At 39.6% G+C, this 72,089-nt stretch overlaps 3 protein-coding genes across 6 annotated transcripts in view; 1 reads left to right on the top strand and 2 right to left on the bottom strand.

Moving 5' to 3' along the window:
* The window catches only part of LOC121873334 (cofilin/actin-depolymerizing factor homolog), a 14,355-nt gene extending 1,692 nt beyond the window's left edge, over nucleotides 1–12,663 (top strand). The window contains exons 2-5 of the mRNA XM_042376857.1: nucleotides 9,399–9,518; nucleotides 10,031–10,153; nucleotides 10,838–10,966; nucleotides 11,678–12,663. Of these exons, the coding sequence (XP_042232791.1) occupies nucleotides 9,399–9,518; nucleotides 10,031–10,153; nucleotides 10,838–10,966; nucleotides 11,678–11,746 (441 nt within the window). The 3' untranslated portion in view covers nucleotides 11,747–12,663. The remainder of the gene's footprint in view (nucleotides 1–9,398; nucleotides 9,519–10,030; nucleotides 10,154–10,837; nucleotides 10,967–11,677) is intronic.
* A 9,800-nt stretch (nucleotides 12,664–22,463) lies between these two features.
* LOC121873333 lies at nucleotides 22,464–38,863 on the bottom strand. Of its 2 annotated transcripts, none has more exons than XM_042376856.1 (7): nucleotides 38,720–38,857; nucleotides 33,929–34,079; nucleotides 33,537–33,691; nucleotides 33,149–33,205; nucleotides 32,619–32,790; nucleotides 30,634–30,762; nucleotides 22,464–24,318 (listed from the first exon to the last, which is right to left on the bottom strand). In XM_042376856.1, exons 2-7 carry the CDS (start codon nucleotides 34,044–34,046, stop codon nucleotides 24,221–24,223), a joined length of 729 nt encoding a protein of 242 aa, XP_042232790.1. In that variant the 5' UTR covers nucleotides 34,047–34,079; nucleotides 38,720–38,857; the 3' UTR covers nucleotides 22,464–24,220. The 2 variants fall into 2 exon arrangements, with proteins under 2 accessions (XP_042232790.1, XP_042232789.1); XM_042376855.1 differs by lacking the exon at nucleotides 22,464–24,318 and adding an exon at nucleotides 26,546–27,413 and having other exon boundaries at nucleotides 38,720–38,863.
* Nucleotides 38,864–42,409: 3,546 nt separating this feature from the next.
* Nucleotides 42,410–66,854, bottom strand: LOC121873332 (AT-rich interactive domain-containing protein 2-like; the record flags this gene model as incomplete). Of its 3 annotated transcripts, none has more annotated exon segments than XM_042376852.1 (15): nucleotides 42,410–44,854; nucleotides 45,630–45,718; nucleotides 46,001–46,165; nucleotides 51,832–53,625; nucleotides 54,841–54,957; nucleotides 55,648–56,064; nucleotides 56,175–56,535; nucleotides 57,123–57,292; nucleotides 57,440–57,721; nucleotides 57,928–58,131; nucleotides 58,240–58,495; nucleotides 58,800–58,987; nucleotides 63,027–63,517; nucleotides 64,639–64,857; nucleotides 66,688–66,854. In XM_042376852.1, coding segments are annotated over 15 exon segments (5,038 nt in total), but the record flags the coding sequence as incomplete, so codon positions are not given.
* Nucleotides 66,855–72,089: the final 5,235 nt, after the last annotated feature.

Genomic DNA, 72,089 nt, shown 5'->3' with positions numbered 1-72,089 from the left:
GGTTAGGTACATGCACTCGATCTATTAACTCAGATTAAATGAAGTGTACCAATTTTTTGACTTGGCGACACCAAATACCAGTCGAGAAATGATTGGCATTCCGATTTATTCTTGTAGGACCATCATTTGACTTCATTGCGGCTACATTTGGGTAATTAGTCGGACCCCCTGGAGTTGCTTGTAGTTTATGGCTCTGGTGTTGGAACTGTGAAATAACCGTTTGTGTAGGTAATACATAACCCCAGGAGCAACACTGAACTACCCTTATGGGGATCTCTAGAGCTATAGGATAATCTTATTTAATGAGATGTTATTTTGGGTAATTTTTTAACGAATATTCTTGGACCTTGGCGACGAATTACATTTTTTACCAGAAACTGGCAGCATAGCTGCTACTTAATTTCTTTATTATAAATTAAACTAAACTAACGTACCTAACCCAACCTAAAATGTTGTCCAAAAAATATTTTGGCAACCCTATCCTCAGGAACTTTCATCCACGTGAATATATTGTATACCCTATAAACGCTGTACAAAGTTACTCTTCATTGTACTTCAAGTAAGCAGATCTGATGAAAGCACTCACAATTATTTAAAGTAAAAAAAAAAAAACGATGCATGAGCTTAGTCTCTTCAATACCAGTACACGTGGACATGTGTGGGCAAGAAACAACAGGTTACTATCTAACAATAGGTAAAATTACTGGGATATGAAAAGCTATCTAAATTCATAATGTAATACTAAGTGGTTCTGCACCAAAACCAGTAAATGACCATTTCTACATGGAAGATGCTTTCTTACCTTGAGAGAGGGGCAAAACTTGGACAAGGGAAATGCTTCTCATAATATAATATGGGATCACCTGTACTCCACCCCAGCTTATTTTGACAAAAGATTAACCAACCTAACCTCATTCTCCCATATAGCAATAGGGTGGTTAATCTTAGGTTAAATAAGGTGGGGTAGTGATTCTTCAGGTGACAAATTTTGAATTTTCCCATGATCACACCTCTATGGCTGACCTCTTGGAATGATTAGAACCTTTGTTTGAAGGTTTCTTTCACGGACACCATTTTTTTTATTTAGGAGAAAACAAAAGTTGGATTTTATTTACTTTATGGTCAATGTTTCTGGAACTTGGTTAACATTTCCACTAGTTGGCCTACTCTGGTACTGTAACTTCTTATCTATAACCACCACCCTAAATCCACAAAACCTAACCTAAAATATGTAAAAGAAAACTGTACAAAAGGGTATGAAACCTCATAAGTGTTTACTCTGGAGTAAAGTCTTCAAATTGCTGGTTCATGTGCACAACTGTTTTAAAAGTACTTTAACATTCTTAAAACTAAGTGCATAATTTATCAATTGCTTATTTCACTGAAAAATAATCCACCATTTGCAGGTGGTGAAAGATACTGTTATAAAAGTTAAAAAAAAAATTCATTAAGTACTTTGAATGTATACAAGTGCATTAGGTCATGGCCTTATTGCCTTTGTTTGTTTGGTAATTTGGTAAAGACCCTAAACCAATTTGCTGATTTTGCTAGGAAAGGAGTGCTAACTACTGTACTTGTAAACTTAAATTACCAGTTTTTCTTAGCCCTTGATTTCAGAAGGGTTCAAAAGTTTTAGTTTGTCCTGTATACAGTACATCTGGTATAGCAGTTGACACCATAATCACTTAATAAGGGCTCCTTTTATTGGAAATATCAAATTATTGATAAAATACTGTATACTATATACAGTACTGGCAACTATTGTTAAAAGATAAAATTACCTTGTATTGTCTGAAGGAGGAACTTGGAAATCTCATCCTCTGCTCCAAGGATAGGCCATCCTCTCCTTGATTCCTGGAGCATTGCTAGAATTGTACAGTAAGGGTTTAACTAATAAAGTACTTCAGAATAACAAGGCCAAAATCGCACCTTGGAAACCCATACAGGGTAGTTGGCGAGCAATTAAAATATTTCAAATATCATAAAGTCCACTAATTACCCAGCAAACAAATCGTGGATCATAGATTTGGAATCGGCATGTTCAGGAGTACCTATATGTACGGAGATATTAAACAAAATATAATTTAGTACAGTATATCCCTCTTAATGTCCCCAAGACTAAGTCCACCAGCAAGTGTTTCATAGTCGCAGGGAACTAGGATATATAAAGGTTAAGACGAGCATTAAAGTGTAAGAATAGGGAAGTCAAACAGCCTGTAAGAAAGCATAACACTGGAAAGGTGCCAGGAATAGAAGCAAATGTGTGCTGTACTACAACAGGTCATGTATGGCTGTCAATATTGGGAGAAACTAACAAATGGAATGCATTATGGGAAGAGCAGTGTTGTCTCAATGATCCTGTAGACAGACTAATTGCTTGCATTAAGGACCAAATTTGAAAAGTTTTGGAGAAGGGTAGGAGCTTGTGGCATTTATGAATCTGAAAACGGCTTTGATAAACATTTGACAGGAATATGAAGTGAGGTAATGACATTTGCCCCTTGTCATTGCCTCCATGCTTATGGCAACTTATTAAAAATGCTGAACTGTCTGATTTTTAGCAGAATCAAACTAACAAACATTAGGCATAGATCTGCAGCTTATTTGCTAGAGTATCTAAGATGCATAGGAAATAGTACAAGAGGGAGGGGAGCATAGTGCAGATAAGAAATCCAGAAATGCTGTACACTTGTAACACAATTATATAGAACAGAGGGTGGCCATTATTTCTTGAAAAATTTTCAAGTCCTGAAAAGAAATATTATTCTTTAAGTTTGTAGTGTCCTGCTCATTTTTCTTGTAGATGTACTGTACTATACACAATATTGCTTCAGCGTTTTGTTGCCTGTCATAGGTGGTCGGGGCATCATCATTGCCATTTTTTCTTTGATTCTTCGGTTTTTGTAAGCATATCCTTCTGATCTCATACTTTCATAATTCCTGAAGCCGGTGTGACATGCGAGAGATAGGAAACATAGGACTATGGTGTGTTTTCCTGGGGCTGGGATATGGCATGTAGCTGAGAGGTTAGACAGGGTTTTGTCAGGGGAGGGTACCAATCCAGTAGTGTCTTAGTGTGGGAGGAAACGACATAGGAAAGGTTAGGAGTGAGGAGCTTTTCAAGAGGTATAGGGAGGCGCTGGGGAAGATCAGAGATAGGGGAGGGATCCCGATAGTATGTGGTGTCTTGCCTAGAAGAGGGGTTGGTCGTGGTTGGCTGTCCAGGGCAATTGCTATAAATTGCCGACTGGAAAAACATTGTGCAAACAATGGTTGGGCATTCATTGATAGCTGGCAATGACTACCTGTACAGTGGTGACGGAGTACACTTGTCCCGTGAGGGTGTAAAGACGTTGTCTGCATCCCTGGAGCGTGAAATTGTCACTCCAAAGGGGGTTTTCGCCAGTAGAGAGAAGTCGGGGGAAAGTGGGAGTCCAAAAACAAGCAGATCCTGGGAAGTAAAATTAGTTACTCAGGACAAGGGGTAAAACAGGACCAGGGAAGGGTAGGTTTAAATGTATACTATACAAACTGTAGGAGCGTTAGAAATAAAATAGACTTGCAGAGAGCGGTTGTATGTACCGAGAATGTAGACGTCATAGCAATCACAGAAACTTGGATGAATCTGGCGAGCAAAATTTTTTTATCAAGAGTACCACATAGAAGGGTACAACCTTTTTCACAAGGACAGGGAAGGTAGGAAGGGGGGAGGGGTCGCACTCTTCGTCAAGGATACTTTAAAATGTTGTATTAATAATTCAATAAAGGGTGAAATAGGAACCGAGTCTGTGTGGGTAGAAATCACGGAAGGAAGAGAAAAACTAATTATGGGAGTGATTTACAGGCCCCCCCAAGTCTTGGCAAAGCAGCAGCTCAGCCCATATGGCAGGAAATGAGTAGGGCAGCAAAATATAACAACCTATGCATTATGGGGGATTTCAACTTCAGAAATATTGACTTCGGGACAACATTGTAGGCGACTATGAATCTGAAGACTTCCTAGACGCAGTACAGGACAATTTTTTGAAACAACTAATTACAGAACCTACTAGAGGTGACAATATATTAGACCTAGTATTAACAAATAAAATATTATCAGATATCATAGTAGGGGAAGAACTAGGTAACAGCGATCAGAGAAATCAGGTTCACCCTAAATTGGGAAACGAAAAACAATGACAATATGGTCAGAGTCCCAAACTTTCCGTTGGCGGATTATCGGGTTAAGAAGGTACCTAGGTGAGGTCACCTGGGAACAGTCATGTCAGTTCCCAGTAGGAAGGGGTGAGGTCATAGATGACAACAATTGATCATGACTAATATATTCACTAGTATACTACATAAAGCACAAGAACAAAATATACCATACAGAAAAATAAGGTCAAATAAGAATGAGCCAAGGTGGATGACCAGAAAACTTAAACATGACATAGGAATAAAGAAAGGAATATATAAGGAATTAAAGGGAGGGGAGGAGCAGCTCAGAAATAGGTATAATGAACTATCTAGGAATGTTAAGAAAAATGTAAGGAAAGCAAAGAGACTGAAATCAGAATAGCAAGAGAATCCAAGGCGAATCCCAAGGGATTTTTCCAGGTATATAGGACAAAGGTCAAGGACAAAGTTGGGCCTTTAAAGTCAGGGAGAAGTGATAAATGGCAGTGAAGAAATAGCAAAGCATTGAACAGCTACTTCTTATCAGTTTTCACAGAAGAAATTTGCGATGGAATTCCAGAGGTGGAACCGATATTTAAGGGAAAGGAAGAAGAGAAATTAAAGAATATCAAATCAGAAAAGAGGATGTTCTTAAGATAAATAAACTAAAGAAAACAAAATCCCCAGATTAGCAGACCCCTCGTAAACTTGTTTACAAAATCATTAAGACACCAGAGTTGTGCCAGACTTGTGGAACAGGCAAATGTAGTACCCATATTCAAAAAGGGAGACAGAGCATCAGCGTCAAATTACTGGCTGATCAGTTTGACGTCAGTAGTGGGGAAATTTCTTGAATCAATTATAGCAGATAGCTTCCAATCAAAAGCAAATTAATCTACGACTCAACATGGGTTTGCAAAGGGAAAATCTTGTCTAACAAATCTGCTGACGTTTTTTAGGAAAGTCTTCGAGGTAGTAGATAATGACTAAAATTACGATGTTATTTACTTAGACTTTAGCAAAGCATTTGACAGAGTACCGCATCAGAGGCTTCTGAGAAAAATTAAGGCTCATGGTATCGAGGGGAAAGTTTTAAATTGGATAAAATCATGGCTCACCGATAGAACGCAGAGGGTCAGCGTAGATGGTGTTAAATCTGAGCGGGGCAGTGTAACCAGTGGGGTTCCCCAGGGGTCAGTACTGGGCCCACTCTTGTTCATAATCTACATAAACAATCTAGATACTGGGATCAGCAGTGACATAAGCAAGTTTGCGGATGACACCAAAATAGGGCGGCAGATTAATTCAGGGCAGGATGCAAATGCATTACAGGAGGATTTAAATAAACTGCAGGGGTGGTCTGAAAAATGGCAAATGAAATTCAACACCAGCAAGTGCAGCGTACTTAATATTGGAAGAACAAATACTGATATTGTATACAGCCTTAACAACATCAACCTAGAGAAGTCAACTTGTAAAGAGACCTAGGGGTACTTGTAAGCCCGGACCTACGGCCTAGAAAACAGTGTGTTAATGTTCGAAATAAGGCAAACAGAGTATTGGGTTTTATATCTAGAAGTGTAAGTAACAAGAGTGCAGAGGTCTTATTGCAACTATATCTTGCGCTAGTCAGGCCGCACCTCGATTATGCGGTTCAGTTCTGGTGCCCCTATTATAGAATGGATATAAATTCACTAGTCGGTGCAGCGAAGAATGACAAAAATGATTCCGGGACTTAGAAACCTTCCATATCAGGATAGGTTAAAGAAACTTAACTTGCATTCCCTAGAAAGACGAAGAGTGCGGGGAGATATGATAGAAGTATTTAAGTGGGTGAAAGGAATCAATAAAGGGGACATAAAGTTCTTATAATATCCGAGCAGGATAGGACTCGGAGCAACGGATTCAAGTTGGATAAGTTTAGGTTTAGGAGGGAGATAGGAAGAAACTGGTTCACAAATAGGGTGGTGGACTAGTTGAACAAGCTTAGCAACTTTGTAGTAAGTGCGGGAACTCTGGGAAGTTTCAAAAGGAGGCTAGATAGATTCATGGATGATAGAGAGTGGTAGTAACTCTCGACAGGAGCTGCCATACACAGGCCAACCGCCCTATTGCAGACACCTTATGTTCTTAATACTGCTACCCTCTTGCCTTCCTATTCACTTGTTCCCTTACACTACTGCAGTTCAAGGACAGCACTAGTAAAGAGCTCCCACTTGCACATGATCATACTCCAATCTCAATTAATGTCCAAGGATTCTTATCAGATACAAGTATTTGTTTTAATGCTGTGAATTCATATCCAGTAAGGGGGCAAGGAAAGGGTGAATTTGAAAATCACTGAAGTAGACCACTAGAGCTCACAAGTCATTAGGGTAAGGTTTTGTGGTATGGATAGACATGCATCATCTATAGTGGACCTCAAAATAAAGATCATGATTATAGTATGATTTCTCCCCCAAAATATCGATCACTTTACATAAGGTAAGGTAAACACTAGCTAATTGGGAGTAGCACCACGTATTCAATCCTAAATACATTGCAGTATCAAATGTTTTGACAATTAGGAGAACGGATAACCAAGTTTACGACTGTTGCTTGTTTCCAGTAATTGTATTGAATTAATACAGTACAGATAACGCTTCTAAACCCGAAATGCTTGGGATCAGCGCCATTTTGGATAACTGAAATTTTTGGTAAACTGAAGTTCATTATAAGAAACCCTAATATTTCATTGAATACTTTATCTTGGGTACTTAACGAGTGGTACCTGCAGTTTCCTTCCTGATTAAAGTGTGCTCCAGTACTTGAAGACTTACAGTAGTTGGGCTTTAGTGAAGTCAAAGTACATGCTCAGTGAACTTAGCTGTTTGCTTACATCTGCAGTCAGCTGTGTTACAATGCTATGCTCGGCGAACTAGTGTTAAGTGCTGTAAATTTAAGTTAGAAGTGTTTTTTGTTTATTTTTTTACAATATACAGTATTATCTTTGAAGTTTTTGGATAACTGGTGTTCATATTTTTTTAATACAACCTGTACTATGCAGGATCTCTTAGTAGGTGATTAGTCACATATTTCACAGTGCAGGTGGGCAGTGGCGGTACCAAAAAAGAAGTTGAGATGCAATGAAAATCTACTTGTCTGGTAAAGTTATAGATAGTAGTAACAAAGAAGATAAGCTTGGTAAATTTAAAGTTTTTGAATAGATACAGTTCAGTATGTATAACCTTTACCAACATTCATTAGCGCAAATACCATCCACTTCCACCTCAGTTGCCCAGGAGTCTACCACTTTTAGTGCTTTTTTTTGCTCGGTGAAGTACTGTACCTGACTGATCGCTTCTTATTACGCTTGAGATAACCATGCAAAAGTTCTTTTTGCTTATGGTAGCATTTATTGCTCAACTGTGATCTGCCTTGTAATTAATCTTTGTTTACTGTGAATTGGTCAGAGTTGCACATACAGTCAGATCTCAGAGTATAGAATATATAAACTGAAAATGTAAAGAATGGTGTGTAAAAGTCTTGCATTTATATTTGTTGCTGTCTCTTATGCAAAAAAAAATCCTATTGTAATTTTATCTTGTCACTAGAAGAGACATTACCTGTATTAAATTAAGGTTTAATGATACTCCTGTTGTCACACAGTAAAAAGTCTTGCCTCTAATGTGCTTAAATTGCCAAGTCCCCAGTATCTCCAGTAGACCTTCAAGTCTGTTAATGAGTTGGGTAATGGCAGAGGCTTGTTCTTTACCTCGGTTTGTGACGGTTCCTCAGAAGTTAGCTACCTGGTGATATAATTTTAAATAGTTATTTACACTACTTTGTGGTATTTTATGGTGAAATTTAGATATAATCTCTAGTTTGTTAGATGAGGGTTTCATATCTAGTCACTTGTAGATCAAGGAAGGGCATGTGACTTGTTTAGATGTAGTGACGGACAGTTTTCAGACTGTCTGTCACTTATAGATGTAACCTCTCCAAATAGAGGAGCAAAATCGACTACAGTAAATGGTGGTTTGGTCCTCGGTAGGTCAAGTGTCACTAATGATGTACTGTATATGTAGTTGATACCCTGATCACTTTTGACTGCATCAATGATTCCTGTTCATAAATTAATCAAATTTTGGTCGTTTACTACAACATGTAAATTTTATGCTCACAAAGTGCAAAGTTGTGATAATTGTGTAGGTGAATTACTTAACATTTGCCAGAGAGAATTTGGATTAAAGTTCTAGTACAGATTAAAGCATTCTGTGAGACTTAACAGGTACAGCAACTGAGCTGTTTGTAGTGCACGAGACCTACTCAGGTTATTTTAAGGTGTTTCAGAACATGGGTAGAGGGTGGGGATGGGGGTGGGGTACATGTGACAAGACCTTGAGTTTGTGGTGTGGGTATTAACCTTGGCACCCCTCTCTTGCACTGTTGCTTTTTGAACTTTGAGCTATGTAGTAAGGTATAGGTTGGGGGTACAATATTATGCTGTACTTGATGTTTTAAGGATTGGGGTAGTAGGGTTTGAAATTTTATATACTGTACAGTATATAGAGGATGTTTAAATGAATAGATATAGAATGGGTGTTCTTGCTCGACATATATTCCAACAGTCTAGAGTCTATTGGAAATATTATAGGCGTCTTTGTGTTTTTGTAGTGTATTTACCTTATAATTTATGGATGACTTCTTAGTTTATAAGGGGGGGGGGTCGTGTCTTTACCGGTACTACTGCATTTATCCCCATTCACGTGTTCATTTATTGGTACATTACTTTGCAATCATTATAATTACTGTACAGTATGAATGGTAGTAGTCCCAGGTTTTACTTGATGTACTGTATTGGTATGCAGGCCTATAGTAGTACTGTATAAATATATAGTACATCAATCATGTTAATGTTTAGATTAGAGATCCTGTACAGTATTTTATGTTCTCCACATCAACATTATCTGGAAAATATTCTAAATAAATTCAAGTTAGATTTTTTCTACAATTCACATTTTAATATTGTCAAGTAACTACTTGGGTCAAAGTCATGCTGGTGCCTACTTCTCCCATTATACCAGTATGTTAGTTTAGTTCACGTGACCAGAAAAAATGTACTGTGTGCCTGCAGGTTTGTTGTGTGAACAGTAAATACAGTAACAATTTCTGGGATGATTACAGTGTAGCACTATTGTGTTGACTTAATTGAGGGTTCTATTAGTTGTATACTGTAACTAATGTACTTTTTTCTCCCACAGGCATCTGGAGTGAAAGTATCGGATGAAATCCACAAAGCATATACAGATATCAAAAAGAGCAAGAAGTATAGGTACATAATTTTCCACATAAAGGATGATAAGGAAATCTGCATCGAAACAGTAAGTTTTGCCAATTTATTTTGTGCATCTGGTGTCTTTGTGCAATTGAGAAGTAGCTAGTGTACTGTACAAGTATAAAGATGTGAGTGTTATTCTCTGCTAACTACAGATGTTCATATATGGAGTGAAAATTGTTGGGTTGGTGTTAGATATTTTGTTACTGTACAGTTTGAAGATAGATTGGTGATAAGTTACAGGGAAGGGCGAGTTAAGGCTAGCAGTGGGGTCCTCTTAGTCAATTTTATCAAAATGAGTAGTTTTGTACACAAAGGCTAATGTATAAGTTTTCCCTCACAATTGTAGATTCTATGCTTGTAGGTTTGTTCACCTATTCCACCCCATTTAGAGTAGATTATAATTGATATTCTAACATGTACTAAATGGATTTATAGTATGATGGGTACCAGTTAGTAAAAAATTATGCATGTGTAATTGGTCTATAAATTTTACATTCAACAAAGATGTGCTAGGTTCTTACATGAAAAGATATAGTATGGTATAACTTGTTTCAGTACGGTGATAGAGATGCTGCGTATGATGACTACCTACAGCATCTGAGTAATGTGGGACCTGATCAGTGTCGTTATGGTCTTTATGACTTTGAGTATGAGCACGCATGCCAGGGAACCTCAGATGTAAGTGTTTGGTTTGTCATTTTCTCTAAAAAAAATTAAATAATAATTTTTATTTTTATTTGTAAGTAGAAAATTATGAGAAAGCTTCGAGGGGATTTTTCCCCAATGTGTTGAGACCTGTAACGATCACATTAAGTTTGAACCCTCAATCCTCACTATTGTGTTATGCAGCATAACTTGTAGCTACCAAGAATGGTCTTTATTCATATAATTTGCTGTATTCCACCTAGCATTAACCAAGAGCAGTTTGCCTGCTAAAGGAGTTTTGTTTGCATACAGTAGCACTATACTTGTGCTCCTTTCCATCACTCACCATCTATAAAAAATTATTGTAGCTTGTTCTTTAAGTGTCAGCCTCCCTCTTTTATCACCCCCTTGATATATACAGTATAATGCTCATGTGACCTTCACTTATCTAATTTCCTCACTGCCTGTTGTTTTACTAGTATGTGGAACCTTGGCTACACCCAAGAGCATTCTTTTGCTGTTCCCATTCAACCCCTCCTTTTCACCTGCTTACAGGTTGTACCTTGTCTGTTACTGTCACTTCTTAGAATATTCCAGCTGCATTCATTTTCCATAGCTTTATCAATTTCTTCATTATTCTATCCACCAATGCAACTTATCTAAATTTTGTATGAATATTTAGTGGCTATTGATGAAATAACATCTGCCCCTTTTCAGACAAAGAAGCAAAAGCTGTTTTTGATGTCTTGGTGCCCAGACACTGCCAAGATAAAGAAGAAGATGCTTTACTCCTCCAGTTTTGATGCCCTCAAACATGCTTTGGAAGGTGTTGGCAAATATATCCAGGTAAGTTATAGGTTTGATGTTTGTAGGAAGGACATTTATGGTAGAGCTGGGAGGTCTTAACAGAAAAGGGCAGAAATTGTAGGTATAATGAATGATGGCTGCTGGTTAATGTGTGGATCAAATTAAAAGTTCAGAATTTCTGTAGAGCTTCACTAGAATAGTCCTGACTGCCTGTTGGAGGAAGAAAGGTGAGAGGACTGTAAGAGGGACAGGTTATACAAGTGAATTAGAGAGGTATAAATGTCTCCCCATCTACTGTGGCCAGTGAGCACAAAGTAATACAATTATTTTAATTAAAGTTGTAGGACGAGTAATGAAAATTGCATAGCTGTTTTAAGCCCAGAATAAAAATATGATTTGAACAGAGTAGGCCGTTTTAAAATTAAAATTTCCTTATAATATTTTTACATAGACAACCCACATAACAAGGGATAGGTTTATCTTAATTCTTCTAGATGGTTTAAACAGCATTTACTCTTAAATTATGGGCGTTTCACTGGGTTTTACAGTTTATTCCATTTGGACCAACTCAACTTCCTCAAACACTGTTGCATGTGCCCACCTTATTGTAATAATTCCTTTCAAATCATGAGGTGTATTTTGAAGCTCCCTTTAGCCATAAATTTTACTTAAGACACTGAGCTATTGGTCTTAAGTTCATTCTAACCAGTCCACTATCTATGTATAGTTTAATTTATTCATTGTTTTCAGGCTACGGACATGGCTGAAGCATCATACGAGTGTGTGTTGGAAAAATGCCGCTCTACAGACCGTTCCTAAGCTTGCGATGGGAGGCCCCTCACTAAGCAGCCCTTGTCCTGTGTTTTGTCACCCAACACCCCAGTGTAACACTGGATTCAGTTCTGGCCAACCCCACTGCACTGTGAGGGGCCCTTCAGCACCACCCGCACAGCGGTCAATGCTGCCCCTAGTCATGCCCGGGCCGCAACTGTTACTATGCTACCCATGCAGCATCAGGGGACTCATTGTTTTATACTTGTGATTATATTATTTTGATTATAATTCAATTGGTTGGTGTGTAGGTGGGTGGCAGTAGTTGTGCACTGGTTCAAGCTCTGGCTTTTTATAACCGGTCACACTCCTTGTTACCCCATACGAAGAGGCATTGGCATGTTCGACGGATCAATCGTGTGAATGTGAAACAATCCACTAGTGCCATCCAGAGTCTGTATGTGCAGGAATTAAAGCTATCTGCAGTCTCGGAGGCAGTCAGCACATGGTAAGTAGCTAAATTGTGGTCTTGCACGAAGGTTTGCTCCGATATCATTTAGACCAACCTGGTTGCTTGCCCACAATGCTGCCTTCATTGATGAACTAACTGCCTCTTGAACACTCGTACCAGTGTCATCCACTGCCACGTGTTGGCCGAGGCAAGTTTAGTATTACATGAAGCTCTTCCATTTGTATGTTATGTCATTACATAAATGTGAAAATGTCAATCTGCTACTTCCGATTTTCATTAATTATGATAAGCTTTATATATAACGGAACCATATTAATAGGCATTGCCAACATTGGCTCAAAGTACCTTTTTTTTGTAATTGAATCTGCTCAAAATCTTTTGTTGCATCAGCTGTTGCAATTATGGAAAGCAATTTACCATTACTTAAAGGGTTTTGTATGATTTAATTGTAGGATATGTCAACTTGTCTAAGAATAAATTTCTTTTTAATGCCTGGTAATTTTTTTGTATCCTTATAAATTAAGATATTCACTCCATGGCCTGTCCTTCAGTTTAATCATGTATATTGAGCCATTATTAGAACACCCATTTTCAGTGGTACAGTACATACTGGAGAAAAACTTTATCCAGTTTCTAGAATAAAACTGATGCATTCTTTAACAAGAGAGGATGTTCTGTACACAACTGGCTTAAGTCGCACTTATCAGTTGGGAAAAACAGGATGGGAGGGACCAGATCTTATCACTCCACTGTCGCATTTGAAACCTTTCTATTCTACTGGGAGTTGGGAACAATGACATACCAATGGTTTCTAATAATAAACTACAAATGGAATGGTATGGTAAGATCTTGGACCATTGCAGTAATTGGTTTCTTATCCTCCTTGTGACTGATCACAGTAGATATTTAATTTTGAAACCAGTTAACTCTTTTGAAGAGTTAAACAATGGATGGTTCAGGTTCATTCCAAACCATGGGCTTAAAAAGGTCACTAACTACCAAGGTGTATGCAATCTCTTGTGTTATTTGGGGGAGTATTGATGTATTCATTTGTTTTGATTTTTGTTTAATTTTGGTCAATATTTAGCCAAGTGCAGTTTATTTTACGTTCATATCCAGAAATATACTTGAGAACATAACCCTTAATTAGAACACTAATTTCTAAATTTGACTTGTTAAAAAAAATGAAAGCATTAAAAAATTTTTATAGTATAGTTGTCGGGTAACAGCTATTGGAAAAACAAAATAAATCTAAAGGACAGCAGAGGTAAAAAGACTTGGGTTTACTGCTGTCAGTGAAATATAGAAGACAAATGAGTGTAAGGTGACTGAGGAAAAAAATATTTTTATGTGAGGGATGAATGATATTTCTTTTGGAAAACTGTATGATTTAACTTCTTGGAAGACAATGTATTGAATATCGAGTAGAGGAGCCTAGTGAATAAGGGAACATTTTAGAAAGCGGTACTGGTTGGAAAAGCTGTAGTGGAGCAGGTATTGGAACAAGTAAACCTGCAGTTGAGAAGTAAAAAATAATTTTTAAAATATTAAGGCGGAGAAATAATGGCTGGGTTGACTGAATGGATATGGAAAGTGTTTCCTTGGGTAGTGTGCATATCAGATGGTGGCTATTATCTTTTATAATGGCAAAGGAAGTTAACTTCAATATGATGATTTTTGTAGTAAGATTCTTAATGACAAGCAGAATATTGTATGATATAAAAGCTTCACAGAACCACACACTTCATAAGGAATTGGGAGGTTTTCTGAAATGTACTGATAAAGGGAAGTGATAAACCGTATATATTGTTATAATTTATGACTTTACAAAAAGCATATGAGGCATTCATTAATGCAAAAGTGAACACACTAAAACCTATTTTAAAGTTTGCACGTCTTCAAAACTTCATTGAACCTCCAAAACTTAATCAATTCTGTTCAATGTCTTGTTTTAAAGGTGATTTAATGCAGAATATGATTCTTGTAATAAATGAAGTGCCGTGTACAGTATGACTTTGGTACACATTGATGTCAAATAATGAAATGGTGTGGTATTAACATTCATGAAAACAATGAAGTTCTGTACACAAATTTATATTGTAATAAAGTAAAAAATAATGGTAACACTCACTAGATGATGATTATGCTCTGCTAAAGAACTTGGTAGGGGGTAAGTGGCTAGTAGTCCATCTGATCGTCATCACATGATGCATAATTGTCCTCTGGTACGCTGAAAACAAGGTAGCGGGCTTCTCATTGGTCGGCAAGCTCCTTCCTGACATGCTGATTTCCTCTGAGTAAGGCAAGCTGTGATTGGTTGCTGGGCCACTGGCGAGTTTTACTTTGCTCTCGTCAGACACTGGAATTACCACAGGTAGCACAGAGATGCCGGGAGTTTTTCGCCATATAATCAACGGGATTTTGCAGGTAAACCAAAAGCAAACTCGTCATACTATTTTGTGTCAATGAAACTTTCTGAAATGAATGGTACAAAAACCGAATTTTTTGCTAGGGTGGTGAGTTCACCCTTGCATTAATTAATGCCTCCTATATACTGTACATTGGAGGGTGATTGGTAGTGGAGAGTGTCAGGAGGCAACATAGATGAGTAACACGATGTACAAAAGTGGATCTACCAGCCAGCAATTGTCCAGCACATACTATGCCCAATTCTTAATTATTTGCAGTAATCGTACATTCTGGAATGTAGATATAAATGATACAATACACAGTAGCTTTTCGGAGATCATTAACAACAAGGTATTAATTTCGGATATTTTTATTTTTGTGAAGTTCATTACAACGTATAAATAAACAGTTTGGGTCTTATCTACAGCATTTCTATTGAAGTGAAAGTTCCATCAAAAGAATTTACCCATCTAAAAAGTCCAAATGACGAATACAATCAATGCTTCATCTAGCTCTGGATAAGAGAGGTTGCTTATATCTGCCTTACTTGGTCATGTTTACACCTATGGCAAGAAAAATAAGGTTCTGAAGAGCATTTACTGTACTGTACATGTTTATGCACCTAGTTAATTTCAATTCTTGACACATGGCCAGAGTGCAAGAACTACGGCAGAACACGACCCAAAATTTGCTTTCTTGTAGTATTTCGGATCACCTGACTAACTGGACTACAAAAGTGTGTTTTGATTTCCTTGATGTTTAAATACATTCAAGAAAAATAAAATTTTCCCTAATGGAGTTGTTAAGTCGTGTTCCCATTAACTGCTTTTGCTATTTTGAAAACTCAATTTACAATAAAATGGGTGCTCAGTGGGGACCATCTCACTTATGTATCTCTGAGAACACAAGTTCACCACAGTATACAAGAAAAGCTAAAGCTGCATCACCTTCAGACCCGTGATAAGTTAAAAAAAAAAAAAAAAATACAAGGGCTACACTGTAACATGATAATGTTATTAAATAATAATGGCTACACTACATTAGTTCCTCTAGCTCATAGAGTGAAACTGCATAAAAGGTATTAAATAGATGCACTAGTGAAAATTGTCAGACAATACATAAGAATTGGACATATTACTCCTCTCACAGGCCGATGCCATACAAGTAGGTTCTGTTGTTGCTTGATTAAGTATTTTGAAATGAACACCATCACTCCTCCCACTTTCTGACACTTGCCAATGGACAAGTAGTGGGTCGAGTTAATTCAAACTCGGCCCTATGAGATAAAATTATTCATAACATAATAATTTAACGTTTCCCATAAAATATATTTATTCCACTTGTTTTTGAGGTAGTAAAAGAGGAATACAGTCGGCCCTTAACATACGCGGGTTTAGCATACACGGATTTGCAAATACGCGGATTGCCCCGCCGGAGGAATATTCTGTACATTGAAGTACATTCAAATCGCGCGCCATTCAACTCGAACACGGGACACCGCCCGCTCCCGCAACCTCACACACACACACACACGCATAGCTCTCCCTCACTCAGTCAGTCTCGCTGTAACCACGCTTGTGTTGACATCAGCATTGTAGTTGCAAAAATATTACATTTCCGTGAATGTAATATTTTGCTGAAATGACGTACGTATTACAGTGGAAAGTGACGAAAGCAATGACTTTCGCTTTCTTTCGTTCAAAAGATGTTACCATAATCCCTTTTCGAATGGTTTTCAGTTAAAAAACTGTTGTATTACAATAATATTCTATCCTAATTCACTTGTGATGCAACAGTTTTTTTAACTGAAAACCATTCGAAAAGCGATTACGGTAACATCTTTTGAACGAAAGAAAGCGAAAGTCATTGTTTTCGTCACGATTTTATCCCACTTTCCACTGTAATACGTACGTCATTTCGGCAAAAATATTACATTTCTGTGAATGTAGTATATCAAGCACAGTATGAATAGAATATCATTGTAATACAACAGTATTTTAACCGAAAACTATTAAAAAATGAGTAACATCTCTTGAACATCGGAAGGTTAGGTAAAGTTTTTTGTTTTCGTCGTGTATTTTATCCTATTTTACATTGAAATACATCACGTTTCAGCAAAACTACTATTTATTTCTGAGAATATATTCATTCAGGCACAGTTTAGGTAAAATATACATGTGCCGTAACATTTTTTTAATTGAAAGCGATTCGAAAAACACGTACCCTCTAGCCCTGTTCAAGGAGAAGACAGGGAGGAGCTGTTTGGTACTTAAGACGATGACAAGGAAAATGATTTTGATGAATTTTAATGAAAATATTCAGAAAGACCCTGGCACTGTCAAGGAAAGTGGCTGCTGAAGGCTTCCAGGACATGGCAGAGGAAGAGATTAGGGAGCTAATTGAAATACACGACACTGAGCTGACCGAGGGGGATCTACAGGAGTTAGTAGACTCAGGCAAGGAAGAGGAAGGGAAAGAGGATGTGGAAGAGGAAGAGCACCAAGAAATAACATTAGAGAAGTTGGGGGAGATGACCAGGAATATTGAGGCACTGAAAAACCTGGCCTATAGTATGGACCCCTCCATGGTGCGTGACCTGAAATTCATGCGAGGGATGGATGACGTTTTTGCTCCATACAAAAACATCATGGAAGAAATGAAAAGAAAGAGACGACAACTCCCCATCACCATGTTCTTTGATCACCGAAGGAGAGATTTAACACCATCAATCACTGGCGGCAGTGAGGAAGCAGCTGAATCCCACTTCACCACCCGTTATGGAATTGAGTGACAATGAGCCCGATGACCCCCGTCCTGTCGTCGAGGATATGTACGGTACAGTAAAGTGAAATTTTTATCTCTTTTTTTTAATAGCTTTTGTTGCCATGTTTATTGTTTGTAAAAATGCACAGCACAGTACAGTTCAGTACTGTACATAGGGAGTGGAGGTGCAGTTGTCATGATCGTGATGACGGCTAACCTGAAAACCTTAAGGATACAGTACATATTACGCTCAAACGTCCACAAAACCTTCCGAGTCCCCCAGTGGAAACGTCCCCCGTTTTCTCTGTTTCCTTGATGACGTCATCGATAGGCTGTCTTTGTCTGAAGGGAACTTTGAATATAATCCGCGGATTTCGTAGCAAGACGCTGTATGTTGGGACCTGTTGCCATCCAACCCCTTGTAAGCAATTTAATTTTGCTTTTGATAGCTCAGCCAGAGGATAATAGTAGGGAATGAAACGGAGTTCACAGTCTCAGTTTCAACGTCAGAGTGTACAGTAAATTAATTCATCGAAATAGAAGTAGGTGGACTCCCTGACCTATTTTGAGTGAGGGTGCCGCAGGCATTTCATCCGTTAGTAAGTGCTCGCCCCTTCACCCATACAGGAAGGCCATTCCACTCTGTGTTGTAATTCGCCCTTCTTTAAGTGATTTGACCCAATTAATAGTTGATTGTGCAAGTGTTACAGTAACGTAGTTGATATACTCTGAGTGAAGTAATGTTTATGTCTTTAACGTCCCTGAAACGTGATGTCGTTGTCACAGTTAGTAAGTGCTCGCCCCTTCACCCATACAGGTCCCTAACGCAGCCTAGGCCGTGTCAGTAGAGTGGATGTTGTATCCACTATGTCTGGGGAGATGTCCGAGGTCCAGTAGGATCAGTTACCTTCGTGAGACCCGACCGTCAGACACTTCAGACTACCTATGGGCCCCATAGCTGGCTCGTCTGGCCCTAACGCTCGGCCTGCGAGGTGACCCCGGATCACCAAGCCACACACCACTACCAGCCCCCATCATTGGTGGATGAGTGTCTAACTCAGTAGGGCTATTTGTGTGGTGGGGTTAATCCACTGGGATCTTCAGAGTTCGTCGGAAAGTACCCCATGGTGGCAGGACCCCATGGTGGTTGCTTGAGTATCACTCCTGACGACTGAGTGTTGTAGTGGCAGTTGCCCCTGGTCTTTATGGTGCTAAGTGACTATAAGAGTTTATGTGTTATTGAGTATGTCCACCCAGTAGTGGTGTGAGTATGTTGAGCCTGAGGGCATAGTACCAGATTTCGTCTGTTGGTACATATATTCTTTCTCCTACCTCCATATTAATGTTTAAATAAATGTTGTATTTGTATATTGTGTCTATTATTTACCTACAGTATCTACCGTTATTTCTTCCCTATTACTTGATATTATCATTACATATACCCACGAGCCTCCTCTCGTCACGCTACCAATGATTATAAGTATTAGAGTAAAAAGAATTGTTACTGACACACAGTCCCTTATACAGTTATTCACAAAACATTTGTGTTTGTTGTCGGCAGTAGTGACGGTGAGGAGGCAGAGGAGGGAGGGAGTTGGGAGGAGTGGTGACCTTGGACGCGGGAGCAGGGACGAGTGGAGATGCCAGCCAGTACATTACGGGTGTATTAATTGTTTTTATAGCTATTTTTGCATTTTAATATTAAATACTGTACATTACGTTTCAACAAAACTACCATTCATTTCTGAGAACATGGAAATGTAATATTTTTGCTGAAATGATGTACATATTACAGTGGAAAGTGGGATAAAATTATGAAGAAAGCAATGACTCTCTTTCTTTCGTTCAAAAGATGTTACCGTAATCGCTTTTCGAATGGTTTTCAGTTGTGGGATTATAAGGCTAATGATAGGATAGAATATTATTGTAATACAGTACGAGTACAACAGTTTTTTAACTGAAAACCATTCGAAAAGCGATTACGGTAACATCTTTTGAATAACGAAAGAATGCGAAAGTCATTGTTTTCGTCATGATTTTATCCCACTTTCCACTGTAATATGTACGTCATTCCAGCAAAAATATTATATTTCCATATTTTTTTCTGAGAATACATATATTCATTCAGTCACAGTTAAGGTAAAATATACTTGTGATGTAATATTTTAATGAAAATACAGTATTGTAGTTTTCTTTTGTTTCAAATTTAATTAACAAAGATTGATGTTTCAAATGTAATGAACAAAAATTTATGTACAGTATCTATAAATAAACTTTAATACATGAATACTTTATGTTTTACATCGCCCTGTGCTACCATACCATGGATTTGGCTACTTTGGGCTTGCTATGATGACGCAAGAGATCTGCCCTGGCAACTATACCGACACTCACAGCTGGTGGTGCGTTGGTGCATCATTTCCAATGTTTACTGGTAGTTACTGGTAAATATTTTTCAACCTAACGAAACTATTACCCGTTTAGAGGTCGACCCCCAATTTTTTGCCAAATAATTTGGTCTTAAAAACTCGAACTACACACAGGTATATACGGTAAATAAGGACATGGGGGGCCAGGGTTTTTTTTTGGGGGGGGCAGCAAAAATACGCGGATTTTTAACATCCACGGGTATCTCTGTTACATAACCCCCGTGTATGTTAAGGGCCGACTGCACACTACAGTATATGAAACAGTCGGTTAATGTCATGCACAGGTCACCCCTGATTGGGATAGGATTGCACTCCTGAAAAAACCCTGTAAATTGAATTAACACAATTCGTGAGCATTTTAACATGGGTTTCCATGATATGTTCCTGTCCTGAGTGACACAGACATGTAACACACAAAATGATCCTACACTAATTAAATAAATACAAACAAAATATACAAAGTCCTCATCACATTAATAACAAGAAACCTGGTCAACATCACATGTCTAACTTTGTCTCCAGAGACATGACTTTCACAGAGGCAGGAGAGTTGGCAGGACACTTGCTAGCCATTTTCAAAGTTACAGTTAAACTAATTACTTCAGTCACCCAAACAGAGCAAAATCTGAATGATAATGTTTTGCTCAAATTAATAATGGCAAAGAATCACAAGGTTATACAGTGAACGATAACATTTATTACATGATTGTGAGCAGATGTGATCACACTGAAACAAAGTGCAGGACTGTAGTTTTGATGGTACCCATGAGGTGGCACCTGGGAAACTGAATTGCACAGAGAATGGAAAAGCAGTTTCTGTGCATGTGAGTCATCTTGCTTCTGACAAGTGAAGGGAAAGATGCATTTCCCAATGTTTACATTCCGCATCAGCGTGTTTTGGTCAACGATAATTAACGTTGCGTATTTTGCCTAACATAAATCAAGAGAGGGTGCTCAAACCTAATTAACATTAACACAGACTGAAGTAAAATGAATGCTCATATATCAGGAGATACCTGTGCAATGATTATTGGTTTATTGACGTACATTATTTTTATTCATAGGATTTAAGTAACATTGTATCTATGATTTTGACTCCATCTTGTTGTAAATAAACTACTATAGATGTTATGATTAGAGAATGACACAATATATGTCATCGACCAGCAAGAGGGTTAACGGCACAGTAAAGGTTCTTGATGGAGATAATGAACTTAATCCTACGTTATCAAATGCCTTGTTATAAGAAATGTCTTTTTAGTAGTAATGACTAGATATTAAATGAAGACATAATATAATACATGAAACCACTCCTTGCATAGAAGTCTTTGATTATACTGTTAACAAGAGGAAGACTTAAGGACAGTACAGTAGCATTTGTTAAACAGCTGCTACAAAAGAATTTGAAATTTTATCATTGACCTTTGCTTATACAGTACAACCACACCTCTTAATACATTTTGTTATATTGCACATTATTCCAAAAGAAATATTTAAAACAAAATATGTGCATTCAACCAAGCACATCAGAAGTAATGTTATAACTATGATTAGAGCAGCATGAGATTACAGCAGAGGTACTAGAGCTATGGTCAGAGGTAGATTAATGTCCTGCAATGTGTTACTAAGTTGAAGGCATCATTGTGATGGATGGACACACAACTCAGTCCCATAACAGTAAACAGGACAGTACAGCCAAGGTCGGCATCATGAATCACTGGATTTTTATGTTCACTAAAAATAATATTGTGGAAGACAAGTAATAATAAAATAAGGGATTGAGTATTAAATCCCATTTTATGGCCAAAGGGAAGACTTAATGCTGTAAACAAAGTCACGTCCAATCACACAAAGATTTAAGTCTGTAAGGGTGTGGCCACGAGCGTCCATTTTGTCGCCAACATGTAATCAACAAGAAGAAACACCAGTCTAGTGAATGCAGCTGCACCAGTCGGAAATATGTGCCTCATGTCACTTGTTGAATAACCCATAGGGCAGGAAAAATGTCTTTATTGTGCATCACAAATGAAATCATAGCCAGAGACCCATTCTAATTTCACTGTAACTATTAATAACTGCTGCACCTGACTGCCCAGAAAGACTACAAATGCCAAAGGATAAGCAAATATGTACTACAGTATCAGTATTGCTGTTACACTTACTATATGCCAGGTGGGCAAGCAGTAAGGAAATACAGTAGCTTCATATTATAAGAAAATAAAAACTACTGTATATACATTCTTTTAAAATATACCATATACCCAGGGGAGCCCCCCAAATTCGCAGGGGTCAAGTCCTCAAAATGGCCGCGAATAACATTTGCGGACCTGGGGGGGGGGGATTTTTTACTTGTGTACAAAGAAATTAATATTCCCTTTATATGTTTGCCCTTAGGACAATTATTTCTTTTACCTGTAGTATTGTATATGTGTGTGTTTGTATGTGTAGACATGCACACAAAAAAAAACATACAGGGGGTACAGTACAAATAAATAATAATTGGAAAATCGTCTCACAAATAATCAGAAACAAATTTATTAAAAATGTGACAGTTTACACTCAAGTCAGCGCTCTATTACAGCACTTTATTAATAGAGCACGGAATTCAGGGGAGACTCACATTTTTAATAAATTTGTTTCTGATTATTTGTGAGACGATTTTCCAATTATTATTTATTTGTATGTAATTTGTGTGTGGGTGTATGTGTCTACACCTACACACACACCTACACACACACACATATATACGTACAATACAGGTAAAGGAAATTACTGTCTCTAGAACGAATGGCTCCCAGTCCTAGCTGCGAAAATGACAGCAACTTTAAAACCACCCACAGACATTCTTGGGTACATCCAGGGTGTCATCCGCGAATAACCGAGAACCGCGAAGTAAAAATCCGTGAACTTGGGGGGGGGGGGCCCCCTGTATATAAAAAGAGTTTATTTTTCAAAGGAATATATTATGTAATGATGAAGTGATTTAACTGTACTGTACTTTCTGAGAAAGAAAAGAAAAATTAATTCCAAATTATGGCTGAGATGAGGGAAATGTGAGACTGTCCAACACACTGTATGTCCCAGCACATCACCCATCATCATCACAGTACAGTACAACACTCCGGCAGCAAGAATTACTATTAATGTGAATAACACAACTGATGTAAACACGGGTGCTGCCCATAATATTTTTTCTTTTTGACAAACTACAGTGATACCTCCATATAATAGACTTATCTCTTCAAATAATCTGTTAGATGGGGGTTTAACATCAAACAGACCCTCGATATAACGGACCTTATATTCCATTAAATAGAGGTTTCACTGTAGGTACTGTAGCGGTACCAAAGACACAGGTACTGTACAAGGCTTACTACTGACTCTGCAAAGACAAACATTTATTCTGGTATTATGAGTTATGGACGTATGACAATTTTCGGAGTGACATTATTGCAATAGATCACCAATTATCAACGTTTTCTGTCGGATTAAATTGAAAGAAATATATTTAGGAAAGTAAATCAACCCTTCTTTTCTCATTATCATTACACACCATTATCCACATGATCGCTGTACAATGTATCTCTCAAACTCCAAACATTTTTATGCTGATTTTTTAAGTATTATCGTGCCTGCGTAACTAACTTATAAATAAGGGGGGTACAGTAAAAATGTACTACAGTGTATTAACAATAAATAATTCACCCAATGACCATTGAAGCCTTTTACTGAGGATCGTAAAGAATGGTTCCACATAACAGACTGGGTCAAATAGCCTCTTCATTATGGTGTGTGTGTGTGTGTGTGTGTGTGTCGAGAGGGGGGGGGGGAGGGTCACGGTGTAAGGGCTCATTCAGCATCACCATTTTACAGCCATTTTCCACACTTGCGTGGATCAGCTGTGTTTACCAGACGGCAGTCTTTCAGACTGCATGATCTCTTTCAGCTTCTGGCTGGTCCCCTACAATTCACTGGTCATTACAGACAAACACTGAATAATTGAATTCCTAAGGCTCTTAATGCATTTGGATAGGAAACTACCTTACAATAATTTCATTACTCACATGAATGGTACTTCCTGCTGCAGAACTATCACAGCCTATAACTCGAGTGGGTACTGCACTGTCACGGTGCTCAGTCTGTTGAACTGTCTTCCAGGTCACTCACCAACAACCTATTACTACCTTATAAAAAATATCTTAAGATTCACACACATATTCTGGATTGAAAATATTTGTAAGTTATGTCACTTGAAATAAACTCATCACAAATTGTTATTTACCTTAAACATATAAATATACTGTATATGAAGAACACAGAACTAAAGTAGGACCAGCTCTCACTAGTATTACTTAAAACTGTACTGACAGTGCTACAATAATCTGCCACTTAAATCACTTTAATATCTTCACTGGTTCCAAAGTTATGGTAATTTGAAGGTTCACAAACTTAAGGTGGCGGCACACTGGGCACTTTCCTCCAAACATGTTGCCGGTTTTGCTGGCCGTTGCCAAAACTCCCAGCAAGCAGCAGGATTTCGGCTGTTGCTAGAAATGGATAATGGTTTGGCAGGGATCTTTGCTGGCCGGATTAGTGCTCAAATGAGCTTCATATACAGTGGTCCCTCGGTTAACGAGCACAATCCATTCTAGAAGGTTGCTCGTTAACCGAAACCATTGTTTCAATGGGTTTTTGGGTAATTGGTTCCAGCTCACCAAAAATTGCCTAAATTCAACAAAAAGGGTAGAAAAGTACACTTACTTTGAGGTATGTATGTAGAAGGCTCCTGGATGATGATGATGGGAATTAGAATGGGGGTGGAGGAGAAAGGAGAAGAGAAGGCATTGGGGTGGAAGAGAAGTCACCCCATGGGGCCATTTCACTGATAAAATTTTAGTTCTCTTGGTGTAATTCAAGATTATTTTCTTTAAATCAACACTGCACTGCATTATATAGTGTCAATATGTAAAATAAATTTTAAAATGACCAATAATTTGCTTGCAAACACAGAAAAAAAGCGTTTAGTTGAAGAGAGTCTTAAGCAAGATGTTACCTCCACTGAAAAGACACAAAGACTGACGCCTGTATGCTGTGTTGGCAGGCTGGATGGCGTGCCACAAACTAGTGACCCTACCTTCAATTATGTTCAATAATTGTTAAAATGACTAAAAAATTTAATATTAAACTTTTAAAATGATTGAATAGTATAAACTTCTTGATATTTACTAAAAGGGTAAGGAATTTAAGCCCTAGAACCGATTACTGTATTGGCGGACTAATACTACAGCTGGTGGACCGCCAAATGCAAGCTAAAACATGTGGAGGTCGGCTTGTAAGAAACTCGTTAATCGAGGGATTGCTTGTTAACCGAAGTTAAGAATCTTATGGAAGGTAACTCGCTAACCGAGGCGCTCGTTAACCGAGGGACCACTGTACTGTAACTTAAAGAAAAAACCAAAATAAATTACGAAACAATAATAATTTAAAATATAACACAAACAGTGATATATTTCTATATATTTGTCACTTTAAGACTTTAATATTATTAAATCATTATTCAGGGTCTTCTTTGACCAGCCAGACGGCGTCACTTTTAAACAAACTTCACGAAGCAGCCATTTGTCTTTTCTTTAGCTTTTACAGATGCCTCACTTGTTTAAGCAATTGAAGAACAATAGCACAATCCTGCAAGGCCACAACTGTAGTAATGGGATCCATGACAATCCTTGTCTAGACAGTTTGTTGTTATTTTCGTTCCATTGGACAAACATGCCAACAGAACTTCCCTGTGTGATACAATACATCTCTTTGTTTTGCAGGCCAGACCATGTTTGGCAAACAAGTTTGGAGGAAAGTGCCCCGTGTGCTGCTGCTTTTAAACTGCATTTTTCTCTGTTTTTCATTTACGGTGCTTGTCCTACTTGGGTTCTGTGTGCCTCATATACAATCTACTAATTTCTATATTGTTAAAATACAGTTTGTATAATTATTCCTACACTGCAGAAAGATGGCAAGGAAGTAAGGCATACTAAATTGTGTTTGGTACTGTACACAGCAGACAGCAGTTAATTTCTTCATATGCACACAGTTTCACCACTATGACAAGGACAATTCACTCTACATTTAAGAATAAAGCAAGACTATTGTAAGTGTTCTTTTACATTCACTCCAACAATGTTCTTATTATAGCTCCCTTGGTACTTCTAAAATGTCACTGAAGATTTACAAACAGTACAGTAACAGTCCTGGTTACAAGTGAGTTGCAGTGTATTGAACATACTGCCTTATTCTATTATTAAAAAGCTGCAACCTCACAACACTTATTAAGGTACATAAAGTAGACAAGCTACAGGAGGTTAACACAGACAATTTTGTTCAGCAAAGAGACTTCCCCATACACAAGGGATTAATATATACAGTCCAACCTTGTTATTTGACAATTTAGAATCCCTTGAGTGCTTCTTCTACAAACTCCAAGCACCAAGAAGTCTCACAAGACTTTTCTCCAGCGAGGAGAAATATCAAGATACTGTACTGGACAAACTTAGGAGCCAGGGCAGTCTGCCAGTGGTCCAGTGAGTGAAATATATGCTCTACAAGGAATTTTTTGGTGCATTTTTTGGAGGCTCCAGTCCCATCCCTATATTTCCTACTGAAGTACAAGTGCTGCTCTTCTTAAAAATGAGTTACATTCCTGAGACATGTTCTTATGTCCAACTTTACTCTTGTAGGTGCCCAACATGTTGTTTAAAAAGAAAAACTAAAAGCTGTACAGTAGTTAAACCCCTATAATTAATACAGCACATGATTACAGTGTATCAAACCAGCCTTTAACAGAATTTTAATGTATAAATAACTTGTATTAATTTTGAAAGCAGCTGTATGACAATAGGACATGTGAACAGATTTGTTTGTATCTGAAAGTTCATAAGTAAAGGAGATCCTGTACATGGCTGGATATATCATGATTCAAAATTTCAGGGTAAATCTAGGCCTTTCTGGCAATATAACGAGGGTCTACTGTACTGTACTTACACTCCCAAGAGTTTTGGAAGAATGAAGAGAATCCGAGATGACTCAGTCAGTTAATAATATTCTAACAACTTTTTTAATTCCAAATGTGTAAATATAATATAACATCTTTTTAATTTATATGATATTCTAGCAACCATTAAATGTATATAATTCTCATAACATCTTTCTTAATCTACAATTACACTATTCTTGCTGACAACCTTATGAGTATATGACTACAATATTGCAACAGCCTTTTAGTATATGATTACTGTGTAATACTCTAACAACTTTTAAATACAACTATTATATATGGTCAACTTTTTTATTTGTAACAACCAATAACTGATTGATACAAATCCCTAAGGCTTTAACATAACCTGCAGAGTAAAATGTTATTTGTACTACACACACCTATATTATGCGCACATCGACTGTATACAGTGTTCACTACTTGTCAAGTATACTTATACTGTGTTCACTACTTGTCAAGTATACTGTGTCTTACAGCACTGATATACTTAACTTGTAGATGAAGTATTAACCAACATTAATGACACGTGCGCACATATGCTCCAAATTTCTACGATGAAGCACAACAGGCGACCCATTCCTAAGATGATCACACCTATAAAAACAACAATCATGTGTTATACAGTGTAACTCTCACTACCAAATATCACAGGTTTCCCCTTGTATTTACACAGAATGTACCAACTGCCTGAATGGTGAAATTATATATATATATATATATATATATATATATATATATATATATATATATATATATATATATATATATATATATATATATATATATATATATATATATATATATATATATATATATATATATATATATATATATATATACACAGACAGACAGACAGACAGACAGACAGATATATATATATATATATATATATATATATATATATATATATATATATATATATATATATATATATATATATATAATCAACACCTCAACCGTTCAACCCACGGCCCTTGTTGCTGACGAGGCGCTAACCACTGGACCACCAGGATACTAAAAGCAGTCCTAGACTTTGTTATATTTCACACAAAGCCTGTTCAACGAGCTTATGGGCTAATGAAATATATATGGACCCTCGTGTTTCGAAGCCGGATTTGGTAAGACGTTACTCTGACCACCTACGTGATACGGGTAGTCCCCATTAGAGGTTCACGGCGCCATAAGCTCGTTGAACAGGCTTTGTGTGAAATATAACAAAGTCTAGGACTGCTTTTAGTATCCTGGTGGTCCAGTGGTTAGCGTTCCCCGGTCACAGTCATGGGCTCGTGGGCCGTGGGTTCGAATCCTGGCGGGTTGAGGTGTTGATTGTATGTAGAAGTCCACGTGCTTTATTGGGCTAATGATATATATATATATATATATATATATATATATATATATATATATATATATATATATATATATATATATATATATATATATATATATATATATATATATATATATATATATATATATATATATATATATATATATATATACACAGTGATCCCTCGGTTAACGAGCGCCTCGGTTAATGAGATTTCGGTTAACGATTTACCTTCCATAAGATTCTTAACTTCGGTTAACGAGCAATCCCTCGATAAACGAGTTTTTTACGAGCAGACTTCAACATGTTTTCGCTTGCATTTGGCGGTCCACCAGCTGTAGTATTAGTCCGCCAATACAGTAATCGGTTTTAGGGCTTAAATTCCTTACTATTTTAGTAAATATCAAGAAGTTTATACTATTCAATAATTTTAAAAGTTTAATATTAACTTTTTTAGTCATTTTAACAATTATTGAACATAATTGAAGGTAAAGAAACTAGTTTCTGGCGTGCCATCCAGCCTGTTAACACACCAGACAGGCGTTAGACTCTCTCTGTTTTCAGTGGAGGTAACATCTTGCTTGAGACTCTCTTCAACTGAATGCTTTTTTCTGTGTTTCCAAGCAAATTATTGGTCATTTTGAAATTTATTTTACATATTGACAATATATAATGCAGTGCAGTGTTGATTTACCGTAAAGAAAATAATCTTGAATTACACCAAGAGAACTAAAATTTTATGGGTGAAATGGCGCCATGGGGTGACTTTTCTTCCACCCCAATGCCTTCTCTTCTCCCTTCTCCTCCACCCCCATTCTAATTCCCATCATCATCCAGGAGCCTTCTACATACACACCTCAAAGTAAGTGTACGTTTCTACCTTTTTTGTTGAATTTAGGCAATTTTCGGTGAGCTGGAACCAATTACCCCAAAACCCACTGAAACAATGGTGTCGGTTAACGAGTTTTTCGGTTAACGAGCAACCTGCTGGAACGGATTGTGCTCGTTAACCGAGGGACCACTGTATATATATATATTGTATAACAAAATATATCAGTACAGCTCCTCCCCGACTTACGACCACCCGCACTTACGACCTGCCTCCGTCGAACCAAAATTTTGTCAAATTACGTATTTTCGAGTCCCAACGTCGGTGATTGCGCTGTGTACTGACAAAATTTTTGTTTGTAATTCACTTTAAACTGGCTGGCAAGCTTAAAAGTGAGAGTTTTGTGGTGCTGAGAAGAAAGAGACACCCATTTTAGATTTTCTATGTATTATTTAAGCATTTTCGACTTACGACCATTTCGACTTACGACCTGTATATCTAAAAAAATATATAATTAATGTATATGAGTAAATCTAAAAATAAATAAAAATCAATCATTCAAAAAGTAAAACTTGTACAATGTCAGTAAGTGGGCAAAACAGCCCAATAAAGCAGTGTGGATACAGCCTGATGAATACTACTGTAAACCTTCCAACATACTTGACTTCTTCCATTTCCCCAGAAACAGCCAGTCAACTGAGTATGCCCCAAACTCAAAAATGTGTGAATTGTAAAAAAAAATAAAAATAATAACAAAATAAAATAATAAAATAAATAAATAAAATAAATAAATTAGAGCTACATCATCCTTGGAAATATCCCTAGTTTAGTGTAGTTGAAGAATGTATACACCTCCACCTTCCCTGAAATAAAATATTTCACACAAAATACAGTACAGGTACTAAATGATGTTCCTGTGATTAGCTTAACACTGTTGATACAAATGAAATCATTAAGGACAGATTCAGGAATATCAAAAGGAGGAAGGGGGTCAAGAAGTTGTAGTTGGGGGAACATGGAGTGCACAGCGAACCCACCTAACTGGGGGTTTGGGGGGGCACTGTAAGCCCCACCCAGAAATTTTATCGAAATCTGACCAATATCATGGGCACTTTGAGGCCATTTTGAAGCCATGTGCACTTGATATTAGAGATATTCTGAGGTCAATAGTAATTACTTTTTACTTTACAAAAATGCCTGAGTACAATACTGCATTAAAGAAAAGTTATTGGAATTTGCTGATTAAAAGGGAGGTCCAGATCCCCAGGACCCCCTCCCTAGATCTGCCCCTGATCACTGAAGAGGCTTTGCTGCCTTACTGACAAAACATGAGTATTGACAGCTGCCAACACCACTGTTTCCAGCTTCATTCATCCAAGAAATTTTACAGTCAATATAACTTTGCTTATCTATACAGTACAATATTTACCTTCTTGTGACAACTCTACTTATGTACAAGTACAGTCACCTACAATAGACCTGTTGTCTCTACTCCTTAGCTATGAACCCCAAGATTTAAACTCGCAAATTTATGGACAGAATAATGCATTAGTGTTATTTTGGGTTCATGAGTCTGAATCTCGGGGTTCATGGTTCAGGAGGAGAGACACAGCACTTTAGTGGGTGATTGTACTGTACTATAGGGAGAAACTTACCCAACAGCGGCACAAACTGGGGGAGGAACCACAGGTAGGTCCCAAATATGCCATTCTGAAGACTGATGAGCCACACTGGCAGCACGTGCAGACCAGCAATAGCCCACACACCCCAGGGGTTCCGGAAATCTATGAAGGCAAATATTCCAAGCTGAGAGAACCCAAAATGAGATTATGATCACAAAATATTAGATACAGACACATCAACAGTCGAAGATATTTACAGTACAGTATATACATATACTATATAAATATGTCTAGTAGTACAATACAGTATTTGCCTACATGAATACATATATACAGCTCCTCCCCGACTTACGACCACCCGCACTTACGACCTACCTCAAGTCGTACCAAAATTTTGTCAAATTACGTATTTTCGAGTCCCATATAAGGGCCGTGCCTCTTATAACATTTTTCTTTCCTCTAATACTTACAACCATTGGTAGCGTGACGAGAGGAGGCTCGTGGGTATATGTAATAATAGTATCAAGTAATAGGGAAGAAATAACGGTAGATACTGTAGGCAAATAATAGACACTATATACAAATACAAAATTTATTTAAACATTAATATGGAGGTAGGAGAAAGAATATATGTACCAACAGACGAAATCTGGTACTATGCCCTCAGGCTCAACATACTCACACCACTACTGGGTGGACATACTCAATAACACAAACTCTTACAGTAACTTAGCACCATTAAGACCAGGGGCAACTGCCACAACACTCAGTCGTCAGGAGTGATACTCAAGCAACCGCCATGGGGTCCTGCCACCATGGGGTACTTTCCAACAAACTCTGAAGATCCCAGTGGAATAACCCCACCACACAAATAGCCCTACTGAGTTAGACACTCATCCACCAATGATGGGGACTGGTAGTGGTGTGTGGCTTGGTGATCCGGGGTCACCTCGCGGGCCGAGCGTTAGGGTCAGACGAGCCAGCTATGGGGCCCATAGGTAGTCTGAAGTGTCTGACGGTCAGGTCTCACGAAGGTAACTGATCCTACTGGACCTCGGACATCTCCCCAGACATAGTGGATACAACATCCACGCTACAGACACGGCCTAGGCTGCGTTAGGGACCTGTATGGGTGAAGGGGCGATCACTTACTAACCGTGACAACGACATCACGTTTCAGGGGACGTTAAAGACGTAAATATTACTTCACTCAGAGCATATCAACTACGTTACTGTAACACTTGCACAATCAACTATTAATTGGGTCAAATCACGTAAAGAAGGGCGAATTACAACACAGAGTGGAATGACCTACCTGTATGGGTGAAGGGGCGAGCACTTACTAACGGTTGAAATGCCTGCGGCACCCTCACTCAAAATAGGTCAGGGAGTCCACCTACTTCTATTTTGATGAATTAATTTACTGTACACTCTGACGTTGAAACTGAGACTATGAACTCAGTTTCATTCCCTACTATTATCTTCACTAACAATGCTCTGGCTGAACTATCAAAAACAAAATTAAATTGATTACAAAGGGTTGGATGGTAACAGGTCCCAACTACAGCGTTTTACTACGAAATCCACGGATTATATTCAAAGTTCCCTTTAGACAAAGACGGCCTATCGATGACGTCATCAAGGTAACAGAGAAAACGGGGGACGTTTCCACTGGGGGACTCGGAAGGTTTTGTGGACGTTTGAGCGTAATATGAATCTTTAAGGTTTTCAGGTTAGCCGTCATCACGATCATGACACCAACGTCAGTGATTGCTCTGTGTACTGACAAAATTTTCGTTTGTAATTCACTCTAAAGTGGCTGGCAAGCTTAAAAATGAGAGTTTTGTGGTGCTGAGAAGAAAAAGAGACACCCATTTTAGATTTTCTATGTATAATTTTCGCATTTTCGACTTACGACCTGGACTTGGGTCCCTAACCCCGTCGTAAGTCGGGGAGGAGCTGTAGTAACAAAAAAAAAATTAAATAAGAAAAATAACAAATTTAATTCCAGTTCTTACTATTGGTAAACATGCAGGAAATTAATGACGAAAGTATTCCATATTTTTTGTGACTAGAAAGAGGAGGTACTCCACAGTTCTCCCGAGCAGTTAGAGCCTTGCGCCACTCAGCACCCAAAGAATGGTTACACACAAATGCCGTCCACTCCACCGCTGAAACCAAGTATAGTATCTGAAAAAAAATAAAAATAAATAAAATACATAAAGAAATAAAATGAACAACTAAACATGACCTGCCCCAATACATACATATACATACATACATACACACACACACACACACACACACACACACACACAAACCTGCACATGATATTTATATATATATATGAATTTCCTTTCTTACAAACCATACATTTTATGGCATCTTCTATTTTCCCATCAATTAACTACTGAAATTAAGTGGTTGCATGTTTCCTTATTTTTGTAACAGCCAAATGTCATCGATGAATTCCCATTAAAGTAAATCAATCAGTTAATCTACAATAATGACTTTTAACAGGCACAAGCCAACAGATGTTATCACTTACAGGGTGTATGTTGATCCACAGGAGACCTCGACTCAGGTTGTCGAGTACAACATCAAACTGTGGAAAGTAAAGATAAGGTTACTGACACTAAGGACCTAAATACCAAGTTCACCTGGCCAAGAGGACAGTGTCTCTGTCTCAGAATACAGACAACACGTGGACACAGAACGCTCTACAAGGGGTGTGTCCTGATGGTGTTGGTTCACAGGTCACTTATCAACTCATGTTACGTGAAAGAAGGAGAATCTAGACATTCATATTAGTTCACTGATTCAAATTTATCCTTGAGGTATTACCTGTATACAACACTATATTCAATACTACACATGATAAATACATTTTATGAAAGAGCTTAAAGTTATGAACTCACATCACACTGAATACTAACCCAAGCTCCAAAGAGTGAGCACTGCCCTAGTTTGCGTGCTATGTACCCGTCAAAACCATCCAATGTAATAGACATGGAGTAGAAGACGACGAATAAGGTGGGAGAGACTCGCAAGTACATGAAGGCCAGGAGGAGAAGGAACAGTCGTATGTATCCTGCAATTACTTGATTACTAATATTTTATGTACAGTTACATTGCTACACAGTATTATATTGCTCAGTTATGGTACATACAGTATATCATAATAATGCTCTCACTTATTGAGCTATAGTTTAATAAAATAAAGTAAAACTGTCAACTGTTAAATTTTAATTAGTTTAGATAAAGAGATTTTTAAAATGTATCATCAAATGTCTCAGTTATGGATTCATAAAGTGCTCCGGTCACTTACCAACTATGTTAGGAATGTATAATAAGACCATATAGTCAGGTCTTTTTCCATTTCCTGCACTTTTGGTTGTCAAATGTGGCTGTTTGTCACTCACACTCGGTGGTTCAAAGCCAGCCATGGTGGTTATTGGAGGGCACTCAGGTACAGTAATCTATAAATGATAACAACAACATATATGATGCTATTTACACCAAACTCCAAAATAAATTGTAAAGACAAAATTATCAGGGAATGATTTAGTGTAATATTAGCAACATACAGTATTGGTAATCACAAAATATTACATTAGTATATGGTAAATATAAAGTGAAAAGTCAAGATAATATGATTCAATATCTAGAAGGGGAAGTCCATTTTCTCTGGGGAGCTCCACTACTTAGTTTACCCAACTGATAAACTATAAAAAAGGGGGTGTTAGTGGTAGTGTACATTTCTCTCATTGCTGTGTCCTGAGTTCAATTTCCAGTCTGGGATAGATGTGAGAAGGGTGTTTGTTACCCAGTGTGACCCTAACAAACATGGCAGGTTATCTCTGGGTACAGCACTGTACCAACACTGGACAATAAAGTTCACAACAAAGTAACAAGAACATATCAACTGCTCCAGCAGATATACTGTAGTATGGCAAGCTGATCAGTGGTGAAATGATAAATTAAAGGAGCCAGACCCTGATAGGAGTAAAAGTTATTAATGGCTAGTAAGCTATTAAGTGGTAAAAATTATAAAACAAACACAAGAGGGGACGACTGATGTATACTGAAGCCTCACTACAATGGACTGAACTGGACATAAATTGACCAAAACAGCTACTCTGTGAGTATTTTATAATAGCACTGGCACTTTTCTATTTATAAATAGCGACCTGTACTTTGCTGGTTCAGGCAGCTGTTAAGATAAACAGTACAATACGGTACTGGTACTGTACAGGTGCTGACTGCTATACAATGGATCTATAAACGATCGATTAGTTATACAATGTTAAATAATTAACACTGTGATGGCTAAGATCAGTTTTACGATGATTGCGGCCTCCCATGTTTGTTTACAAAAACAAATAAATACAGTATAGTCTCGATTTACGCGGATTTGGTTTACGCGTTTGGTCATTTACGCGGCACCTTGCCAGACCGACAATTTTTATTTACACGGTTCACTCCATCATTTACACGGGGAGCTGTGCGGGCAGTGTGCGCACAAGGTCGCCCAGTCAACAAAACATTACCGAGTTCTTCACCCATCACCCACCACAGCCGGCCCAAGTCAGTGATAGTGAGGATATGGACTTTGAGGGGTTTGACAAAGAGGCCCTGCAAGCCTCTGTGGTGGATAGTGATACAATTCATACAAGTGATACAGGTGAGGGCCAATAATCTGCCCTCTGCCTCGGAACCAACCCCCCATCCCCGTGTGCCCAGCCATCTTTTCTACTAACGTAAGTGTTAAAAAACCTAATATTATTGATATTTCTTTTAAATATTAATTGCGTGTGCATACCATCATAAAATTAAAATGTTATTTTTACTACAACGTACGTATTGTGTCGGAAAAAGTGTAGTTTGGGGGTCGGCCCAGTCTCTATTTCAATTAATCCCATATGTCCTGTTATTTCGTTTATGTGTTTCTCGTTTTACGCGGACCTCCACGGGTTCAATTGACTGCATAAATGAAGACTATACTGTACTACAAAATTATTTAATAAGATATTTCTTTTCTGAATTTCCTTATCTAAACTATTGCGTACAGTACAGTATTATGAATTAATATGTGACAATGACATGTAGCTATATAAAGACAGCTGTGAAATTCTTAATGTACTTCTTGAAGTAAAGTACAGTTCAGAAAGATATACAGTAGTGTACTGTACATTATAATTTGCAACTTATATGTGCTCGCCTGCTTATCTGTCAAGTGATGAGAAAAGTGTGTTGTGTTTTTCATCACTCAAGTGGTAATGATATATATTAGTGCTTTTTCTGTGTTGTCATTATGAGAAAGTGATGTGTAATAACCTCAGTGATCCCCAGCTGCCACTTGAAGTCACAGCTGGGGGATCGCATCTTACCGAGTACTACTGTATACGTATATATCATGTAAAGTAAATGGAAATAAATCTTTATTTTGTATAAATTTGTTAAATTTATGTCTACATGTATTTATAAATTATTTGAGTCATCTAGATATTATTTAACTATTATAGCAGCAGGATATAAAACTTGTTTGGGCTATTCAGGGGTTCAGGAACGGAATCTATTTTTCCCCAAAAGTTATTAATATTGAGATACGACTGATCACCTAATGATGGCATTTTGAGCTCCCAACCCTATCATATAACAGTCAACACCAGTACTGTACTGTACTGTAATATGAAAGTAAAGGACGATCTCACACAGTAAGAGAGCCATGAGAGAGAGTGTGAGGGCATACAGTACAGCATACTGTACTGAGGACAGTTCCTTCAGTACACAAGGAGGCACTGCACAGTACACAGCCACCTTCACTACAGTGCAGTATAAAGCAAGATACCCAATCACAGCTCAGTGACCAAGACAACAGGAGGCGAGCACTGTATCCACATCGCATAAAAAATTCATAATATATTTAATTTCTAATCCTAGAAATATAGACCTGGGCTTCATTTTCCTGGTCCTCTCTCAGTGTGGACGTCCATCAAAATTTTGTTTTGTGCTAACCCAAATCAGCTCATTTAGTATACATTATGTCCAAATAAAGAGCATCACATGACCCCGATACAGGTTTCTATTGCACAATACAGTACTGTTTATACTTAGTTTAGGCTTGAATGCTCACAGAGCTTCAGCAATACAATACAGGATATTTCTAAACTATAAACTACTACCATATTCTTCATCATTTACCATAGCTAACCAAAGTTCAGTATGACCTCTGAAGTTTCAAACCAGTGAAAAAAAAATCAGGTCAAGAAGCAGTGTAAAAATTCCACAGGAAACATTATGGTCTTGTATAGAAAGTTCCCACAAGGAGGCTGTCACCCACTGTGTTACAGCCTTGGTGGGTTTTTGGTGCGAAAGCACATTTTTTCTAGGAATTGCAAATATATGTATACATACTGGTATACAATCATGTAACAGTTTAGCAGCTCCAGAATTAATAAAAACATAAAATAAAACACACCAAATTTATAATAAGTGATTATGAGGTGTTTGAATATGAACAAAATTATTTCAAGGGTTACTAAGACAACTCCAACAATTACCATAACATAACTGACCACCTATGAGGCTAACAGGCTGATCAGTAGTAAAGGGGATAAAGTACCTGTACTGTACTGGTAATAACTTGTAATTTTTTATTACAGGTTTTTAATCAGCATATCAAGAAGTTGTGTACCTGGACCTATAATGAGGCCTTGAAACACCATCAACAAGACACAAACCAAGTTAAACACAACTTAAGTAACACAGAAATTATGTACTGTACAGTAAACTTATGAAAATAAGGTCAAATATCCAAAGACAGTTAGGTAGAGCGTCTCATCTGGTTCGAGGTCATCCTCATTAAGTTAGGACTAAATTGTCTACTATGTAAATGTAAAAACCAGTAATATGGTGATTTTTTTTCTTGATAAAACATATTACATTTACCAGGATATGCAAGTGTGGAAAATGCCATAAAACAATTATCTTAAGAATAATGAAAGTACTGTACAGAACTATTAGGGGTGGGGCTTCCTCCCCAATATTTAATGCTAACAAAAGCTATGATGGGTTTGGATGGGTTAGGTTGATAAAACAGATGCGCAGGTTATCCGACAATTAATGAAAATTTTCTATACAAGACAACTCATTTCTTTAAGGAAATTAAAAATAAAAGAAGAGGATTAGTAATTTTTTTAATACTGTACTACTTAAGCGACTTTTTTTGTTCTGAATACTAATCCATTTTCCACCAATGCTATTTTCACTGTTTACAGGACGACAGTTTCTTATGAAGGAACACTTCAAGTGATGGCTACATTATACGATTTAACCTAACCTAACGCAATCCACCTAATGTAACCTAAATAGATTAAGAAAACAATTAATATGGCTTTGGCAAGACATAGCTGGTAAACATACTGTTGATTGACATTCAGGAAGAAAAATTGCCCAAAGAATTTGACTAATTCTCATCATTTTATATATACATTCTTGAGGTTTGGAAGAAATTCTATAGAAATTTTTTCAGAAGTTGCTGATTAACCTGTGCAGCCATTCTAGAAAATTATCTCACAGTCTAACTTAACCAAGGTTAAACAGAACATAATATTATGCACTGTCAAAGAGGGGAGAAAATTACTCTACAGTACCTACAGTACATCAGATGTGAGCATCGAACGAGATATTCCGCCTCTTGATAATATTCAGTGTTTCAGTCATCAAAATCACTATTCATAATAGCATATTATATGGATCTGGTCAATTTACAAAATGTGCAGTGGCTACAGTCAACATGTATACCGGTACCATTTCTGCATTTTTTAATCTTTATATTTTTATCTCCTAAAGATATATTATTTGGGGAGGGGGAGGGGGGGGGTTAATACACATTCTATACATGAAATATCTCAAATCTGCTAACTTGGGTGAACATCAAACAAGTAAAATAAGGTAAATGCACTACAATAATAAGTTGATGTAGTTAATTACTTAAATGCTCCAGTGTTAGTAAAATAAACACACTCGCCACAAGACGTAAGTAAATGGGAACTTTCACAATCTTTCTTCACCTTTAACCTATAAAAGATATATAACAAGGTAGTACCACACTTACATATGCGGATGTCACTCACTATCTCCCCTAGTAACCAGTTACAGCAAGAGACTGACAGGTGACCGTGACAGGGCTGGGAAGACATTACAGTTACTTCTTCACCGTCCACCAGCCCTGGGGTCCTTCCTTCCTCCTCAGTCCTCCCTTAATCTTTAAGGTGTAACTTCAATCAAACAGATTTAATCTGTTTTTCGCATTAATCGTAAAATATTTGAAAAAAATGTAGTAGTCATATCAACACATATTTTTGTTGTTACTGTTTATTGCTACTAATTTTATATCCACTTAAGAAAGTTGAATATTTGGAGTTTTAAAGCACATTCAGTTAGAAAAAAAGATACTAAAAAACACGAATATTGAGGCAAAATTGGTTGCACAGTTTTTAATACAGTCTGACAGCGCCGACAGAAGTATTTATTTAACCATTGACATTACGCTGAGCAGTTACCCTAGAGGCAGACCGCTAGTGTTGGGCTGTGGGCCATCCCTAGATCTTCAGGGTTAATGATATCAAAATGATGGCGACCATATTGTGGTTCACATCGTCTGCTACACGGGACCATCTTCTTTCATTTTTTTTCTGGAGATGTTTGGATGATAGTAAGAAAGTCGAAGCAAACAATGCACAGGCTAGGGAGTTAGATTTGCTTAGGTAGGTTAGGTCAGGTTCTGTGCCGTTAAGCTTCCATTTTCATGTTCAGTAAAATGTGAATAGTATCTCTTAGAAGTTTAGGTTTAACTCCATAAATTATTTCAGGTGCTAACTGTCTCCTCCACCTTTACCTAATTATTTTCGTTAGTTTTTAATGCTAAGGTCAACCCTATGATAATTTTAATGATTGATAATTTGGTAATAACACTGATAAGTGATATTGTTCTTCATGCATTACTCGAAAGAGAGAGAGAGAGAGTACTGGTAGTTGTTTTGCTCACACTCCATTGTGGCGACGCCTTGGTGTGTGAGTGTGACAGCCACCAGCACACACCCTCTCTCGACACACTGATGGAAGTTTAACAGAACTGAAGCTCCCATATACAGTACCTTGGATGAAATGGGATGTCATGTTGATAGTGCATGTTGTGGTCCCGTGGACGAGGAGGTTTAGTACAAGAGGTTGTTGTTAGTACATGTGGTTGTTAGGTTAATACAGGTTATGTTAGTACAGGAAATTATGATTTTAGTACAAGAGGTTGTTGTTAGTACAGGTAGTTATGTTAATACAGGTTATTTTAGGACAGGTGGTTATGTTAGTAAAGGAGGTTGTTGTCAGTAAAGGAGGTTATGTTAATGCAGGAGCCTGAAGAGTAGATACTGTAACCCTCATTAGGTGGCAGAGATGGTCATCCTCGGGTCAAATACACAGATGATTCTTGATTAGCTTCATCTGGGAAGATGCTTGCTCGCAGATCACAGTTGGCCAAAGACAGTACTGTACTGTACAGTGCAATATCTACCTTGTCCTTTTCTGTATCTCTTGAAACTGAGCTTCAGGGAGACTTGTATAGAAGCTTATCAGACCAGCACCTTCATCAACTGTGCATTTCTTGATGAAGCTTTGCTTATGTAAATACATATAGAAAAAAAATAACCAATATCCAAAAATCATCAACAGGTCCCCTTAACGGACAATTTATACAAATATATCATTAAAAGCCATCCTAACACTATTGGCAGTCTCCCTGTTCCTGATCTAACCTACCAGTCTATGTAGTTATGTTAAGAGGTGGTGATTTTTATTTCATCTGCAGCCCTTCTTTATTTACCTTGTTCTGTTTCACCTTCCTGCATCAAGTGTACCCCCGGACAGGTCTATTATTTAAGCAACAACTGTAGGGGTGTGGGGGAATGGGGTAGGGTTGTGGGGACATGAAGAAGAGCTGTGAGGGTGTGGGGGGTTGGAGGAGGATGTCAGGTTGTGAGGACATTGGGAGAGATTTGGAAGCATTAGGGAGAGTTGTGGGGACATGGAGGAGGGTTGTTGGGATGTGGAGAGAGTAATGGGGGTTTATGTAGGAGAGTTTTGGAGTGTGGGGAGGGTTGTACAGGAAGGTTGTAGGGATGGAGGAGAGTTGGAGTTGGAGTGGGGGGTGGGATTGTAGGTGTATGTTGTGAGGATGGAGGATGGTTGTATGGATGTGAGGTATACAAAGTGAATGTTGACTTAGGGGTGTTAATGTTCACTACACCAACTCATAACATTGTCTTCATCAAATGTGTCAAGGGCCTCTTGTATAAGCAGGAAGGAATGTGTTTATAGTCACCATAAAGAGAGTTCATGTCTCATAATTTTTAACTGTTGATGGACTACATAGTTTAATTACTTACTGTGTTACCCATTTAAAAGACCTTAGTTATTGAAGTGCAGTAATTCAGTATAATACAAATATGAGTATCAACAGAATGTAAGTAAACTGCCAAACACACACAACAGGACGGAAGTACATCATAAGACTCAAGTGTAGGGAACCAGGCTGGTGACGGGCACAATGTTTTCTGCCTTCATATGCTTACCAAGAGCAAGAACCCATTACCCCAGACTCAAGTACTGTACATGAAGAAGCACAGGATGACAGCACTGAAGTAGAAGGTAGAGGGTCTTTACCACCTGAAGACACAAGCCTTCTTCAGGGTTTTGCTAGAACATTACAGGACAGTGATAGTTTGGGTTGTACAAGTGTAGGGTAGTTATTAAGATATTCAGAGCCTTTATTTCTCATAAAAAAAAAAGGAATTTTTGGAGGTCAAGGAACACAGCTATTTTCCTCCTAAGTTCAATTTAGTAGCTAATGATCCACATGACGACAGCCTATAGCGCTTAACCTTGTTCTCTTGGGCAAACATTATCCTTATTCTGAAGTGGACTGGGCGAGCCGAGCTTGAGTACTGTATTGTATGGGTCACATTCTCCAGATATACCCTCATAGTCAGGAAGAAAGCAGGGGAGGGAGGGGGCTTGAGTCAAATACAGTAAACCATACTACATAACACATCATGAGAAGGTTACATCCCATAACTTTCAAACTATTTTAATATTTTTTGCTGAGAAAGTGAAAATATTTAGAATCTTCCTTACATGATGCCCAAGAATGTGTAGTACAGTAATTGGATAATAACATTGTAAGAATTCATAACATTTGAAGATTGAATTATTGAAATTATGATCCTATAAAGGTTAAATTTTTACCTGATCATCCTCAATGTTTACCCACTCAATCATGCCTTAAATCCCGAGGGAAGACCACCAGAACACTCCTCTATAAGTCTGTCAACAGTACAGTACCTTGAAAGATTCTGCAGTAAAGAGACCATTGGATAAACATATTTTTTAAAAAAACACAATGATCACTACAGCATTCATATCTACCATCCTCCCTTTAAACTCTTGATCCAGGAAAATGTGTCTCCAAAATGTTTAAATCCATCACTGCTTCAGGAATACGAGACTCAAGTGGCTGACAAAAGTCATCAATGAAAAAGATGACAGTCTTTATTCCACAATTTATTTTTTCTATGAGTTTTATCTATACGAGTAAACATATTATCCGCTACACTTTTCTCAGCTTTGTTCTATGCTGATCTGACAAACATCAATACCTGTCTAACAATAAGAGGCCTTCACTACAGTAAAACAGGAATAATAATACATGTCTTACAAGAGAATCAGTAATGTAAGGTAAGTAAATATCAGCTAGATTTTTTGTTCTATATTTTTGGAAGATGCATATAGAAATTTTTACAAAAGTATCAATATTGAAGCAACTGAGAAAATTGATCTATGCTTAACATGAAACAGACATGCTCATCCGAGAGAGGCTACTTGTGGGGTGTCGTCTGTGGCATGCATCAAACACTAGTACTCTACTGCCTCGCCTCACATCATGATCACGTTCACCTTTCAGCAACAATTACGATTAGTGACATTAGCAATATTATCACAATAGAAATTTTTGATACCAAATTTCTTATATTTAAAAACTAATGTAATAAAGATACATTTAATTTTACCTGTTTAATACTCTTCTTGTGAGTACAGTATATCCATAAGTTATCACACCTTTACTGAAGCCTGATATGTTGGTCACTTGTTTTTCAAAAAGTTTAATGGGATAAATGAGAGAGCAATAAAGTTTCCATGGTTCATTAATGAAAACTTACATTAACATTTACAATATTTTATTAAAAAAAAATAATAATAATAATAATAATGATAATGTTTGGCGAGTTGTTTTAACAGAAGACACAGCTCAGTGCATCAGGAAAGTAAATGTCGGATAAAGAAATGTTCATCTGGGAATGATACAAAAGTGTCGCGAGAGAAAATCCGCTGCTGCCATGCTCGCTGCAACTTGTCAGCACCAGTCAAGAAGCTGTATACATTGCACATCCATTGGTCAGATACCATCAGTGTAGTGACAGAGGAGATGATGATTGGACGACTCCTAGTTCGTGCCCACACTTACAATGTCCACCTGAAGCCTAATGGTGCTACAGTACTGTGAGGAAGGCTTGTGAAACAACCACCACATACAAAACACACACCTTGCCCATATATATGTGCAAATAATCTCCCTAGTCAAAAAGTAATTTCTGCCAAGATCATGGCAGCAGCAGTGTGGGTGGCTGGACACTGTAAAGCTTTAAACTATTACTACTAACTGGGGTCTAACACAGCTTCTTGTGATACCAGCTTTCCTGTCCCAACTTTTAAAGAGAACATTGACCAGCAGAAGAACAATCTGTGTGTAAAACGTGACTCAGGTACGGAGTTTTAACCATAATTTTCATATGAAGTCTATAATATTCTAGAGAAATGTACATTTTTTTTCATCCATGTTATTTCATTCATAATAACTAAATTATATTTTGATGCACAGAGTATATGCTTCTTGTATAATAGAAATTATTCTTAAAAATCAGTATTTACTGTCCAGTATCTACATCATACATGTCAAACTGGTAAAAAATAATATACTACTATCTATAATTCTACAAATAATGATAGAAAATAGAATTAGTTTTTCGTGTAGTTCAAGTTTTCTATAAAAAACAATTTTTTTTATATATTTGGTATCACAACTTTCTCCTTTCAATAATTTTCACAGGTTTTTATTTTTATATTTTTTTACTAGTTGCACATGTGTATAATATATGAAACCCCCCAATTACATCTCTGGACCTTGTGCTGGCACCTGGCGCCCAACCCTCAGCTGCCTCTCTCAAGCATGTGTACTGGAGGAAACTTGTCTTTAACTTGCTTTTAGCAGAAGAAATAGTTTCTACTACAGTCTACATGTACAGAAGTTATGGTATTTATACACTGTGTACAAAATTTACAAAATTGTGCTGACAGATCCACCTTCATGCTAAACTGGTCATAAAAGAGCTAAATTTAGCAATAATGAGATTACTGTACTTAATAAAACAAAAATAAAATAACCCTTTAAAATAGCATTTACACTGCATTCAGACAATATCTACATAAGCTCTCAAACTTAAAAAATTAAATGTGCTAATTAAAAAATAAATAGTAAAAATGATACCACAGACTTAAACCTTGACTTCTATACAATGATATTTTCTCTAAATGCAAAAATCTAACATAAGGAATGAAAAACTACTACAAGGCAGGTCTTGACAAACAAGGACTTCATCTTCCACCTAGTCACTGGCACAATATAAATACCACTCACTCTTTTTCTCAAAAAATTATCGTTTCAACGTCAATACTTAATAATTGCACTATTGATGTGCCCAATTTCATGGACTTCTGATATATTAATATCAAGCTCACCATCACACAAAAACTGTGGTGGGAATATAGATTACATAAAACCTAATTTGGACAGCATAGAACACTTCGATTGGCCCTCATATAATTTGTGTACACGATGCCACTTTGTTGAGTAAACCTTCCCCGGGTCATGAAGAGCAAGAGGGAGGTAACCACTAATGTTACCCTACATGACAGGATCCTGATGATTAGTTGAAGTTCCCTTTTGTGAAAACCTCACAAGCTTTACAGGTTCTGGTGGTCAGGTAGTCTGATGTCGTAGAGGATCTGTGCAACTGTCCGCGACGACTCCATTGTGCTGAGCGCTACGTTTGCTAGCTCAGACTCGTATCCTCGCAGTAATCTGAAAATTAAAAGCCGTTCGTTGTAAACAAAGTCAACTTATAAAACAGGAAAGAGAAAATGACAAACATTAACAAAATCCACAATAAAGACATTCAGTGTGAACAAATATTGTACACAATATCAAAAGATTTTCAATTGTCATTTATGTTGACAAAATCCAGTCATGACATTTCTGAGTGAAGAAAAATAAGTTCAATTGATATTAAAAAAAAGTTTGATGGCATACTGTATATGTGATCTCCAAGATATGTGATAAGGTATAAGTTGTGAGTAATGGGTGGTGTTGATGAATGAACAGGTGACTTGAAGTGAAAAAGGTGAACTCGGAAGATTTCAAGATTTACTGATAAAAGTGATTTAAGTAATATACTGGAGTACTGTGATAGTCGCCAGAGGTGTGACCAGCTGCATGAGATGTAAGAATTTTTCGATGACAGTGATGTTTTTTAAAGTTCACTATGGGGGACTTCGAGGTTAGGATGCTGCTGTAAACTAATGACACCTATGATAGTTGAGACGGCAAGAGGAAGATGACATTGTGATAATGCTTAAACACATCCACCCACCCATAAACAGAGACCAAATGGTTACAAAAATAAAAATGTAGTGTATTTATGTGTGTACTGTGTTCCCGTCATTTATGATTCAGAAAGTAAAAAAAGGTTTGATTGGGTTTAAAATTTCTGACAGCAGAAACAAAAATTACAATTTAAGAAGGTTAGAGTATATGCTATTTGTAGATCAACTCTCAGAGGTAAGACTACTGCACTCACTTTTTCCCTGTATTAGAATATATGACTAGGTTTCTAAGGATCAAAGCGGCAGTCAGGCGAATACTTTTCGTCACAGGACCTTCCTTCTCCTGCAAAGAAACATAAAAAATATGTCAGGGATTCACAGATAATTAATATACAAATTATACAGTACAGTGTATAACCTAGATATTTTACAAGGTTATAATCTATAGCACAGATCAACAGAGGTAGAAAAAGTGCCGCTAAGTGACGAATGTTTATGGATAAGTTAATAAACACCCCATGCAGCTACATATCCCGAGTCCTAAGTGAGTATCATTGCACATTATATTAGGGCGTAACAGCCAGACTGATTCCAAGTTATGCCGCCAGTACCAGGGGACACTTACCACCGCATCTCTCTGGTTGATGACTTCTAGGGCATGTCTCTTAATGGCATGGAAGGCTGCATTAGGCGCATACCCGGGGTGAGGCGGCGGCGTCTGGGGGATAGGTATGTCAGTCTTCCCCGTCGTGGCTAACTGTGACCGTCTTACTGCCAGGATCTGTAGGAGCTGCCAAAAAATTCACACTCATTAGTGCCGTGTAGGGTGTATACAGCACATCCTCTGGACATACGACTGGCAAGGACTAGAACTATATGCCCGTGTTAAATTCCAGACGTTCCACTGTGGTTCCAAAGATCTGAATTTACGGCAGTGGTGAAATGTTAGGTTAGATTACAGGGAATAACTCTATACAATGAAACCTCCATATAAGGAACTTCTCTCTGCATATAATCCATTAGATGGAGGTTTCTTATCTGATGGGCTCTAGACATAATGGACTTTCCTCTCTATATAGTCCATTAAATAGAGGTTTCACTGTACTGTATTGTGCTCAAATTCATCCTGCATTTTAGATTTCCTTACAATACAAATACTTTAACAAACCTTCCCCTACTATAGTGAATGGGATTAAGAACTAAACAGAGAATGTCCCTTCATTCTCCTCACTACTGTTATAAAACATTGGTCAGCACTGTGTTTGTGGTTTACCTCACGCTGCAAAATGTTAAAACTAAAATAAAAATAAATAAATATATAAAAATTGAGCACTGTGTACAATAGTTAAACAGCCTGGGAACCTAACAAGCCAATTTAACGACCCGTGAAGTAAAGGAGTTTAGGAAAACAGTTCACTGTTCTCCACGGGATAACTTTGTGTATAACCTTACTGACTATACTGTGGGTAGGGCAGGAGAGACAGACAGAACACATTATGCCCTTCCACTAATATGAGGCATTAAAAAAAATATCAAATAAATAAAATGAAAGTATGAGCACTCAGGACCTCTGTATGACAATGGACGTAAAATAATCCTTTAAAACTACTGTATATAATTTTTATGACCCAAAAAAAACTTGCTATGTTATAATTAAAACTTGTTACATTAACAACCTTTACAGCACGTACAGTACAGACAGACAGACCTTAACGAGAGCTTTAGAAACAATGGAAGCATAAATAGTGTCATGCCACATACGGAGTCCATGGATTTGTGTATGAATTCATCTACAAAGTCTTCTGCTGGGTGAACATACTGCAGGAGTGGTAGCTGGGGGTACAGTACTTTCCTGTGTTTTTGGTGACATTATATAACTGTTTAATAAGATAAGGTAAGAGAACTGTATTGCTCTTGAGGAAGTAATGAATGAAAAAGTACAGTAGTTTGCCTCAACAGTCATCGAGTACCGTACTGTGGATGTCTGTACTGTTTGCTTTTGTTTTCATCTACATATAAGACACCTCATGAAACAGCCAGGCCCAACCCCAAAAATACACGTACCTCTTCCTCCAATATTTCAATGGGGACATAACCCTGATATATATATATACTATAAATACATTGAATAAGAACTGAACTGAGATCATATAATTAAGATTTGAAGCTGCATTCTAAATTTTGTATCAATATACAGAGACTTTGTATCAATATACAGAGACTTTGTCAAGTTACTGGACAAAAGCCATAATGTGTAAAGGGTAACCCAATATGACTCAATCCCTAATACAATATGGCAGGGAGCAACATAAAACATGAAGTGATCACATGAGGTTCACCTCCTAGACAAGAGAATTTTACACCAGTAGACACCAGGGGTATTAAAACAGTTCTTCCTCTACTTCATAAAGGTTTCTAGTGCTGCAGTATCCTTGTCTGAACAGCCAGGGTTAAGTTAAATGTTTATCTGTGACAATCAGAATCATTTTTGTCTGAAGTTGCTGGTACTATACATCTACAAGCTTTAACTTTCAGCCACTTTGTCCTTGTTCCAAAGTCCCTCAGCTGAACACACACACACAGACATAAATGAAATTCAAAGCCTTCAAATTCTCCAAGTAAGATTGGCTAATATGCAAATACTGTATCAGGTGAAAGCAAAACACTGCCATCAACAATAAGTACACTCAAAAGTTTGCCCACAGGTTCCACTTCACTATATTCCAAGACGACCGTGTCAGATGGACAGTTATATCAACAGGAGAGCAGTTATCTTTACACTTCCTGCAGTAAAAAGTCATGCACATCTCAGTCCTTCTTAAATGAAAGTTACTTCCGTATCTAACCACACTGTGAAACAATATGACACCATAGACGTGGGATTTTGACAACCCTACCGAGACAACACGAGTCATATTGATCATCACGAGGGAAAGAATATAAATAAGCCATTAAACATGGTGTTATATCATTAAGGTGAAGAGTGTCATAACTTTAGACCTAAATTCAAAGTAATTTTTAATCACTCTGCTGTGACATCAAAACCACACCTGGCCACAGAAGGCTACAAAATTAAGCAACTTATAAAGGCACCCACAGGCTTTACTCTCAAAGTTACTATTATGTATCATGGGGGTTTACGTTAATGTTATTTTCCTAATGTGTTTTTGTTGGAATGAGAAGACTGAAGTAAAAATGTTGAGAAGATGCTGACAATGAGGACAAGGTTCATGACAATACAGTACTGTACCCAGATGACCAAGGGGCAAAAACCTGCATTTGATCTATGACCTCTACTGGTAACTTTAACTTGAGATCCCCGGAGTCGACTCTTTCTTCATGACACCAGTGATGATACACATTAGATTCGACCTTTGAACCATGACCTTAAATCTCGATCAACAGTAGTAGTGGTTTTGTTGTAAAAGTCTTGACACAAGATACCAAAACATGCAAAATAGGGGCAACCACTACTAATATATCTTCCAAAGGCACATCTAAGAGGTATAAAGACTCAGAAAATATGAGATTTTCTGGAGCAGTCTACAATGATTTGGGAGGAATCACAACAACTGTCACCTTCACTAAACATGTGATGATCGTGGGTTATAAACTATACAAGCAGTGTCCTCAGGTTAACAGCTTTCTTTGGGAGGAACACAACTTATAGTGAGACAGAGGGGCCAACAGATGACATAGTTCATGAAAATGTCCCTCCACAGTCCTGGCTCAGTTAACAGTTCACACAAAATGACACTTTTCATTATTTTTATGAATATAACATCTAACACAAATATGTATTTAAAATACACAATGTAGGTCGCCCTACTGTAACTCAAGCTAACTGGCTATTCTGTAGACACAAGTCTGAGGCTGACAGGGTGCCCCAACGAGAGAAATATCAGCCCAATGGTCCAACAACTGTACAGTACTGTACTCATTATAATATAATATACCTAATAATGGTTGACTTTTTTATAACAAGTACTCTATACACCACAAAACTGAACAGTAATTTACCTCCAGAATTTCAACAGAGGAAAAGGGGGGAGGAGAATAGTACACACTTGTTCAGTAAAAAAAAAAAAAAATCGTTCCTGGTCCCAACATTTCCAAAGTTGTGCTGAACATCATTTACAAAGAATAATGATTAAACATAATACTGGGGGGGGAGAGGGGGGAGTTCCTTGGTACGATCATAATGTATTTTATAAATAGCTACTCCCGTACTACATCACGAAACAGGAAAAACTCCACAAGTGTGTTAATGGACCAATGAACAACTCTGGGTTACGCTTGTCACTTAACTATGACGAATAAGATCCACCTAACTGAGAGGGGTACAGCTTGCAAGATGTAATGCAGATTCAGGTGCCTTTGTCCCCCCCCCCACCCCCCCTACACACACACACACACACATTCATCCTTGACCACTGAAGGGTCAAGACATACCTGGCACTCCTCTGGGAGCAGCCAGGTCAACTGTTATGTTGGCCCATACTAACTCTCTCCCCTGAACCCTCCTCCCCACTGGAATATCAACACATTCTCGCCCAGAAGTTACAATTTAATTTAGGAAAGGAATGGAACCAGTGTTGAACAGAGGGGAACAGTGCTTAAGTCAGTGAGAACAACTCAACAGAAACAGCCGAGTCATACCCGAGTTAACCTTCACACAATGAGGTCCCAGGTACCCAGTGATAACTGCCCATGAGACCCAACAACAACCAGCGATGTGTTAATCCGTCTACGATAGGAAGGCCTAGGACAAAACCTCACTCATATAACACCATCTGTGAGAGATTACTACACCACGTCAGGCCCCTCATAACACCATCCGTGAAGGAATTATTACACCTGTGATGCCCCTCATAACACCATGTGAGGGAATTACTACACCACGTCAGGTCCCTCATAACACCATCTGTGAGGGAATTACTACACCACGTGTGGTCCCTCCTAACACCATCTGGGAGGGAGTGACTACACTCCATGTTTGCTGTTCAACACCTACATTAATCTGTATGTTCACTGTATGTTCCTGTACCTTTCTCTAATGAAGGCTTTTGTTAAACCACCAATGTCAATGTATGTAATAAGTCATTTATGTCCAATGTATATTTTCAGCCTTCGGGCTGCAGAACTTTTTTCAATAAACCGTTAATTATAATTCTCTCCCACCTGACTCATCTTCTCTTCATCCTCACTCCTATGGCTCCCCAATAACTACCACTACCACCACCCACTCCCATCTCTGTTAAGTACAGTACTGTTCCTCAACTAGAACATTCAATCTCATTATTCTACAACTAAAGCCACATCACTGCCACCACTGTACTGATCCAAGTGTCTTCATTCATATCACATATTCAAAAAAAGCTCCACCTTCAACCCAACAGCCCTGACACACACACCTGCTCCTTTAAACATTTTCCCTTTTTTTGTAATTTCTTTCATCGTCACACAAACTCTGGACAATTATCTCTGCTGTTTATCTTATAATGAAAAGTGCTTCCCAAACACTTCTGAGGTCTTTAATCTTTGTTGTCGATCTTATCACCACACGATGACCTTCACGTTGTTCCACTTTTGTACATAAGACTAAACTAATTTTCCATTATCTTGTACTGTAGTTTATGGTTTACCACACTGAACATTCATCAACCCTGAGAACATTAACACACACTGCCTCACATAACTAAAACTTGACCTACATGGATACGTTTCTACATATGTTCTGTCAAACTGTTTACTGTATCTCGGCACCAACTTTACTACAGCTTCTCTCAAGACAACATACAGTACACTCGCTCCAAAGAACGATTATGCTGTATGTGAGACAACATGACACAACAGACAAAGGATTTTGACAACATTACTGAGACAACAGGAGTCGCGGTGTTTGCTTTTAAATTCATCTGACCCCTTCGCGAAGATACCTTTTGAAGTGAGTGTACACCACATTTTTTGTTTAACAATAATTCATCTAATTAACCTTAAGAATTCTTCAGCAAAATTTCAACTTGGACTTCTAGCACTGTTAGCTATGTGTAGGTAAGTAAAATACACATATTTAAATGTCAAGATGGATGACATCAATAATATGTGAAAATAAGACTTTTGATTGGTACAATACAGTATAGAGAAAACAAGGAACTATGAAGATGTGTCAGCCACCTGGTTCTGGGTAATACAGCACTGTTAAAGAGCTTGTGGGGAAAACATAACATGAAGGTATGGCAAGAAAACCCTAAATCCCAAAGAGAAAAGTTTGTAATTCTAGTTCTCAGATGTTGATTTTTGCTTGGCCTACCTGTATGTGTTGAGTATAAAATGTAAGTGGTTCCAGAGTATATAGCGGAACAGTGTAGGTTACTTCAGAGACTTTTTCTACTATCATAAAGAGAGGTTACAAACACACACAAGGCCGAGTGTTTGACAAGGTGGCACACTTACCTGCTCATTACAGTGTCTGTCGTGGAGATGAGTCATGGCACTAAACCTCCGTCTGACCATGGGGTCGCAGCCTGCCCAGCCACATTGTATCTCGGCAAAATGTGGAGGACAGTGGACTTTGCAGGCATGGTGGTAAACCTGACCTGCACTGCTGAACACTTGGCTACAGCCCCGCCATTCACATAAATACTGTAATCCACTCGGTTTTCCGGGACGTCGCGCCACGCCAGACGATAGCACCTGTGGGGCAGGGACGTGCGGCGTTTGAGGCCCCTGACTCACTGAAGTTTGTGACACTGGAACAGCTGTTGGACCAGCTGGGGCAGGAGCAATAGCAGTGGGCAAAGTAGATGAAGTCTGTGCACTGTATGTTGTCACACTACTGCTGCTACTACTACCAATAGAACTCTGAATCTGGACAGTAGGAGGGGTGGGGGTGGTACGCGTTTCTGCAATGGGGGGAGCTGTATGCACAGTTCTCACTGCTGTCGTAACAGTGGCAACCGGCAGCGTCGTCCCCGACGAGACCACTTGTACAATTTGTTGTCCGGCCATTTGACGCGGTATTACCAGCTGCTGGCTCTGGCCGCCCTGGTGCTGGTTACCCGACAGCACCATCTTAGGATTGGGCAATATTATCAATGTCTTGGCCGTGGAGCCCTGCTGCTGAGGAGCCAACAGTACCGTACCACCCACATTACTAGGCATCATCACTTGACCACTTTGACCTTGTTGTCCACTAACTACTACAGGTTGACCTTGATTGCCAGCTACAAACATTGTTTGGCCTTGGGCACTTGACACTACCACTTGCTGTTGTCCCTGATTGCCTGGGACCACCACTGTTTGACCTTGGTTACCACTCATCACTAATTGGCCTTGGGTATTATTTCCTTGTACAAATACTTGTCCCTGACAATGTGGAACCCCCTGCATGATCACTTGTCCCTGAAAGTTGTTCCCTCCCTGTACTAGAACCTGATGTTGGCCACTACTACTCTGAGAGAGGATCATTTGGCCTCCTAACACCTGTTGCAACTGTCCCTGATGAAGGATGACTTTCTGAGTTTGTCCTGACTGTCCTTGCTGGAAAACCTGCTGAATAACTTGTCCTGCAGCTGCACCCTGAATTATCTGACCGCCCTGCTGCATGAACACGCCAGCCTGTGTGGCCGGCCGCTGGAGGATCACTTGGCCTTGGGGCGTGACGACTGTCTGCGTAGTCGTTCCCTGTTGTTGTCCGGCTAATAACGCCTGACTCACGACCATCTGCTGTGGAGCGGCACTGTTTGACGGAACGAGTTGTTGTCCTTGACTTAACACCACTTGGTGTCCTTGAGAAATCACTTCACCACTTTCACTCCCGTTCTGGCTGACGTACAATGTGATCCGACTATCAGTGCCAGCTCTTGGGTCCTCCAGGGCTATCCTCTTGGCAGGAGCATTGTCAGGGGTTGCCGGTCTCTTCACTCCCTGACCAGATTCAAGTCCTGTTTGACCATTAGTAGTTAACGGTCCATTAATTTTAATTTGCTGGCCATGATTCACAAATTCCAGTCCTCTATCACTAATTCTTAACTCACGATCAACCACACCGTTTAATATATCTCCACCGACCGTTTTTTCCAACAGATCCGCTAACACGTTCTTTTTGGTATTTGATTCTAATTCCTCTTCCTTCACGTCTACATCTGATTTAATTCCATTTTGTAATATTCCTTCAAAACTTGTTACCTTTTTGTCATTTAGTCCAGAGGAAAGAAAGGAATTGGAATCATCTTCACATCTTTTTATCTGTAAAAAGGAAACACTTAATTAGTTTATGAATTAAAAGACAAATGTTACTACAGCACAATAACATGCTAAGGCCCTCAACTCAACCAGCTGTAATGCAGGTTTTTGCATACTTTACAATCATGGACAGCAGTTCCCTCCCTGGGGTGAAACTGACTGACATCTGATGCTGGTGTGTTGCTCTATCTCATTTAAGGTCGATACTGCTTCAGTTTGGGAGGGAGTGAACTTTTTACCCCAACTGTACATAGATAAATATTGTCCCAATGATCATGGAGAAATATTGTAGATCAATCATTTAAAAACAAATTCATGAAAAAAATTAAATAAAAAATAAATAAAATAGTTTATGAATGAAAATAATGGCAACGCACGACAGAAGGTTGAAATAAACAGACGGCTTGCCTGTACCGGGTTCTTGGAGGCGAGAGATGGAGGGATGGCTCGCAGGAATCGTTAGCTTACCGAGACCTAACCCACTCCCATCACCTACAGTGCCCTAAATTTATTTCTCCAGACAAGAGGCTTTATATATGATGAACAAATACACAACACAACTACTGTACCTCCATAAAAACCTGCCCAGTTGAGGCATAAATGATATAATTCCTGAAGCAAAACACTGAAACAGGAATCAATATACAGGTGCTCCTCTACTTACAAACATCATCACTGAGGGGGGGGCTACCTGCTAGAACAGCTGTTTAATGTGGATGAGACTGGATTATTTTGAAGAAAATTCCAGATAGAACAAACATTACCTAAGAGAAGAAGAGTGAGCCAGGTTTAAAAGGGTGCAAGGCTGTATTAAAGGGTATAGCTGTACTAAATATCCATAATCTTTTCAATTTTTACAATATGTTTGGTATCAACAAGAGTAAAGTTGGACTTACAAACAAGCCTTAGGAACGTAACTCGTTCGTAAGTAGAGGAGCACCTGTACCATAATAATTCTTGTATATAAATATTATGAACCGTGTTGAATTGTATACCTGCATCGTCTATATACAGGGTGAACTATATACCTGCATTGTCTATATACATGCTGAACCAACTGTAAACCTGTATCATAATTTTACAATCTAAGACTGAAGAACTCTACTGGTAGCACTGGTAACCGCATAAATGGTACAGCAGATGCCTACACTACTCAAAGAGAAATCCACATAGACACCAATACCGAGGGAGACCAAGCGACTGTCTCGTGTCACTCACCTCGTTACATATCCCATTAAAGGAGGTAGTTTTTCTGAGCTGTGAATCGCTGCTGCTGTCTTGGCTGTTATCCGTGTGCTGCTGCTGTAACTGCTGCTTTTGGATATTTCGTGACACCTGCAACAACCAGAGCTATGGTTACTCTTTAATGCAACACGAGAGAGAGAGAGGCGCTGGTAAATACAGTAAGTTCATATAACATCAGAAAATCATAATGTCAATGGTATTTTTTGTTACAAATAAAAAAATAAAAAAAGTCGTAAAAACACAGAAAAATCCCACTACATATTGGTACCATGTTAATTAAGGCTGCAATCATTAGTATAAGAGCGATGTGAAGAGGAAAGAGTTAATAGATCATAAGTCTTTATAAACAGTACAATACAACCATCAATCAATCCTTCAAGTACATAATCAACCCCGTCACACAAGATGATTAGCATTCCATGGAAGACGAGCAATATATTAATCACTGAAAAAAGTCCCAAGTTAATCAATAATATTACACAGAAGTATTATCATTATCAGGAGGTTTCAATTACATGAGACAGTAGCTACAGTACATGCAGCACACACACACACACACACACACAAGTTGCTCCCAAACCACCACCGCCGCCACCATTCCTCGTGTGACAAGGGAGGAACAAGACCAGACCAGACCAGAGACACAGGCCAGCACCAGGCACCAAAAGCTGCAGTACAGCCACAGGGGGCAGGAGCAGCAGGTGAGCAGCAGTAGCGTAGCTTCCCTTCACCGACAGAGCCCGGCTCTTCTTGTTGATGGGTAGACAACAGTGGTGTTACCTGAACTGGTGATGGCTGGTGTGGTCCGTGCTGGCCCCCAAGACCCCCTACATGCCCCCCCGACACTACCTGCATCCCAGGGGAAGACCCCATACCAGTAGGACTGAGCATGGGTCCCAAGGGCCCCGGAGGACCCTGGGATAGTGCTTGTACATATGATACAGCACCCGTGGTCCCCCTGGGCTGCTGTGGTGCGGAGGAAACCAGGAGGGGTCGTGAATGGGGAGACTGGTGCGGGTGGAGAGGGTCCATGCTGCCTGCCTGACATACTCCCACTGGAGTTACCTTGTTGGCCAAAAGACTCTTGATTAAAGCAGAATTATCTGTTCTGTTGCCTCCTTGAGCTTGCTGCTGTGGGAACTGTTGCTGCTGTGCACTGCTATACACACCTTGAGACATGGTACCACTCACCATGCCCTTCAATGCAAACACAAGTCCCTTATTAGTCACCTGACCTTCAGTATACAACAAAATTACTAGATACAAAAAAGAAAAAAGAAAAAAATATAAATATAGAGAAATGTTACCTGTGGCGGTCTGGCAGGCGGCGGTGGGGACGGTCTCAGTGGTGCCGACAGCTGGGCTTTCAAGATGGGTGATGATGGTGATATGATGCCATCAGTCTGAACTGTGGTCGCTGACACCAGCTGGGGGGAGGCAACAATGGTTCCCACAGTTCTTCCCTCACTCGACTCGGTCTTGATGGCAGGAAGGACAGGGGTCGGTGTATACACAGGGACAGTGCTGTTTATTCTGAAGCCCTTCTTCTTCTCGGGCATCGGTGGAACAACAATGCCGTCACGTCTTCTGATGCCATTATAGTGCCACTTCTCTGCCCCTTCATCTACAGGTCGTCGACTGGGACCAACACCAGTCCCAAACACTTTTCTATTTTGCAAAGTAAGATAGTCACAATTTTATTCTTATTCATTTACCTTTGTCCTACTACAACTCACTTTATTCAGTTTTGCTTTCCTATACAATCAAACCACACACACACTACTTTTTCCCCTTACCCGTCATTCACTTACAAGCTGTTTCCCACATTTCACACCTGATCATCCTGGCTGCATTTTGTCATTCATTTCTCTTCTACTAAAATTATTCCTTAAGGAACTGTTCACTATTCCTGTACAGTACGTATACCACTTATGGAAAACCATCACGCATTTCAGTCCAAAACTACGACCGTTACCAAACAACAAGCTTATTCATTACCTGTAAGTCCGTATGTTACGATACTTTGGTAAGGTATAACCTAACTTTCGTATAATATTAACCAAAACAATTCGTGGTCCCAAGTGTTGTAATTTGCGGTAAAAAAAAAAAAGCCTTTAATACCATCTGCCCCCACCTCCCTGTTACGAGTCACCTTTGCAACTTGTAACTATTATCTGGATTGAGTTGACAACTGTACTGAAGAAGCAGTTTGGTTATCAACTTAACCCCCAAGTGAACTCCACAATGTATCTTACCTTACACAATTCGACAGAAGTACAGGATTGAGTCCCTGTTTCCTGCCCATAGAATGCATAGAAGCCGCAAAATGGCGATACACTATTGCTTGTTCTATGGCGTTTCCATGGCAAGCTTCATAGTTCTTGGTAACCCAGTCTTTAACAAAATCCTCCACTTCTGGGGGAACCTGTGAATATAATTCATGTCAAATATAACTTAATCAGCTAACGGATTATAATTTCCAAATCAAATATACAGTATAGAGTGTATATATTTTTTTCAATACTGTACCAGTAAATGTAGGAAAAATAAATAAATAAATAAATTTACTCACTATTCGACTTGCAAGTTTCTTTGGGTCACCACCTGTAACTGGTGTAGCAGCTGCGGAAACAGCAGGTGCTGCTGCTGTGGTGACGGGTTTAGTGAGGGGGGTCTTGGAGGCACCAGTTGTAATAGGTGAGGAATGGATGCTACTGACAGGCACCGCTGGGGTGGCAGAAGGAGGCGTCGGTGTGGACAACGAGGAAACGCTAGCAGGGGGAGCCGGGGTGGGAGGTGGAGGAGGATTCACCGGCTCTGGTTCACTTACTACCCCAGTCACAGTTTCTACAACCTGAAGAAATATAAAAAATACATCAATCATACATTATATCAACTACGGTTGTCTTAAAACTGAGCAAGAACAGTGAACCAGTTCTGTGGAGGCAACATATAACAGGTCATCTGGAGACAGTCAATACCCTACACTGTACTTCACTTTGTAACAAACCTTGAGAGCTCCTGTACCTTAAATCATACAAAAAAGCATATCCTGCTTACCTTCATGCCAATACAAGCTTCAGGTCCATAACTTTGTGCTTCTACAGTTAGTAGAGAGATGAGTGTGTGGATTGACCCTGTTGCTCGCACTATGGCATTACATGCTTGTGTTCCCAAGGACGATAATGAATACAGACACTCCAGAGTGTATATCAACAGCATTATGTCATGGATCGTAAGGTACCTGCAGATTTGCCCATATACCTGCAAAAGTTTATGGTGCATTAGTAAAAACAGATAACCGACAAATGAACGAGAATTACCACAATTATGTCACGTTGAGAAATATCATAACACAGCAAGTAAATTTACCGGAGAATCAATATTGTTACTCAGGACTTCTTCGTTGGGGTCGTTCATGGCCAGCTTGTTGAGGACCTCCAGGCATCTGAGGACGAAGGCTCTATCTGGCGAGGACACGCCCTGACATACGTGCGCTAATAATGAAGCCGAACACGAATCAATTTTAGGGTCGCGTAACTTGACTTCGGGCGCGATATTACCCAGGGTGTCCAAGGCATTGACCGCCAGCCCTCCCCACCGTGAACATATACACAAAACTAAAAACCTGAAAAGAAAACAAGAGAATAAACTTTCCATTTCGTCTGTAGCATTACCGGCACCCACCACAAATTTTCCAGAGTTACAGCAAACCATAAAAGTTTATTACTGAATCGTATGATTACTCAATAAATTGCTTTATTTATCTTCTTTTAATTTAAATCCAACTTTAGTTTAGAATAGACTATTCAATATTACATACAATACAGAACTATTGGTCACATTACATGCAGGGAAAGGAGATAATTCGTTTGTGGTATTTATGGATAGAGGAATGTATGCGACTGGCACGCAAGCACACACAGACTCACCTGAGGCATGTTTGAGACTTGGCAAGGCTTGCTACATTTTGCTCTTCAAATGATAAGTTGCGAATTATGTGAAGGATTTGACTTATTCGTGTCCCCTCGGGATCCTGCGTCCCGAGATCCCGCCCTAAGTGAAATATTTCTCCGTCCTCTTTCGCAAGCTTGAGGTCACTCCCTTCACATTCTAGAACCTGTAAGAGAAAACAAAAGACCTTGAAGAATCAGTATGGAACTCACCAATTCTAACGAGACACACTAGTACAGTATGTGCTCTCATGCTCCACACTACCAAATAAGACTATTACTGAATTAAACTTATCTTGGGTGATGAGGTAAACTGTCTGAGAAAAATTCACCCCAAGAATAATGAGGATGAATCTATTAAAGAAATAATCTCGGGGTGATATTAATACTTCCAAGCTCCCGAGAGACACTGAGGAAACCTTTCATCATGTACCTTTTAATACATGTGCCTATCTTGAAATTCAGGTGTACGCACTCTCATACACACACACACACGAAAGTCACCTACCCGAGTCTACCAGTTACCTATTTTTTCTACCTACTCGTCATGGTCATCCACGTTGGGCATTATGGTCCTCAACTCTGTGTTAACATATATACAGTGACCCCTCGTTTAACGAACGCCTCAGTTAACGAAATTTCGGTTAACGAACTGCCTTCCATAAGGATCTTCAATTCGGTTAACGAAATTCATACGAACCGACCTCAATATGTTTTCGCTTGCACTGACCGGGCAACCAGCTTTAGTATCAGTCCGCCAATACATTAATCGGTTCTAGGGCTTAAATTCCTTACTATTTTAGTAAATATCAAGAAGTTTATACTATTCAATAATTTTTAAAAGTTTAATATTCAATTTTTTAGCCATTTTAACAATTATTGAACATAATTGAAGGTAAAGTGACCAGTTTAATGCGCGGCATCCAGCCTATTAACACAGCAAACAGGCATTAGTCTCTCTCTGTTTTCACTGGAGGTAACATCTTGCTTGAGACACTCTTCAACTAAACACTTTTTTCTGTGTTTCCAAGCAAATTATTGGTCATTTTGAAATATATTTTACATATTGACAATATATAATGCAGTGCAGTGTTGATTTAAAGAAAATAATCTTGAAATACACCAAGAACTAAAATTTTATGGCTGAAATGGTGCCATGGGGTGACTTCTCTTCCACCCCAATGCCTTCTCTTCTTCCTTCTCCTCCACCCGCATTCTAATCCCCATCATCATCATCCAGGAGCCTTCTACATACACACCTCAAAGTAAGTGAACTTTTCTACCATTTTTGTTGAATTTAGGAAATTTTCGGTGAGCTGGAACCAATTACCCAAAAACCCATTGAAACAATGGTTTCGGTTAACGAACGACCTTCTGGAACGGATTGAGTTCGTTAACCGAGGGGTCACTGTATTTAAAAGAATAAAACCAATTATCTGGCCTGAAACTTGAAGCCACTAACTTTCAAAGGCTATGCTATACTCTCACCAAGTACAACAGATTAGTATAGAGACTATACATGCTCGACCTAAATTTCATTCTATTGGATACAAATTAAATTTATGACTGGGATGACCTGATGTGCAATTGAAGAATGAATCTGTATCTTATCACCCAAATGAAAATGGCACTGGCTGGGTACTACAGGTGAATGGGTGAACGATCCACTAGGTACTACATGTGAATGGGTGAACGATCCGCTGGGTACTACAGGTGAATGGGTGAACGATCCACTGGGTACTGCAGGTGAATGGGTGAACGATCCACTGGGTACTGCAGGTGAATGGGTGAACGATCCACTGGGTACTACAGGTGAATGGGTGAACAATCTGCTGGGTACTACAGGTGAACGGGTGAACGATCCACTGGGTACTACAGGTGAACGGGTGAATGATCCACTGGGTGCTACAGGTGAATGGGTGAACAATCCTTGCTAGAAGCTCACCTCTCCACCACTCTTTGCCTTCACCTCTCATACTAAGGCATGCATCAGAATACAAGTATATTACCTAACCATGATGCCACTACACATCCTACAGTTAATGAGTAACCAATTCTCCTCTTCACAATGCAAAAAATACCTCACTTGAATCACCTTTAAGATTAATCCCATCACCTTATATCTTCCTAATATAAACCGCCCTAATACTACCCCACCAGCAGCATTTGGATATTTGATTAATCACCAGGTAAAATAAGCTTGGGAGACTAATCTTCAGGTGATTCCTTCACTTTATAAAACCTTTGAACAATATTAAACAATGTCCCAATCAAACCACACATCTAAAATGTTTACCACATTGTCTTTCTATCAAACCTTTATCGTGATTTTCCTTGAACCGTTGATGCCATACGGATATTTTTCACTTGTACTCCACTCTGTCCTTTACTACCACACTACAGCACAGTATTTTATCGGGTGTTTATGCCACAGATGTCACGCACCGACTACTACCAGTACTTGGTGTACACTAACTCACACCTCCTGGTCTGCTCAAATTACTTGTCATTCAGCTTTTATCACTCATCCCTTTCCCTTTAAACACAGGCAGGTATCCCCCTGAACCCAGATCCCTTAAATATGAATTCTGCCTCCACCCAGACCACTTCCGGTAGTCTGGATGGACCGCCCCTTCAACACCAACCCAAAGTCCAGTGTGCAGGAAAAACCACAACAGCAAAAACTCAAGTGTGCATGTGCACACAAACACACAGTGACAAGCATGTAAAAGTACACATGCCATAAGGCTTAATTCTGAGGCTATATGACATAGTATACCTACACAGTATTTATAAAGTATATATGCAATAAGTAAGGTATGTCTGACAGATCCTCAGTCTAACAAACTCTGCCTACCATGTCACCTCTTTACATGGTACCGTACATGAAGGACACATTTAACAACAGAGAGACCTCACAACTCTTCATCATGTCTAGGGGGGGTACAGGTATTCACCATTTAAAGTGCTTTCGAGTGGCACCTTTTCACCAAATTCAAAATGCATACCCAGTCAAGAACTGTGGTCAGAGTGGTGCATCCTGAGAGCAAGGTTGCCACTAATGCCTTTTGGTCCCTTGCTATCCTATGTACAGTATGTTCCGCTCACTAAGAGAAGCTCCTAGCAAGAAACCCAAGAAGGTGGTCATGTAAGTGTCAAAAACCAGGGATGGATTTAAGAGCAGTTTAAGACCACTTGTCAAGATGAAGCTGCGCAGAGGCTAAACCAACCAACCAACCAGGCTAATGTAAGTCCACCGGGCATCTGGGTGACGGGGTTCAAACTGGTATACACCCACCTCTCATTTTACACGGGGGTTACGTTCTTGAAAACCACCGCTTAATTCAAAAATGTGTAAATTAAACATAAATTTCCCATAAGAGTACATGTAAATGGTACAGGTTAGGGGAGCCATCATATACCACACAGGGTACGAACAGTGCTCTCACTTAAACCAATCATGCAGCCAACCTCCGACACACGCTCTCCTCTCTGAAGGCGGGTGATCACATTTCATTTCATGTCCATTGCGATTGTTTTTCGTGCCATTTAAGCTTTAGGCGCCCCAGAGGAGGCAGATGGACGTTTTCCAGACATGCTCAATGGGGAAAACAGCATTTAACACTAATAAGGTACGTGATGCACACAATGCAATTAAGAGCAGAGAAAAAGTAGTGCTGGTGTGAATTGAGAAAGTGGTACGCTTTTGGTATTAATTGAACAATCGCGTTATTCCAAAAACGCTCAAATCAAACGCGCATAAAATGCGAGTTACCTGCATACGGTAATATTCAACAAACCACCTTGCCACAATAAAATAAGTTCCCCCAACAATAGAGAGCCTATTGGGTTCACTGATGCCATGTATAAACAACTCCACTAACACTAGCCTGCTTTCTTGTTAGTCATTTTTTTTCATTTCCACATACTGTATTCTAATTTCTGCATTCCATTCATGCCACACATAGCTGTCAAATGTATTGCAAGTCAGAGCTAATTTTTTCTCATCCCCTTAACATGCACCATAATGCCCATGTAATGACGTTGACTTGGCAATTCCCTCGTTCGTCCTCTACTTTCTCCTCCTTTTCACACCCCTCTCTCTCTCTCTCTCTCTCTCTCTATACATGTCTAAACACAATAACAACACAATATCAAGAATTAAGACAATAAAGAGAAGCAGCAACACGAGGAAAATGAACTCACCTTCTCAAGTCGTTTTAAAATGGTATCCTTTTTTAACTTATGTGAGATGATGATGTCTGAGGTTGGTATTCTCCCATATTCACTGTCTGCTAAACTCTCATAACTTCCACTCTGTATTCTATTTTCTACAAGGTTTAGATTAGTTTCACTCGCGACACAAGAGGACCCAGAGCCGCTGCCCCGTAGTATGGTGGGTTCGCACGTGTCCTCGCATAAAAAATTCTCCTTATCAAAATTTTCCAAACTGTCACTGCTCAGGTTATGCACATTCCTACTGTATATAGCACCACTGGTATTAAGTTCGGCCAGACCGCATCTACTTGGGTCTGGCCCCCCCTCCTCCCCCTCGTCTAACAACCGGGGCTGGTCCAGACTGTCGGGGATGAGCAGGTCCAACACGTTCTTGTCACCCAGGGAGTCGATCCAGAACTGTACCAGACTTCTGCTTTTGGTCTCCTTGTATGTTGTGAGGAAATATTTCTGCGTCTCCCCTGAAGGAAAAAGATACACTTTATGAGCGAGTTTTTTTCTCTCCAAGGTAAACAGTACATTTATAGTTTGTTAAGTAGCATTACCATCCTGTACTGGAGTTTTATTAAATGACAATACAATGCTGAGGTTTCATCCTATAAAGAGAAAATTTATTGTTAGCATACAGTGAAACCTCCATATAACGGACTTCTCTCTCTCTCGGTATTATCCGTGATGTGAGGGGTTTCATGAATGGACCCTCGATATAATGGACTTTCATCTCTAATGGACTCTCGATATGACACTTTCATCTCCTTATACTCTGTTAAATAGAGGTTTCACTGTATACAAAAAGAATAAAATAAATTAATATATCAATACATGTAGCAGAATCTTATGTACACTCTCACCAGAAACTTTTCCAATGCTAGAAGCACAATGAAACCTGAAAAATGAACCAAGAATCTGAAACTATTCTCAGATGACAAGCCCCATTCTCACATCCATCATGCCCAGGCATTGGAGAAGTGTGTGTTGAGTGTACATATGGTATGTAGTAAACCTGTACAAATATATCTCCAGTAATTTGAATTTTAAAAATGTCAAATATATAATATTAAGATTTTCAGGTAGCCACTAAAATTAATCAGATGCTTATTTTCTTACATGTGGAACAATGTTGGTAGTTTGCATGACAAGTGCGTAATTATGTCTACCGTGAAAAAAAAAATGCATGTTATTCAGAGGACAAGTTTCAGTCTGGCTTTCATTACTGTATTGGTTAACCAATTCATGTTCTCTCTCATTATCTTTAACTCTTCAAACATTTTCTTACAACTTCACTACAGTATAATTCCTTCATCAACATAAACAGTACAATAAAACTTCCATTTACCAGACATCAATCTAATGGGTATACGTTATGTCGAGGTTTAACAGCTAATGGACTGCACTCTCCCATACTGTCCGTTAAATAGAGGTCTCACTGTAACAATAACAACAATGTAAAAACAAGTGATAACGAAATATTGAGGAACAGAAAAGATTACGGACATTGAACAAAAAATTATATGAACAAAGTTATGACAAACAAGGGAGGTACCGAGAGGCCCCCCTCAGGTGAGCACAACACAATACTCACAATCTCTGAATACACCCGTGTGAGCCAACATGTGCTCGATCAGGCGTGGGCACTGGCTCAACTGCATGACGTGACGGCCCTCATTGCTCAGGATGGTGCCCACGTTGAAGGCAAAGTCATGTTCGTTCGGCAATGGAGACGCCAAGGACAGAGCCAGCTTGTCGTACAGCGATGGTCTGTAGAGAACGGAGGATAACCCGGCACCACCTCTGATTGATTCTGCGGGAGATTAACAGAAAGAGTTAATATATTCGCACACACCAAACACCCAACACAATATATTTCCTGTTAACTGATATACCACAAGACAGACACAGCACCTCAAGAATCTCCACCCCGGCTTATTCCATGTGAAGATTAAACACCCTAATCCTAGACTAACAATAACCTAACATCATCTCCCCAAAAAGTGTTTGGATGGTTAATCTTCAGGTGAGATAAGCTGAGGTGGAGATTTTTCAAGTGAACTGACACTTCTTTTGAGGATATACTGTATACAGTACAACAAAAGCAGGTAGAGGTACTGTACATCTAATCCTCGGTCAAAAGGAATTACACGTTACCAAACTTGCTAAAAGTCGTCCGGTAAAGCATTAAAACTTTGTAAGTGAATGATGGACTATGGATCTTACCCAGTACAAGTCTATGAATACACCGAGTCAAAAAATGCCAAGTGTTAAGTGAGAAAACCTGACCAAACTTGCCTGCCATATCTAACTCAATCCAATCCAATCCCCTCCTACCATAACTCAACCCAACCCTGGTCCTAAACCAACCCAAACCTCTTCCTAACCTAATCCAATCCATCCTAACCTAACTCATCCTAACCTAACCTATACCCTGTACTGTATTGTATTGGCATCTTTGTGTTGATGAGAGAGAGAGAGAGAGAGAGACAGAGACAGAGACAGAGACGGGGGAGACGGGAGACGGAGGGAGGGAGAGAGGGAGGGAGACGGGAGGGAGAGAGAGGAGACGGAGACGGGGAGGACAGGGGACAGGACGGACAGGGAGGGAGACGGGGAGACAGGGAGACAGAGGAGACAGGAGACAGAGGGAACAAGAGACAAGAGACAGAGAGAGAGAGAAGAGACAGAGAGAGAGAGAGAGAAGAGACAGAAGAGAGAGACAGAGAGAGAGAGAGAGAGAGAGAGAGAGAGAGAGAGAGAGAGACAGAGAGACAGAGAGAGAGAGAGAGAGAGAGAGAGAGAGAGACAAGAGAGAGAGAGAGAAGAGAGAGACAGAGAGAGAGAGAGAGACTAGCCAAAGGACAAAGTCAAAGAAGAGAAGAAAGAGATATAAAAGAGTAGGGAGAGAGAACAAACCCCTTCAGTAACACCTACATAGGCTGACAAATGAACGACACTTTTAAACCCCACAACCAAGACTACCGAAGACGCCTAAATCAAATACTAAGCCTCGATCAATTAAAATACCCTAAAGTACAGTACACACAAAACTATAATAAACAACAATAATAATAGTTTAAAGAAAGGAGAGTACGATATATACAACCCAAACAAACAAAAATACATGAACAATATGTGGGAATAACAACATCAAGATCTTCCCTCACTCTCTCAAACAGCAAACAAACACAGGGAGGGAGGCTGGTCGGCAACTATAGGATCCTCCACCACCTCCTCTCAGTGGGTGACAATCAATAGAGGAGCGGAGGAGCACGCCCCCTACCAACCTGGACCTGGAGGCTGCTGGGGTCGCTTGCTTGCTTGCTCGCGCTCAATGCCCCACACATACACCCATGCACTGACTCATCCACGCATGCATGTACACACACTCGCACAAACACACACATAAATACATACTCACATGTACACAAACAGATACACACACACATGCATACATACATATACACTCATATATATCCACATAAAGACGGACATATGGAAAAAAATCCTTAAATACAATAGCGAAGAAGAAGAAATATAAAAGAAAAAGAAGAAATATGAAAGATTAAAGAAGTATGAAAGAAAAAATAAATAAATATGAATGACCAACAACTGGACCGACAACACCTCCACCTCTCACCCAGGACGTTGTGATGTTGATGGTTGTAACTGAGGGGCACTGTGTTGAGGGACCGTATAGCACGTTTGGTCCGCATCAGTCTGGAGTCCTCGCCGTCGTCCATCTCCGCCCCGCGTTCTTCGCCATCCTCCCCGAGAAAGTTGATACGCTCATACGCATCAAGGTATCTGTCGACAAGAGGAAATGGTGTAATGATTAACCATACAATGTACAGCTGTAGATTTCTATACAATAACGGCTTCAATAACAGTGTAATTAATAACTTATGGTAATTATCACTTCCAATACAATGACGGGTTAAATAACAGTAATGAATAACCTTAGTTATAAATGTGCTTCAATACAATAACAGGTTAAATAACTGCATTGAATAACCAAATGCAGTTTATGTATGTTTGTATACAATAACAACTTAAATAACCGTGTAATTTATAACCAATGCCCCAATCTTACACTACCACACACACACAATAATAATAGACCCGGGAATCTACAAAGGTCTTTTACTGTACATGATAAAAATGATCTAAGCCCTTACAAGACTCTTCCAGTACAGTACTCTGGAGCATCAAGGAGAGTGTGAACCCTCTCCCCCTCCCAGCCCTAGGAGCTGAGAGAGAGGTAAAGGAAAACGAGCGACCAGAGAGAGATGGGATAAAAAATAGAGGAAGAGAGACAAAGGGGAAAGGAAGAGAGGAGCAGAAGGGAGAGGAAGGAGTAAAAGAAAGTAAATGGGGAGAAAAGGGAATGAACGATGAAGGAAGGAAGAGATAAAACGCCGTGTGTGTTGGTGGGGGGATTGGAGAGAAGTGGATGAGGAAGAAGTGGAGTGGATGAGGAATAAATGGAGAGGATGAGTGGGAAGTGAAGTGGATGAGGAAGAAGTGGAGTGGATGAGGAAGAAGTGGAGTGGATGAGGAAGAAGTGGAGTGGATGAGGAAGAAGTGGAGTGGATGAGGAAGAAGTGAAGTGGATGAGGAAGAAGTGGGGTGGATGAGGGAAGTGGAGTGGATGAGGGGGAAGTGGAGTGGATGAGGAAAGTGGAGTGGATGAGGGGAAGTGGAGTGGATGAGGGGGAAGTGGAGTGGATGAGGAAGTGGGTGGATGAGGGAAGAAGTGGAGTGGATGAGGGAAGAAGTGGAGTGGATGAGGGAAGGAGTGGGGGATGAGGGAGTGGGTGGATGAAGTGGGTGGATGGGGGAAGTGGGTGGATGAGGAAGAAGTGGAGTGGATGAGGGAGAAGTGGGGTGGATGAGGGGAAGTGGGTGGATGAGGAAGAAGTGGGTGGATGAGGGAAGAAGGGGTGGATGAGGAAGAAGTGGTGGATGAGGAAGAAGGATGAGGAAGAGGTGGGTGGATGGGGGAAGTGGAGTGGATGAGGAAGAAGGTGGATGAGGAAGAAGTGGAGTGGATGAGGAAGAAGTGGGGAATGAATGAGGAAGAAGTGGGGTGAATGAGGAAGAAGTGGGTGGATGAGGAAGTGGAGTGGATGAGGGAAGTGGAGTGGATGAGGGGGGGAATGGAGTGAAGGCGTTATGGTGAGAGAAGATAGGAGGGAGGTGTGAGGAGGGGGTGTGTAAGAGGGGGGGGGGGTGTTATTTCATTCCTTCCGCACCTCTAAACGTTCTTAAAGAGAAACCCGTGTGTGCTTTCTCTCTCTCTCTCCCCATAACGCCTTCACCAGTATAGGATCAAGAGGATCACCTGAAGATTAGACACCCCACCTTATTTCATCTGAGGAGTCCACACCCTGACGCTAATCTAACCTTATTTGACTTAATCTAACCTAACTTGACACTAACCGAACCTGACATAATCTAATGAAACCTAACAAATGAAGTGAACGTTAGCTAATGAAGTGAAAGCCTGTCTCAGTATCTCCGGTTATTATATTTTTAATTTTTATTTCAGGTTTCAGTCAATTACGTACAGTCAAGTCTTACACCTTCTCCCCAGTTGTGTGTGAGTGAAACTATGGGCAAGTTTCTTCACGCCATTTGCCTGTCTACCCAGCAGTAATTAGGGACCTGGATGTTTATCGATTTGCGGATCGTGTTCCGGGGTAATGGTTAGCCGTGCAGTTGGCGAGTTGTCCGGTCTTCTCGGACTATTCCTTGACACCGGGTCAAGCAACTCGTTAACTTAGGGTGCGGTTGTTGTGTTGGCCACAGCTTCTACACCTTAGACAAATTCACGCCTAGGTGGCCCTTGGGCCAGCCGTCCTCATTACACGAGGGCCAGCCATTATTATCATATGTGTGTATATAATGTTCTACTACCTAACAGGAACTGTGTAATTTATATCTATCTGCTAAATACCCTGTTCCTCCTCCTCCTCCTCCTAACGAATCACCCACACATAAAAAACGAGCCACTTCCTACACCGTCCAGGCAGGTTGAGTAGAAATCGATTTTTCTTAGTCAGTGACATTCAATTTTACGTTCGCCTCCCCCTCCCCCCGGGTTGGCTGACGAGTGAGTGTGAGTTTAGTGAGTGAGTGAGTTTTAGTGAGTGAGTGAGTTAGTTTAGTGAGTGAGTGAGTTAGTTTAGTGAGTGAGTAAGTGAGTTTAGCGAGCGACATTCTCCGCCAGTGACAAAATCAGTCAAGTATAGAACTGATGACACAAAAAACTTATGGGTGGTTAGGTTAAACTGCAATTAGGTTATATCTTGAGTCTGTAGTGGAGAGTGAATCGGCTACCTAACATATCATGCAACTCTTCTCCTATAACCCTCCCCCCCCCTACCTCTCGTCTGATAAACTAAACCCCCCCCCCCTCTCTCTCTCTCTCTCTCTCTCTCTTATTTCTCTCCATCGCTATTAATGAGGGAAAACTAGCCAGATACAGTCAGCACAACGAAGAATTTTCTCCCTCGTCCTTCCCTTACAGGTACAGCCAAAGTACTGTACCCGACCTACTATACTGTACAACACAGGGGCGCTTCCTTCAACCGTCCTTCTTTCCTTCCTCCCTTTCACACACACTAATTCTTACCCTTATCCACCTACAGCACTCAATACCACCTGTCCAAGCAGCAGCATACCTAACTTCATAATAAAAAAAAATTCAGTGTGGTTTTAGAATCTGCTGAGAGAGAGAGAGAGAGAGAGAGAGAGAGAGAGAGAGAGAGAGAGAGCAGTACTGTGTATGAGCCCCGGCCGTACGTCAGGTAGCGTTAACTGGACGTGTGAACGAGAGTAAACATCAGTGAGGAGAGGAGAGGGGCCACACACACATGGATCTATACTAGGTTTAAACTGCGCTCTTTATTCACTCCGTCTTATATTTCACGTAATTAATAAAAGATGTTTGGAGTGCGTTGTTAAGGGTGTGTTAGAGCGAGTGTTTGAGGAGACCTGGAGAGTGTGTGTGGGAGAGTACAGTATAGAGGTATTGATCGGTGGCCCGCAGCCTGCTGGTGGTGGCTCCAGACGCACACACGTGAGGCCGGCGAGGCGAGCCAACCTCCACACACACATCCGCACGCGCACAGACATACATACACACACACACACACATACATACACACCTGCCCTCCACCCCCTCCATCCTTCCCGACGTTGTCCCGTTCTACCAGCGTACAGGACAGATCCCCAGACGCCCCCCCACACCAACAACAAAACGCTAAATTTCACCTCCACCAATTTCGCCTACCACCACCATCACCCTGAGCAAGAGGAGGTACGGCTCGCTTGGTCGCCACCACTCACGCCGCCGTCTTTTGTTAATAAAGTTACCAAACATCGCATTAATGAGATAAAATAATGGTTTCCGCTAACTAGTTTTAGCTGTGGTAGAAACATTTGTGGCTCATCCACGTGTTTGGGGCCAGCAGCTAGGGGGTGAGGTGAGAGGCGCTGCCGCATACCTACCTGCCTGCATGGTTGGGTACAAGGCGAGGCGAGTCAGATAGCCCGCCGCCCGTGTAGTGAGTGTACCCTGGTCTGCACCTACAACACTACACCAACACAGTACACCTTGTGGGTTACTCCCCCCACCACTCTCCTACACGACACAATGACTCCTGTAAGTTTTGTTGTTGCTGTCGTTATGTAACACTGCTAACACGCCAGTCAACATCCGCAACAGAAGACTCCAGAGCGTTAAACCTGGAACCGAGGGCACCAAGGAGGGGAAGGAAGGAGGAGGAGGAAGGGGAGGAAGGAGGGAGGAAGGAAGGAAGGGGAGGAAGGAAGGAGGGGGGAGGAAGGAAGGAAGGAAGGAGGGGAGGAAGGAAGGGGAGGGAGGAGGGAGGAAGGAAGGGAGGAATGGGGAGGGGAAGGAAGGAATGGGGGAAGGGAGGAGGGAGGAGGGAGGAGGGGAGGGGAGGGGAGAGGGAGGGAGGGAGGGAGGGAGGAAGGAGGGAGGAGAGGGAAGGAGGAGGAGGAGGGGGGAGGAAGGAAGGAAGGAGGGAGAAGGAAGGGAGGGGAGGGAGGGGGAGGAAGGAAGGAAGGAATGGGGAGGAAGGAAGGAATGGGAAGGAGGGAGGGGAGGGAGGAGGGAGGGAGGGAGGAAGGAAGGAAGGAGGGAGGGAAGGGAGGAAGGAAGGAAGGAAGGAAGGAATGGGGAGGGAGGAAGGAACTTTCTTGTGGCGTTCCTCGTGAGTGACAATGTTTACGCCAGGTGGCCGCCTTCCTCCACCACACCCACCCTTTACTACCTCCTCCTCCACCCAACTACACTAACACACCTACCTCCACCACCCCAACCACACTGAAAGGCTACCACATTTAACACACACTAGGGATAACAACACGAGTATCTGGAATGAATAAACAATATATACACACATCCCATCAACCCACGCCCCCCACCTCCCCCCTCAACGACCTTTATTTCTGGGAGTGAAGAACGGAGGGGGGTGTGAGATACCTGACTGAGAGATGCTACAGCGGAAACGGGTGAGTGGGGGAGGAGTTACACTAGCGAGGAGCAGCACCAGACATTACCCGAGGAAGTCCAGTGATAAACAATAGTATGGGAACTTATACATAGCGGGATGGGTGGAGACCAGACCTCGAGGAACCACAATAACGAAGAGCTGAACTGTTGTGACGATGATAATAGTAATAACGATAAAGACCCGGGACGGAGAGAGAAAGATGGCAGAAAGATACAAGAAGGAATTAATTATAAAGGCCGGATGAAGATAACTCATCGAAGACAGAAGAAGGAGGGCGCAGCAGCTGAGGCCAGTACAGTACCAGTTGACACACACACACACACTGTCTGTCTGTCATCCTGTACACCATTAACACCTCGCCGCCAGCCATACCAACACACCTTCCTGCACAGCTGCTTGGCGAACCACCCACGTCAACAACACACACCCTCCCCTGATGGTCCTAGTGTAGTGGGCAACCCATACTACATCGTCTACCCCTCTCATGACGCTAAAT

The sequence above is a fragment of the Homarus americanus genome, unplaced genomic scaffold, assembly GCF_018991925.1.
Source record: "Homarus americanus isolate GMGI-L3 unplaced genomic scaffold, GMGI_Hamer_2.0 scaffold32929, whole genome shotgun sequence".
NCBI classification, from domain to species: Eukaryota; Metazoa; Arthropoda; class Malacostraca; order Decapoda; family Nephropidae; genus Homarus; species Homarus americanus.
Note: the sequence above shows the minus strand (reverse complement) of the source record. Positions and strands in the feature narration are given on the sequence as shown.

Coding starts and splice junctions, on each gene's coding strand:
- LOC121873333 (XM_042376855.1), bottom strand. CDS start 34,046: ATGGCTGGCTTTGAACCACCGAGTGTGAGTGACAAACAGCCACATTTG. Junction 33,206..33,536: donor GCTCACTCTTTGGAGCTTGG/GTTAGTATTCAG, acceptor TACTTTCCACAG/TTTGATGTTGTACTCGACAA. Junction 32,791..33,148: donor TGTGGATCAACATACACCCT/GTAAGTGATAAC, acceptor ATTTTTTTTCAG/ATACTATACTTGGTTTCAGC.